Genomic DNA, 72089 nt, shown 5'->3' on the forward strand with positions numbered 1-72089 from the left:
CCCCGCAGAGGTCTTTTCAGCCAGAGTTCAACCCTCAGAGGTCTTTTCAGCCACAGTTCAGACCTCAGAAGTCTTTTCAGCCACAGTTCACCCCTAAGAGGTTTTTTCAGCCACACTTCACCCCTCAGACGTCTTTTCAGCCACACTTCACCCCTCAGACGTCTTTTCAGCCACAGTTCAACCCTAAGAGGTCTTTTCAGCCACAGTTCACCCCTCGGACGTCTTTTCAGCCACAGTTCACCCCTCAGACGTCGTTTCAGCCACAGTTTACCCCTCAGAAGTCTTTTCAGCCACAGTTCACTCCTCAGAAGTCTTTTCCGCCATAGTTCACCCCTCAGACGTCTTTTCAGCTTCAGTTTACCCCTCAGAGGTCTTTTCACGCACAGTTTACGTCTCAGACGTCTTTTCAGCCACAGTGGACCCCCCAGAAGTCTTTTCAGCCACAGTTAACCCTTCAGACGTCTTTTCAGCCACAGTCGACCCCTCAGACGTCTTTTCAGCCACAGTTCACCCCTCAGACGTCTTTTTAGCCGCAGTCGACCCCTCAGACGTCTTTTTAGCCACAGTTCACCCCTCAGAAGTCTTGTCAGCCACAGTTCACCCCTCAGACGTCTTTTCAGCCACAGTTCACCCCTGCTGCACCACAAAAGTAACAAACTTGAACCAATACACAGTCAAACCTCGATTATCTGTACCTTGATTATCTGTACCTCAATTATCCGGGTTTCTTGATTATCCGGACTTTTTCCTAGTCCCAATTTTGTCATAAATATTTATTAGTCATGATCAAGATCCGTAGCAATGTTCCTTTTAAAACTATAGCATTGAAAAGAGCAGTCAAAAGCAAGTTTGTTTTGCTCTTAAAGAACAAACGCAGCGTTCGCACACGTCGTAATGAATGAAGAACACTTGATTGAGTTCTGACTGGCTCAGAGTTGAGTGATTCAAGACGTACAGTAGACCATATTGTTTTCCAAGCGATTTGTAAAAGTGTTGTTTCATGATTACATGTTGCTTTATTTAAACAGTTTTGTTCCTCATTAATATTCATATTTCGATTTTCCAGACTCTCTATTATCAGGACTATTTCGTCTAGTCCCAACGAGTCCAGATAATCGAGGTTCGACTGTATTTAGCAACTTCAAATCTAGTTTAATGGTTCAGCCACTTCCAGTTTTCCCATGAACGATCTCTTTATATGCTGGATTAGATTTGGCTGGCAATGATACTTCAGTTACTTATTTTGCCAAACAAAAAATGATAATCTGCCATTTTGTTTGTTTATCCCTAATTAAGTTTATACTTTGCTTTTAATGTATGTACAGGGCAGAAACAAAAAAGTCTACACCACTTGCATCGACCCCAAAGCTATGTAATAGATACGAAGGTTCCCGTCCTCTTTGAATAGATCCATTAATGCTTATCATTGCTAACTAGAGCTATAAGCTTGATTACAGTAAAACTCCACTGTTTCTATTTTACCCAACGCTTTGGAGAAACTGCATTATTTCCTGTCTATAGAAAACAATCAGGGGCTGTGACATAAGCTTCAATAATGTTCTGATCTAATAATAAGTGATGAGACGTTTTAAAATTGGCAAAACTTACATTCAAACTCGTAAAGTGTGTCTTTTTCTGTCAAAAGTTTCGAGTGAGCATCTGTTGCCTTTTCCACTGATTCTTCTCCGAACAGTTTCCTTTTATAGCTGGTAATCGATAGTGCTCTAGCCGATTTGAAACTTTCTCCAGCAGGCAAAAAAGGTCGTTTAAAAATGGAAAATGCTCGTTTTGTAATTGATAGCGTCGCCATGTTGGATTCTCGAGTGCTTACTCTAGGTAGGTACTTGATATATGATAATTTTGTGTACCATACTTTTCTTCATTTTAGGCCCCGTCGCCCGACCGTCGCCCCGCCCAGACGACGATCGAATAGTATCCTATGATGCATCGGGTTTAGGCTTATATTATCACTGCGTACGTGACATCATCATTTATTCCACGCTCTCGCGATGAGATTCCGTGGCTTCTGCTTTTAAGAGTACCGAGTTAGTTTATATTCACTGCGTTTCAAAGGAGAATTTTGCCGTTACAGGGAAGGGTTTTACTTGTGTCTCGTTGGTCTGTCGAGAAATACATAAAAGCTATGTGGAAAGCATGGACGAACGAAGAAGAGCTCTCGTCCCTGTGGTTGTTGTGAATTCGCCTACGGACGAATTATTCGCTGGGGTAAGACGCCCTGTGCTGATACGAATAAGCTACAACAGAAGTAAAGGGGTTTTCTGATTTTTCTTTTGACACCTCCTGTCCGCTTCTTAGCAGGCTTGTTCCGTGTTGTGCCGTTTGCTGCATGACATCTCTTGATTACGGCTCCATTGAACTATTGAAATTTACGAAGTTAAACACTCCATTACTAAGCCTAGTTATAATCACTGCTGAGCATTTTGCAGTTTCGGAAAGAATAGTAACCAAAACACCTTCGAAAATAATCATTTTGACTCTAAAAGATGACCAAGCTCGGGAATAAAGCGCCAAACGAACTGAGACTTGAAGCAGACATTCACACACGCAACGCTGGTATGTTACGAAATTTCAGTCCACTTCGATCGCTTAAAAGGTCATAAAAATGTAGGTACTTCTCGGTACTTCTTTGCCAAAAATCATTATTATGTCTATATTTATTGGCGTGGTGCCCAAAAATCGAAGACATCAACATACTGTGCATAGAAAAGCGAATATTCATGACCTTGTTACGGGTTAACGAACACTTTGTGATGCGAATAGTCATATAACACAATCAAAGACAAGAATACTATAATAAGGCCGCTCTCTTAAACACTTACAAAACATTATAATCGTGTCAAAGATTTAAATAATGCACTTTTCTAACCTTTTAATGCAATAAATATAAGAAATAGACCGCGGAGAAAACCACGTTATTTCACGCTGAAATCCATGATAAGTTCGATGTTGCGTCACGTACGTAGAAAATTGCATCATGGGATACTATTCGATCGTCGTCTGCAAATAGGGCGACTAATAAGACGTAGAAATTTTAAAGAGCAACAATCACTGGATAATTTGTGTTTGAGAAAAATTCGGGCAGGAAAATCACATGATTATCGTGATGTCATCGTTTTTGAAAAGCTCCGTTTTCAATTCCGTTTTTTATTCCGGAATTGAGTAAATCGAACGCATGCTTAGGAAGGGGAGGGGGGACAAGGAGGTCAGAACCTCCCGCTTCCCGTACCCTGCTCTCCCGCTTCCCGTACCTTTATCTCCCGGCTTCCGCCCCTATCCGTCTTGCTCCCGTTCCCTATAAATTAGACTTTCTGAAAAGTCCTTCGTCTTGTTTATTCAGTACCCTCGGGACGAAGGACTTTTCCTGCTTGATTGCCGCCAGTTTCAGCGACCCAAAAATGGGTCGCTACGCTTCAACCAATCAGGGGTCCCCTGGATATCCCTTGAGAACCGAATTGTTTGCCCCACCTTTCTCGGCTTCAATGGACTTCCTCGATGATTCGAAGCTTTCTCTTACTTCAAGAATCTTCCGAACTACGGTTTTGTTTTTGTCTGTGCAATTTCAGTACAAAAAGTTTGTCAAAAGTGAACCTTCGCCACTGGATATCTCCTTTGTGGCGATCATTTCAAGATTCAAACAAGCTTTGGTCTTTTTCGACCACCCGATATCGTCAATCTTTGTTTAAAATCTTTGTTCGTAATCACTTTAGTACAGAGTAAACAAATTTGCTTTTTCGACGCAGGAGAAACGCACACACGTTCGATTGTTTTGGTCGGAGTGGTACCGATACTTTCCGCCATTCAATTCAAGGACTTCCAAATGTAATCTGAGACACCAGTTGCAAGTCACGCCACTCCTCATTGTGGCGCGAAGAGCAAATTAAAACCCTTCAAACGAGACAAGTCGACCTCTCGCGACTTCGTCGTTACTTTCAAATATCATAATTCTATTTTGGCGGAGCAAGTGATGGTGCGATCCCGGGAGCTTGAACATTTGTTGGAAAAAAACCAATTGGGACAACCGATCGTAATAATGGGCGATTTTCCAAATTCGCCGACCTATGGGCTGAGCTTACGCTTACCCTCACAATATACCGGTTTTGACAAACTGATGGTAAATGTAAAGGGAATGTAAACTTGGTTTATGTACTCAACGAGCTGACTGGGAGGTTAGAAATAGATATGCTGGATATGGAACATTTTGACGAAGGAGAAGACGTCACTGCAACAAATATAAACATAATTCAAAGTTAATACTTGGCTTCACACTAGAAGTTAAGTTAGTTTCAAGTAAGCACTTGACTCAAGTGCGCTTGAAAATGTGAGTCGCATTTTAGAAAACTTGGCTTCACACCTGATGAAAAAGTATATTACTTGAAGCGCTTTCGCAGTAAAATCAGTCATACATATCACAAATGCGATTGTTCGGCAGTAAAATCGGGAAGAAATGCTGTTGGCTTGCTAAAGAGCAAAACAGCAATAGCAGCAACACAAAGGAACAAACGGCAGCTACTGTATTTCTCTAGAATGGCTCAACAACGAGCGGTTTTCGTAAATAAATTGTCCTGGGGCTTTATTCTTGCTTTAGCTAACCGAGAAAATGCAATTTAGTGTGCGATGTTCAACAGAGTTGTTCGGGTTTAAAGAAATGACCTGGTTGAAACTTGAAACAGCAGCTGGTTTTTAATTTACAGAAGAGCATTTTGTATTTTGCATTTCTAGAGAATGGTCTTTTTTGATTTTATACAACGACTTTTGCTCGTAAAATCCTCGGTATAGTTTAGGTTACACGTTGGAATAAATTAAAGACTGCCTCACTGTACGTCCAACTTGTTTTGGAAAAGAAATTAATGATTTATTAGCGTATGAAGTTAAAACTAATATAAAAAAGAACAAAGAATATTTTTCTTGCTGGAATTTTATTATTATTATTATTTGGTGTTGGATGATATAAAAAGCGATGATTTAGGCTGTCTCTGAAAATTAAATTCAAGCAAGTTGTTTATCGGTCGGATTATCAGAATTATGGCAACGCTGCACATCGCTTTCAATTGGCTTCCATATCCTATTGGTCAAGTGTGTTCTCAAGTGCGGTGTGGACCATACTTGGCGAAGCACTTCGGCTTCTTTGAACTACGAACGTTTCCATGGTCACTAAGCCGTAAAGTTCAAGTAAGTACATTTTACCCCTTCACACTCAAAGTAGGTTCCAAGTGCGCTTAGATTATACTTACAAGCTCTAGTGTGAAGCCAAGTAATGTAAGATCGCTTACTTCTCGCTTGTGCGGGAAATTATTGGCACAGAGCAGTATTCACATAAAAAGTAGACACTATATTGCTTCTATAAAAGCAATTGCTGACATTTCAGCGGTGAATATGAGTTGAAGAAATCAACGCCGGACTTGTGTACGATTGATAACATGATTTCTTACTGAACACAACAAAGGCCGCGCGTAGGTCCGTCAACGAGAGCCTGGAATCGAAAGAGTACGGTTCAAATTTACTGTAATGGTGAGAACTCTAGCCATTTCGAGTTGCTCAGTCTTTTGAGTCTTAAGTTGACTTTGAGTCGAGGCAAGATTTAGATCGACTAGTAATCGGCCTCGGTTTAATAACTTAAACTTTCTTTTGCGATATCACCGATTGGAAACACGAAGGGTGCACTAGAGACAAGCGTAAATCTCGCTTGAAGTAAGAGGTGAAAACGTCCGTACAGAACTCTTCTTCCAAGAGATAATAGCTCATTTATCTATTTGGAATGATACAGATTAAGATATTCAGAAAAGCACCTGCATGAAATTTGTGCATATCTAGGAAATCTTTTATTCGCTTTACTCCGGCAGTTGTTTTCCATTATAAACTAGTCAGCAGTATTCCTTTTGCCATCGAGTTCGCATCTTTTCGTTACACGTTTTCGTTTCGTCCTTTAGGGCACTCAATACACAGACCGCATGTTTATGGAATCTCTTAGAACTTTCCGCATTAATAATCCTTGAATTAATTTGACCAACACTTATTTAAGCTTGCCATGCAGGGCTTAATTATACGTCTGGTCCTAATTGTACGAGACACAGTAAAAGCCAGTAAAAAATGACCACGTGCGGAGTGAAAATAAGCCAAAATTAAAAACAAAACAAAAAAAAAACTCACCAAGACGATTACATTTTACAAGAAAAACGAAGGGTTCTTTTTTCAGTATTTACTCAGTGTAAGATCATAACTTGATTGCAATGTTAGGTAAATGGTCACCTTAGAGTTTCGTTTAACAAGTCAGTATATGTATCCTTTTTTGTTAACCGCCAATAAGCATTCCCTGGTTGCTTGATGTATATTTTTGGTCCTATTCAATAAACCAGTCATCTAAATTCAAGATTAGTAGGTAATGAAACTTGCTTTTTGCTTTAATTAGTAAGTAGGAATTTAAATAAGAGACGTAGAATGTAAAATTCAAAGGCAAATGAAGCCGGTCACGTCCTAATAAAGCATTGAGATGGTAACAAAAAATAGTAACAAGCTGTTTTTCCTTTTCGTCAGCATATCTGGCCAATATTAACCTGGCGATTTTTTTCTTACACAATGAAGCTCTAAATGGTAGATAATATTACCATTTACGTGCTTGGTGTCATTATAATCATTACCAATTCATAACCTGCAATTAGTTCGTCGACTAAAAGGATCCGAATGTCCCAAATTATATGACATGTACACGGCAAAACACGGAACAAAACCACGTAGAAACGATTTAAAGGCATAAAATGATAATGAAAAACTCGCCTGTAATTCAAAAAAATAAAGAAAAAAGAAAACACCGGTAAGTAATTCACAGTCTATCAAAAATCCGTCGTCAACAGTCTGCCAGTTGTAGATAACGGACACATCAAAAAGAGTGTAAAAACAAAACAAAAAACGATCGATGGTGAGAAAATGAGTTTTCCTCCTGTTAACGATGTTGCCAGGAGATCAGTATTTTACAAATGAGATAATTTTCTGTTTTCTTCGAAAAAGACAATGACAGAAAACAAAACGCTGTAGGAAGTATGAATTAATTCTTGGCTTTTCTTGGTCGCTGTTGCTTGACACACTTTTCTGTCCTCTCATTCTTAACACGAATGTGACTTAAGTTTCTATTTCATTTTAAAACGTAAGATTCTGTATCAATAAGACGTCTAAAGTTTTTGCATTGCGCCCTTTCATTGAATTTAGTCAGTCTACACAATGAGACACAAGCAGGTTTTCGCAGCTCTCCCAGCCGCTAATCGGCTTATTTGAACTTTTCCGACCATATTCTAGATTTCTTTCATTGACGGCCGACCTTGTTCCAGATTTCGCAGGGTTGTTCCTAAAAAGCTTGTAAAATCAGACAGAAAGAAGTACTTCAGATAGTAGATGACTTTATTTTGGCCAGGCTTCTAATGCATATGGTGTAACAAGCTCCAACAATGGTAAGATATTTCTCGTATCACACCCTGCAGTTGTCCTTCCGTGAGATCGACCATGAGGCCGCAGTATTTTAATTAACTCTTTTGGCTGTGATGTTAAACGTGTTTAAATCACCTGAATTAGGAACTCAAATGATTGAAGACTGGATCAAAAGCTGAGTTATATGGTTTGTATTCCGAGATGTAAAAAAAAGTATATGTAAAATAACGTTTGCAGCTAATCGTTTTTATAGTGGTCATTGCAACATTTTTCTCTAATCGATTCTTTGGTTTGTCACCTTTACCCAAAGACATTATGCTAATCTATAATGCGAAATTGATTTCGAAATGGGAATTAAATGACCGCAAATGGGTGGGCTTCCCAATGCTAAGAGTAAAAAGCTAATGCAACGGGTACAATTATTACTCACACTGGGATCGCTTGATTTATTTTTCGGAAAGAAAAACGAAGTTCGCTCCACACAATCTCCACAAGATCTGAAATAGCTCCTTTTTTCTTTCTTAACGTTCAAGCCTTCAACCAGGCGAAAAGGTTTTCAGCCGAAGACAAGAAGTCATCGCTGAAGTCATGTCATGCTTTAGGGACAGTGTCAACCAAACAGCTGCCGGTGCCACCAACAGCACTTCATCTTTATACGTTCCTGAACCTCAAGTATCACGGATTATTCGAACAGTCTTGTTCAGCCTGATAGCAGTGCTCTCTCTGGTTGGAAACTTTGTAGTGTGTCGAGCAGTCTGGAGGCAGCCTGGAACTAAACCGTTTGCACATTACTTAGTCAGCAACTTGGCTTTCGCTGAAATTCTCAGCACGGTTTCTACGGTCTTCACAATCCACGCCGACGAGCCGCCATTTTCTTGGAAGCTGGGATACGTTATGTGCAAGATTCTGGATCCTTTACAAATGACAAGTGTGCTGGTTATCACAACAACATTAGCCATTCTTTCATTTTATCGCTGTCTTCTCCTCGTCAAACCACTGGTCGCCAAACCAACTCCTCGAAAAATCTGTTGTCTTATAATTGTCACATGGGTGGGGTCTATCGGGCTAACGGTCCCCGCATCAGTTTTCCGTGTTGTGAATTCGTACGGTGACAACTGCGAGATTCATCCGTGCGAAGAAATATTTCCAGAAGGCTATGCACACTACCAAGATGCTTATACAGTCGTTCTGTTTGTGATCAACTTTGCCATGCCACTTGTCATAATGGCGATATCCTACGCTTTGGTGAGCAAAAAACTCAGGGAGCACATATTTGTCATCGAGAGACTTCGAGACGCACAAAGCAAATCCCTTACAGCGGTTCAACTCTCCACGTGTGTAGAGGACATGAACCAAGAAAAAATAGAGCTCGTCGACATTGCAATCAATGATAAGACAGAAACGGTGGAGAGAAAAACAGAAAAAATGAATAACGCTCTCCGTGGAAATTCTGAAGAAGGTAACAACGAAAACACCCACAATCTATTGCGTAATTAAAATGAATTGACGAGAAACAACAAAAGTAACTTTGAACTAGAGAGTGACTTGCTGAGAATGGTATTTGTCATTGTGTTGATTTTTGTTGTGTGCTACATTCCTTTCCAAGTTCAGTTCCTTTTGCGTGAATTTAAAGTGGAGGCGTTTTTAGTCTGGCAGCATCGTTTCACTTTTACCAGGTTTGTTTTTATTCTGACCTGCTTGCCAAGCGCCTTGCATCCTGTGTTTTATGGAATGATGAGCAAGTTTTATCGGAAAGCTTTTATCAGAATGATTTCCTGTCGAGGCACAAAATAATTCTTCGTCCTAGTTTTACATTCAAACCATACGGAAAATATTTGTTTACAAACATTATTTTTTTTAATTTAAATTTTCCAAACGTCAATAGTTCTCGGTTGGCATATTTGCTATCGCTGAAGACGTTTTTAACCCAAACATCTCTGTTTACTACTGAAAAACTCATGCTTGAACGTTTTTCACTAAGTTATATGAGAACAAAGTGAAACTGTGGGGTTTATTACTTCGGTTGACTTGGGTCTCCAGAAGACGTTTCATTTTATTATTATGGAAATTATAGTATTTCGATGATTTTGTTTCAATTTTTGCAATATTGTTTTTAACATTTTCAATTGGCTGTCGTTTAGAGTCATTCAACTGACTCTTCTCGTTAGATAGACCCATTAAGGATAGCTTTCCAAAAAGCTTAACACAAAGATTTCAATGACTAGGGTGTTATGATATTTACTATTCACCGGTAAATGTTAGTTGTAGCTATAGATTCGATATAGTTGCAATCCTTAGTGGTTGGAAGTAATTATTTGTTATTGTACTTAAAGAAAAGTAAAAGCGTTGAAGACTGAACAGCTTCATCTTCTTGAAGCACCTCAGTACCGGCTCGTTCCTCGTTTTAGCCTGCCATATGCCTTACTCGGGCTAAATACAAATAGGTGTTTGCAAAAAGCAATTTCCAAGTTACCTTGTGCCTCTGTTTCAAAACGAGTCTTGTTGCAAAACCTTTTATACGGTTTGATTTGCATGAAAATGAATATGTAGACGCAACTCATTTTCATATGAATGGTTTCGCAGAAAGACTCGTTTTGACACAGAGGCAAACGGGCAACTCGGAAACGGCCTATTTATCTTGAACTTGTTCACCAGCTGTACGATACCTAACTCGAACCCAGTCGTCAGTTTTCTGGTTGAAAAATAAATAGGCAATCAAGCCAAGGGGCCCAGCACGTAACTGCTCTCGCTCCAGACCACTTTGGATAAACTGTGTATAGTTTTGTGACCAGAGAAATAGCGGCTGGTTATTAGTCAAGTTTATGTCAATTGGAAACCCTCATTTCGAGAAAGCGAAGTAGGCATATGTACGAATTGCGGACCTATGTGTATCAGTCCTCATCAATTGGCTACCATCGATGTAATAAACGTCAGCTTGATGCGTGGCCATGAACATGATTATTCAGTTTGCTTTGTTTGTGTCATCTAGCCTATTGCTCACTACTTGCCGAAAAAGTTTGATGAATTGGAAGTCTCGAGGAAGTCTCTAGATTAGATTTTGCAGTCCAAATCTCACTTTCATTTCCCCATGTCACTTCCTTTAAGCTGGTAACTATAATTTATAGTAAATTTAAATCAGTGGAAATATGTCAATTTTTTCCTTATGGCAGCCTTGTACAAAACACCATGTAATTGTTTGAGCAGCTGTTCTCACCTTGGCTTCTGAATCAAAAGCTTCTTCTGTTTAATGGTTGCTAAATTTAAATAACAAAACTAATTTGACACCAATGTTTTTGAGCAGCAAACATAGCCCCCTGAAACCTCAGATCCTCTTGTATTCTTGGTTTTCAATCATGGCAAACATTATCAATGTATCGAACTTTGATTGGATTAAAGACAAAGTGCATCCTAATGTGAAACAGGGGATCGCTCACGTCAAGCCTAAGGAGGGCCGGATGACAAATCTATGCCTGATCAAGGCAACCATGAAGGAAAAATTGTGGAGAATTGTAACTAACTGCGGACTGTACAGTTCGAAACAGCTGGACAATTTCAGATCGATTTATGGAACAGTTCTCCCTTAGCAACTCGCGATAGCTGAGTAAGTATGATGAATGCTGCTTTAAAAGTGACTGTTAAAAAATATTGGCGTTCCAAACGCCATGTGATTCAGTGTATGTGATTATCATTTGAAATGTCATGCAGACTGTTACTAAAGTGATCAGTCTGTGAATAATCCAGTAAGCATTCCATATTTGAGTGGAAGCCACGGTTGAATGATTGTGGCACTATTCAGTTCAACTTTCAAAATTCCAACCCTACAATCAAATCCGCTCTGAATCAATAATAAAAGCCATCATCGTTATTTGGACGGAACACTTGACACATTTTGACTGTAATATGTTCATGTTCCATTCAACGTTCACTGTACATGAAAACGCCAAACAGTTTAGTGAAGTCTAACGGTCGGTTCAAACCGGTCAAGGCATTTAAACTAGCTGAAACTATGTATATGTCTCAATCGATACAATCACTGCCATTAGCAGTTCCAAGGATTCTACACAAGCACGACATAAAGGATTACTTAGCGGAGATTTATGACGTCTCTCTCTTTCAGTGTGTCTGTTCGGGTTTCCATTCAATACTCAGTAATGTGGAATGCTGACTAAATAATGAAGTTGTTACGGTCAAAATAACACACATTACACCATAAGTAAATTACAGTAAATGGTTAAGGTGCTTAAAATAGATAATAAACAATTATTGGATCAGGTTTTTGTGATATCCAGAATAATCAAGGTCGACGTAGGGGTTATCAGCCAAAGCCGAAGGCTGAGGCTGATAACCCTTACCGAAACGATATGTATAATAACAAGTATTATTATACATCGAACTCACTTTCTATTTTCTGATTGGCCGAAAGCGTACAGTGAATTTTCGAAATCAGCGCTTGTGACGTCATCTCTGGAGATTATACAATAATCATGTCAAGGACACTCAAGGTCACGGGTAATCATCTCATGTATGACCGCGGAGCATGATTCCTAAGGAAAATCATGTCAAGTTCGCGCGCTTTGTTTTGCTTGGCGTCAGTGAAGAAGCAAAAACATGACTTCCATTTTTTTTTTTCGATAAATGTATAATAAAATGGTAACCCTCGGTAAGGGTCATCAGCCTCAGCCTTCGGCTTCGGCTGATAACCCCTACCTCGACCTTGATTATTCTGGATATCACACAAAACCCTCGTCCAATAATTGTTTAGAATATGTTTATGATTAATGTTTAATAATACTTTGTTATCCTAGTGCAAGTAAATAAATCACAGAAATAGTTAGATAACTCGGTTTCGGAAACATATCAATTCACAGAAGATAGTGTGAAGATAATCCCTCTTATTAAGCAATGTTTAGAGATGTGCTCAGTTCTCCGGCGGATTGTTCCCAGTGCGTTGGGTAAATATTTTCGTGAAGGAAAAAAGGCGTTGAAAGCGACTCAAACTGTCCTAGTGAGCAGCATTTGCTTCACAAGATTGAATATTTCTTGATCGTCCTGGAATTTGCGAGTGGTAATAAAATCTACATCGGGGGGGGGGGGGGATTAACACTTATACGCTTCATAATGATGAAATAGAGTCTTTGTAGAGCTAACTGTACATCAACCTCTTAAATTGCATGGCATCGGGAAGGCCTCAAACTTGCTTGTGGCTCATAAAAAAACTTGTTTACATATCGTATATTGTCACAAGTTGCTAATGGTTGATCCAGGTCTAACCCCTATTGTGGTCCTATGTATAAGCAACTAATAAGCTAAAATCCACCCTTTCGTTCTGGAACCTTTTAACACCAACACGTGAAGATTCTTGAAAACGCTCTGGCAAATATGCTGTTCATAGCACCGTAACAAATCGGGTGAACAGCGCTCGGTAAACATTTGAGAATAAACAAATAATCGCGCAAGAGTTGGTGATAATAAAATTTCCAGTTTTCGATTCCTCCGAAGTACTCCCACAGGAACATGACCTGATATGGAGTGTAACAAACCACAAATGTTAAGATTATTACAAAAATCATTCTCAATAACTGATTTTCAGCTTTTTGGACGGTTAGTTGTCTTTTCCTTCGCCTATTTTTAATGTTCCCTTCCAGATGAAGTGTTTGCGCTTCCGGCTTGATATTTGGTCTTCCATCCGCCAGCCGTGGACTGGAGTTTGGACTGGCATTTGCATTATCGGCTTGCACATGTTCAGCTGCATTTGCGGCGGAAGATATAAATGAGCTCATGTCGATCTGATCATTTTCTGTTTTACGAACAAACAACTTCAATTTGATGGCCAAGGCTGTGTAAGCCGACAGGATAACACAGTAGGGCACAGCGAACGTGAAAATAAGCCGCACTATGGTGTATTTGTTATAACCAGGGCTGTCAGATTTTTTGTCCCCTGGGAAGTATGACCTGCATTCGAAGTCCCCTGTCGAATATCGTACTAGTCTACGCGTGACAAAAAGTGGCAGTGTTATTGCGAGGGCCATTAGCCACACTCCAGCAATTATGAGCGCCTTCACGAGACCAGATGGTCTTGTTTTGTTGAGCGTAGCTCGGTAGCGGTAAACTGCGATGATGGCCAACGAATTGGTTATCACACACATGGTAAGCACAAGAAGCGGATTGGTCAAGATGCAGGCTGTTTTTCCAAGAGTCCAGGTGCCCGTTTCTTCGTAAAACACGATGATGGATATACACAATGAGTTGATTAACTCGGCTACAGCTACGTTTGCTACTAAATCGTAGGAGAAAAGTTTACGATACGATATCTTCCATACAGTTGTACAAACCATAAAGTTACCCACGACGCTGCTAAAAATCACCATCGAAATCAACGTTAGACGAAAATTTTTCAAGCTATTTGGTTCCTGGAAAAAATTCGTTGTATTTCCTGACGCTTCTGTGTAGAAGTTGAAGCCGTATTGAGTCGCATTCATTGTTGCTACTTGACCAGGCGAGGGTGAATCAGACGACTGAGACAGAAACTAATTACACGTCGTATAGGTAGAAATTTCAGCTTTAGATAAGTAAACGAGCTCATGACATCGCATCAAACCAGAATTAAACATTCACACTGTGGGCGGGTCGTGGTAAAAGGTTGTTTACTGTTTCTATTGAAGCCACTGACAGTCTATTTTGTCTGTTATTTCGACGAATTTGTAAATTCGTGGAGTGTCAGGAACGGTTCACTTGTTGTTTCTTGGGGCTTGTGTGGAGATCAACGTTACCGTAAAATGTATTGAGTTAAATTCAATTCATTGTTGTTGCTTGCAAAGAAACGTGAGGGTGATGAAACTCTGTCTGTGAATAGCCAAGAGTGATAGATGTAGCTGGAGGTTTAAGTTTAAGTTAGATCAGTAATGACTCGTAACGCAGTGCCTTCATGAGCGAATTGATCATGCACGATATCAGCACCGCATCATCCTGAAATCCCATAATCAGTAATATATTCCACAGAAGCGCTGGAAGCGGTTCTTAGCTTAGATTGTATTGACAGCTTTGCTTTGGCCTTTTCATAAAAAGTCCGCTTTTTATTGAGAGTAATTGCCTGTTCTGACATCTCGGCAAGTTTGTCAACTTGTGAATGGCAAGAAGTATATTGCTAGCACGACGGCATTGGTGAATATTTTTCATTATAAAATGGTCTTTCTAGCTAGACTATAGCCTTTTGTCATTAACTGATTTTAATTGATCTACGATTAATCTTTCACCGGCAAAGCCGGAGATATTTCAAAAAATATATTTTTCGCTTGTTTAAAAAATGATGAAATATAAAAGTGTGCTTTTTTGAAAGCAAAATAACGCATGCAGTCAAAAGCGGTACCTGCTAGATGATTTTGACGATTTATGATTAGGTTTTTGCATTATAACTCTAGGTTTAGTACTGAACAGAAAAATATTACTGGTGTACTGCCTAAAGGAGCCTGAAAATAAGAGTTTATTATCGCGATGCAGCTGTTCTTTAACATCATCATCACTCTATATTACACATCACTCAACTTCCTTTGGTTTAAGAGCTGCTCCGCCCACTTTTTAGTTTGCTGTGGTGTTAAAACCAAGCCACCCGAAACCTGCAGTGTCGATGCAGTGCTCAAGAGAGCTGAATTAGTCGCTTCCAAAAGCGCCATGTGACCGAATGGTTCTGAATACAATAATATTTGGATTATGATTCCACCTCAGACATGTCTTAAAGTAACATCACTGGGATTAAGCATTAAAACAACTTAGTATATATTTTGCAACTGTGGAAGCAGCTGTAAACTGAAAAGTCAATTTAATATGTTCTACAACACATTTGTAATAGATAGTAGGCAAGGTAAAAGGCTCAAGCGATTGAACGTGCAGACGTGATCTTCCGCTTTTTGTAAAACAAAACAATCTTAAGTTGTTGAAAACGATTTACAATGCTCAAATTCTTCAGTTACGCTTAATATTCAAGCTAAAAAGAACTTTCTTGAGCGTTTTCTTATCACAACATTTATCCTGGAAAGATGGCCATGACAAAAATTTATCAAGCAGCTAGTGGAGGTAGGCTGGCGGCGTCAAAAAGGCAAAGTTGTATTTAATGGATCTACTTGTTGACTTCCAGTACACGTCACTGAGCTAAAGTTTAGTCCACAATTGCGATGTTAAACACGAGTTGTAAGTAAACTTCACGAATAGCATAATTTTTGATAATGCTACGGTCTTTTACACCTCTTGTGCGGCCCTCAGTTTTCAGTTGTGTAGTGGTTGTACGGTAGTGTGACAGTTATCCTCTACTGTAACGGTAACAGCAGTTTTAGTCCTGCGCGGCAGAACCTGTACAGCTCTTAGCGCTTTTATTCTGTATAGAAAGTAGGTTATAAAGTGGTATTGTGAAACACGGCAGATTGAAACCGGCAGAGGTGAGTCTTCAACTCAGACAAACATACAAGATAAAAACCTATTTTGTCCTCCTCAAATATTTCATCAGCTGAATCTAAGGTCATGTTATGTTATCAATCCCCAGTATCCTTTGGTAGTGTTTTTTTTTTGGAGCTGTGTTCATCCGGAAAAAATATCTGGACAGAAGGCTTACAAAATGAGAGAAAACAATGATATCTCGATCTTTCGGGAAGAGGCGCTGTCTTACTGAAATAGAGTTATGAGGTTTTAAAATGAGTTATTTTTCTTTATAATTTCCACACCCGTTTTTAGACATGAACGCTAGCGTACCAAGGCGGCAATTCGATTTTTGTCGTTTGAATGTTTTAATATACTTCATTTTTTAACTCTTTGTTTGAGCCGGATTTTAATACTGGAAGATGAGGAGACCCTATGCCACAACTTGATTTCAGATTAAAACCTGGTGAAACGCTACCCTTCGGGTAGAAGAGAGTAACGGGCTTTGCCGCTCCACCTCAAACGAGATAAAACGCATACCTCGAACATCGATCATAAGACCAGATGCATTTTTCATTACGAAGTTATCTGTCTAGAAACACTTGCGGTTGCAAAACTCGCGTTAATTAGTAATAGCATGATATACCCTTAACTCTTATACGCCCACCTCGCGGTTACCGATGGGCCTATCAATCTGTCAACAAAAAAATTATTTCCAACTTTAAGACCCCCCGACAGTATGTCTAGTTTAAATTGAAATGAATTTGATTGATTTTATGTTTTGAAGTTTAATTAAAAAACCTTAAATGAAAAACTAGTCAACACTCAGCTCATTTCCAAAGCGTTTTTTTCATTGCACTTATAACAACCCTCCCCCTGACTTGTGTAAGCACATGGCGTATATGCCACAGTTCACGATATTAAAACCAGTCGCTGTCTTCACAAATTAACGCACTACTATTTAGTTCAAAAGATATAAATTGTAAATAAAATTGTGCCTTAAAGTCAAATATATAACATTACGTTTCGGGCCCGATCCTCCATCATAGTTAAGGTGGTATGGTACCCTCAAATGGACCAAAAAGATTTTGTAAATATGGTGAAGAAAGATCAATTGTGTTCTATTGCACTCAAGAAGAGAAATTAAATTTCTAGAGTTTTACTCAAAATGGTTGCTATGGAAACCAGCCACAGTCTTTTTAGGTAGTGTTTTACAGTATTGACGCCAACACTTCCTGCTCTTTTACAAAACAAGATTTGACTGTCAAATAAGCATATCGTGTAAGTTTCTGTTTTGTTCTGTGCAATGAACCTAAGTTTTGACAGTTAACTCTTATTTTCAGTGCTTTCTACAGGCTCTATTTGGAAATAACCTTATTTTTTTACCACACCCAGTGGACAAATCATCTCATGTCACGTGACAGACGTTAAAATGTTACGATCTTTTAGGTTTATAACATCACGACACTATTGGTCCTTGATGAGCCCAAGTTTCGGAAATTCTACTTAAAAACCTTGCAAAGTAGAAATGTTGGCGCGGAGTCAGTCGGTACAAAAGTAAACTTTTGAGAAAAATGCACTTTAAGTTTCTTACACGAAGAATTAAGCATTTAACAAGCCACAAATAGCGGAGGGGGGTGCAGATTGGATCTCGGGGGAGGGGGTGCAATGGTTGTTCTATTTTGTAAAAAGTTACCGCAGTTGTGGGAAATATTCCTTTTCATAAGGGAAATGAATTAGCCTGTGATGGCAAAGCTTTTCACAACCAATCATACCAATAGAGTTGTCCATGTCTTTAAAGTTTTTTCTAAATAGTTTCGTTCATATTTGTTAAAACTAAACTATATTTTTGGTCACGTTCGTATAGCAAACAGTCGTTGCTATGGCCGTTGCTACGTGAAAAAACATATACCACTGTGCACTTTCCTTAAATTTCACACTCATCTTGAAGAAAATTCGGCAAGATCGTTTCAGAGTTTTTTTGACAAGTCCTCAAGGGTTTTAAGTCTGGTATTTCCAAGAAATTGAATTTTTCATGAACATCGCCATATTTTAGGGTATCATACCCCCTTAAGTTTTGGTACTTCTGTATTTAGTTAGCCTTACCGTCGACTACCACGTAATCTTGCATCGTTGAATATACATCTGTATTCCTTCACATTCAAGAGTGACCTGTTTATCTATGACATATTAAAACAACCAAAAAGACAACGGTAAACATTGAGCTTCAATATTCCGGCGGAATTTTATCCTTATATATCCATTATCACTAAACGTTGACAGTCAACCTACAAACAGCCGAAAGTTTAACCGTCAGAGCTATTTTTTTAAAATATCAACTGTCGGAGGCATTGAGGCCCTCCTTATAGCCTGGGAAAGCAGATTTTTTATTTATTTATTTATTTTGTTTTGTTTGCACAAACTCGAGAATGAATCTTTTGCCTTTCTAGACTGTAAATATACCAAAATAGTCACGAAAAAGAAAACCTCCAGATTATAGGGATTATTTCACGATTCGGTGCAAGTGCAAGCTCTGATGTAGTCTACTCAATCTCATTACTTATAAGCCATTCAGATGCGAGTAGATAACTCGTGCGCCCAGTCCAGAGTAAAACCGTCAGGCCAATTGAAATAATAGATTCGATGTTCAATCTTGAATTCGACATATTCAGTGTAAATCTGTTAATTGACATCTTCCGTGACATTTGGGCATCGGAAATTCTGCCAGCCTTTGTGTCGGCTGCGCTGTATGGTTACAGAAAGACTATCAGTACGCTTTCTCAAAATTATAATCTATGATTACTGAAGTTACTGAGATACACTTGGTTGATCCAAAAACGAAAATGTTCCTTATGCATGGAGTCGGAATTTCACCTCTATCTCGACTCGTTTTCGCGAACGACCGCGAAATTTTTAAAGGAAAGGGTCAGCTGCAAGCTTCCGATTGTTTTATAAACAATGAAACTGAATGCTCTTGGTCGAATTAAGGTATTTTTTTACGCGGGTGAAATGGGAACCTAAGCCTGCTTTCTTGAAAGGGAGCCTGAACAAAATATTCATTACAAGAAACAACATAATAGGATTTTATGTGAAGTTTATATGAAATAATTCATATATGAACTGCGGTTGTAGATGACAGTGAAGAATGATCATCGCAGTTAATTTTCCAATTTAAGCAATTGGAAAGAAGAAACCTGAAAAAAATCAGGGCTTCAACGGGATTCGAACCCGTGACCTCCGCGATACCGGTGCGATGCTCTACCAACTGAGCTATGAAGCTACACATTGGGAGCGAGGTCAGTTAATTGAGTTCATATCTTCCCGTGAGAAGTGAAATGATGTGAAGTTTATATGAAATAATTCATATATGAACTGCGGTTGTAGATGACAGTGAAGAATGATCATCGCAGTTAATTTTCCAATTTAAGCAATTGGAAAGAAGAAATCTGAAAAAAAAAATCAGGGCTTCAACGGGATTCGAACCCGTGACCTCCGCGATACCGGTGCGATGCTCTACCAACTGAGCTATGAAGCTACACATTGGGAGCGAGGTCAGTTAATTGAGTTCATATCTTCCCGTGAGAAGTGAAATGATGTGAAGTTTATATGAAATAATTCATATATGAACTGCGGTTGTAGATGACAGTGAAGAATGATCATCGCAGTTAATTTTCCAATTTAAGCAATTGGAAAGAAGAAATCTGAAAAAAAAAATCAGGGCTTCAACGGGATTCGAATCCGTGACCTCCGCGATACCGGTGCGATGCTCTACCAACTGAGCTATGAAGCCACACATTGGGAGCGAGGTCAGTTAATTGAGTTCATATCTTCCCGTGAGAAGTGAAATGATGTGAAGTTTATATGAAATAATTCATATATGAACTGCGGTTGTAGATGACAGTGAAGAATGATCATCGCAGTTAATTTTCCAATTTAAGCAATTGGAAAGAAGAAACCTGAAAAAAATCAGGGCTTCAACGGGATTCGAACCCGTGACCTCCGCGATACCGGTGCGATGCTCTACCAACTGAGCTATGAAGCTACACATTGGGAGCGAGGTCAGTTAATTGAGTTCATATCTTCCCGTGAGAAGTGAAATGATGTGAAGTTTATATGAAATAATTCATATATAAACTGCGGTTGTAGATGACAGTGAAGAATGATCATCGCAGTTAATTTTCCAATTTAAGCAATTGGAAAGAAGAAATCTGAAAAAAAAAATCAGGGCTTCAACGGGATTCGAATCCGTGACCTCCGCGATACCGGTGCGATGCTCTACCAACTGAGCTATGAAGCCACACATTGGGAGCGAGGTCAGTTAATTGAGTTCATATCTTCCCGTGAGAAGTGAAATGATGTGAAGTTTATATGAAATAATTCATATATGAACTGCGGTTGTAGATGACAGTGAAGAATGATCATCGCAGTTAATTTTCCAATTTAAGCAATTGGAAAGAAGAAACCTGAAAAAAATCAGGGCTTCAACGGGATTCGAACCCGTGACCTCCGCGATACCGGTGCGATGCTCTACCAACTGAGCTATGAAGCTACACATTGGGAGCGAGGTCAGTTAATTGAGTTCATATCTTCCCGTGAGAAGTGAAATGATGTGAAGTTTATATGAAATAATTCATATATAAACTGCGGTTGTAGATGACAGTGAAGAATGATCATCGCAGTTAATTTTCCAATTTAAGCAATTGGAAAGAAGAAACCTGAAAAACATCAGGGCTTCAACGGGATTCGAATCCGTGACCTCCGCGATACCGGTGCGATGCTCTACCAACTGAGCTATGAAGCCACACATTGGGAGCGAGGTCAGTTAATTGAGTTCATATCTTCCCGTGAGAAGTGAAATGATGTGAAGTTTATATGAAATAATTCATATATGAACTGCGGTTGTAGATGACAGTGAAGAATGATCATCGCAGTTAATTTTCCAATTTAAGCAATTGGAAAGAAGAAACCTGAAAAAAATCAGGGCTTCAACGGGATTCGAACCCGTGACCTCCGCGATACCGGTGCGATGCTCTACCAACTGAGCTATGAAGCTACACATTGGGAGCGAGGTCAGTTAATTGAGTTCATATCTTCCCGTGAGAAGTGAAATGATGTGAAGTTTATATGAAATAATTCATATATAAACTGCGGTTGTAGATGACAGTGAAGAATGATCATCGCAGTTAATTTTCCAATTTAAGCAATTGGAAAGAAGAAACCTGAAAAACATCAGGGCTTCAACGGGATTCGAATCCGTGACCTCCGCGATACCGGTGCGATGTTCTACCAACTGAGCTATGAAGCTACACATTGGGAGCGAGGTCAGTTAATTGAGTTCATATCTTCCCGTGAGAAGTGAAATGATGTGAAGTTTATATGAAATAATTCATATATGAACTGCGGTTGTAGATGACAGTGAAGAATGATCATCGCAGTTAATTTTCCAATTTAAGCAATTGGAAAGAAGAAACCTGAAAAAAATCAGGGCTTCAACGGGATTCGAACCCGTGACCTCCGCGATACCGGTGCGATGCTCTACCAGTTAAGGTGGCCGAACACAGTTTTTGCGTGCGCTTTTGCTGATGCAATTCAGCGTGCGCACAAGGATTGCAAAAAACAAACATGCGGTCAATAGAGCGATCATTTTATTTACTCAACACCTGCAGTATCTGTACTATTTTTCTGTACAATTGAACACAATGTATTGATGGCTTTAGTCTTTTGTCACAAAGATATGTGAGAAAAGGTAACGATGCAAAGAACCCAGGAATTCTCAGCTTCTTCTTTGTTACCGAAAGAACCCAGTTAAATGCAGCACATGCATAGTAAGTAAAAAAATTGCTATTGAATGAAAATTTGCACTCTCGGAAATACGCCTATTTCTTGAGAACCACTCGTTAGAATTTCACGAAATTTGGCAGGAAAATACTTCAGGAAATAAGTAACTGGAGTATTGAAAGTAATTGAACTTTAACAAAGGAAATTCTAGATATTCCAGTGAACCTTCAACAAGGAATAATTAAAGATCTCTCTGTTAAATTATTAGCAAAATGGTGTTAAATTGTGAGAATCGTTACAAGCTTGTTGCATGCAAATTATAAAGAAAATCTAATAACTAGATTTTCTACAAATAAACAAAACCGATTTTAAAGGCCTGTTTATTTTTATTCATGTTGCCATGGCAATGGCACATATGTCAGCTTAACCATCAAAAAACCAAAGTTTGTGTTGTTAACTTGTTTGCTGCCATTTGTGGTGACCGAGAGATCAAGGGTTTTAGAGAAAAAGGTGAATGGAACACAGGTATCAAAAACTGTGTTCAGCCACCTTCTGCCCCATGATATGGGACAATAATTCTATTTTTAGAACAAATTGCGCCATCGCCTGCGGCACACGCGCGTACATGCCGCGAGGATTTCTGCGGATGTCGCGCGGGGGAAATGGCGTCCGAAATTCCCGAAATTTTTCATGTTTTTGGCCCACAACTTAACGCGTTTACGACTGTTGGAATTTTGCTTAATTAAGTATTTTCGTCGTAAGCTGCTCCAGTTTGAGTAAAGTAAGGCCTATATATATCGCTGACCAAGTTGTGTTCCGACGGATGCTTCTTTTACATGAGCTGTACATTACACCACTTTAAATCTCACATATGTTGAAGATTAACAGCTTTTCCATTACACAGCAAAAAACTAGCTGGATATATGTAGATATAGCAGAGCTTCAGGACTTCATGGTTTCCTAGCTCCTCTTACCACACGCTTGCGAGGAATTTGCCAGTCTATCGCGACCGAAAAGTAAAACAAAATAATTGCTAGTTTGAGTTTCGCCTGAATTGTAAGCAACGCTTGATGTTTCATCAAGGCCCAATAACTTTACGTCCGTAGATACTGCTCAGTTTTATTTGTGTACAAATCCAGTAAATTCTCTGTTGTCGATGAATGAGAGTGCCCGCCGATGCGTCTCAAGTTGTACAGTCAGTGAACATGACAAATTGGACTTCCGCCATGCCGCACTTTCGTGTGAAAGCGTACATCGAACTCAAACAATAACTCTATAGTTTTTAAATATGTTTAAGATTGGTAAATGTTTGAGAACATATTAAAAGCTAAGCTGGAAATATGTGAATAAAGCAGAAATAATCAGCAAAGTTACAATGACGCTTTCTTTAATCAACTTCGAATAACGATTTCGATTTTGTTGATCGAGTTATCAAAACTCCTTGTCTATTTTCATTTTCGCAGTGTAAAACTTCACTATGCTTATGTTGAAGAAACCCACATGATGTTAGTAGCCTTTTTTGCGTTCGTGAAATTTGTTGAAGCATCTCAGCACAAAAGATAACGAAACAAATCTTTGTCAAGATTTGTTGACAATTGAAAACACCGACTCGGACTTGAAAGTGCGCGAGCTGCACTATGCAAATGAGCTAATTGTACGCGTCAGACTTTCCTTTCAAAAACTTTTGCAAACTCACCACACAAGCAGAGACAATAACAAACCATCAAAACAGGTTTTGGTTATGATTAACCATTGTCTGAGAAACTCACAAATTAACTCGATACCAGAGTATAGAGTTCTCTTGCTATATTCTTAAGTCAGGACAAACGCAAAAACATACGCGTAAGCTTACAACAAGCCATGCCACTTGTCATAATGGCGATTGAAAACTCCACGTTTTAATCTTGACCTTTACCTCAGAGTTCCACAGCGTCGTACAATTTTTTTTAGCCTTAATATCCGTTTCTACGCATCACATCTCAATCTACGTTCGCTTCGAAATTCTCTGAGCTTTCTTACGAAACTTTTTTCGCGAACTTCGCGAACTAACTTACATACTAATTCTCCAAGAGTAAAGTTGCACGCACTTATTCAAAAACAAAATGTCATGCGCACGCGAAACTTATCACATCAGTCAGAATATAAATTGCCTGAGATTGTAAATCTAATGGTTATGCCGTAAAAGTACTTCACAGGTCGATACGCATACAAAAGACACGACAGCGATATCCTACGCTTTGGTGAGCAAAAAACTCATGGAGCACATATTTGTCATCGAGAGACTTCGAGACGCACAAAGTAAATCCCTTACAGCGGTTCAACTCTCCACGTGTGTAGAGGACATGAACCAAGAAAAAATAGAGCTCGTCGACATTGCAATCAATGATAAGACAGAAACGGTGGAGAGAAAAACAGAAAAAATGAATAACGCTCTCCGTGGAAATTCTGAAGAAGGTAACAACGAAAACACCCACAATCTATTGCGTAATCAAAATGAATTGACGAGGAACAACAAAAGTAACTTTGAACTAGAGAGTGACTTGCTGAGAATGGTATTTGTCATTGTGTTGATTTTTGTTGTGTTCTATATTCCTTTCCAAGTTCAGTTCCTTTTGCATGAATTTAAAGTGGAGACCTTTTTAGTCTGGCAGCATCGTTTCACTTTTACCAGGTTTGTTTTTATTCTGACCTGCTTGCCAAGCGCCTTGCATCCTGTGTTTTATGGAATGATGAGCAAGTTTTATCGGAAAGCTTTTATCAGAATGATTTCCTGTCGAGGCACAAAATAATTCTTCGTCCTAGTTTTACATTCAAACCATAGGGAAGATATTTGTTTACAAACATTGTTTTTTCTTATTTAAATTTTCCAAACGCCAATAGTTCTCGGTTGGCATATTTGCTATCGCTGAAGACGTTTTTAACCCAAACATCTCTGTTTACTACTGAAAAACTCATGCTTGAACGTTTTTCACTAAGTTATATGAGAACAAAGTGAAACTGTGGGGTTTATTACTTCGGTTGACTTGGGTCTCCAGAAGACGTTTCATTTTATTATTATGGAAATTATAGTATTTCGATGATTTTGTTTCAATTTTTGCAATATTGTTTTTAACATTTTCAATTGGCTGTCCTTTAGAGTCATTCAACTGACTCTTCTCGTTAGATAGACCCATTAAGGATAGCTTTCCAAAAAGCTTAACACGAAGATTTCAATGACTAGGGTGTTATGATATTTACTATTCACCGGTAAATGTTAGTTGTATCTATAGATTCGATATAGTTGCAATCCTTAGTGGTTGGAAGTAATTATTTGTTATTGTACTTAAAGAAAAGTAAAAGCGTTGAAGACTGAATAGCTTCATCTCCTTGAAGCACCTCAGTACCGGCTCGTTCCTCGTTTTAGCCTGCCATATGCCTTACTCGGGCTAAATACAAATAGGTGTTTGCAAAAAGCAATTTCCAAGTTACCTTGTGCCTCTGTTTCAAAACGAGTCTTGTTGCAAAACCTTTTATACGGCCGTTTGATTTGCATGAAAATGAATATGTAGATGCAACTCATTTTCATATGAATGGTTTCGCAGAAAGAATCATTTTGACACAGAGGCAAACGGACAACTCGGAAACGGCCTATTTATCTTGAACTTGTTCACCAGCTGTACGATACCTAACTCGAACCCAGTCGTCAGTTTTCTGGTTGAAAAATAAATAGGCGATCAAGCCAAGGAGCCCAGCACGTAATTGCTCTCGCTCCAGACCACCTTGGATAAACTGTGTATAGTTTTGTGACCAGAGAAATAGCGGCTGGTTATTAGTCAAGTTTATGTCAATTGGAAACCCTCATTTCGAGAAAGCGAAGTAGGCATATGTACGAATTGCGGACCTATGTGTATCAGTCCTCATCAATTGGCTACCATCGATGTAATAAACGTCAGCTTGATGCGTGGCCATGAACATGATTATTCAGTTTGCTTTGTTTGTGTCATCTAGCCTATTGCTCACTACTTGCCGAAAAAGTTTGATGAATTGGAAGTCTCGAGGAAGTCTCTAGATTAGATTTTGCAGTCCAAATCTCACTTTCATTTCTCCATGTCTCACTTCCTTTAAGCTGCTTACTATAATTTATAGTAAATTTAAATCAGTGGAAATATGTCGATTTTTTTCCTTATGGCAGCCTTGTACTAAACACCATGTAATTGTTTGAGCAGCTGTTCTCACCTTGGCTTCTGAATCAAAAGCTTCTTCTGTTTAATGGTTGCTAAATTTAAATAACAAAACTAATTTGACACCAATGTTTTTGAACAGCAAACACAGCCCCCTGAAACCTCAGATCCCCTTGTATTCTTGGTTTTCAATCATGGCAAACATTATCAATGTATCGAACTTTGATTGGATTAAAGACAAAGCGCATCCTAATGTGAAAGAGGGGATCGCTCAGTAGTAATGGACGCTTATATGAGCGGTAACCAGTCAGGAGCCGAGAAAGACAATAGGCTATTGTTTGGAGAACAATGGGCTCTATTGTTCTCCAAATCCAAGATGGCGCTATTTATTTTCAGCCAATCAGGAGCCGAATTAAGAATTCAAGATGGCGGCGCCCACGAAAGTCGGCCATGTTGGAAAACAGCCCAACAGCCTCGACGGAGGACTGGGATCGGTCTCACGGATTTCCATGGCGACACAAATCACGCCAGGATCACGCCAAAAATGTCAGGCAACTTCAAAATCGATACTTACAGTGTCCTACGATCCTAAACGACAGAGGTCCGTCCGGCAAGTGGCTAGACTGAGAGACTTGGGTCCGATTCTAGCCTATATAGGGTGTGGCAAAGCATCATGGGACGATGACCTCATCGGGAACCAATCAGAATACTCACAGTGGTTGGCTTCCCCAGTCCCCATCTCTTAAGGAGAGCACTAAACCAAACATCACACAATGTCAAATGTCACGTACTTTAATAGCAAATCTTTTGCGCTAACATTAAAAGATATGACGTCATTGCCATGTTGATCGAGTAAAAAGACCAGTTTCTATTGTCATCACACAATGTTTCCAACGAACTTAAATGTCCAAAACGTTTGCGCTAAAATTACAGAAAGCTGGTCATTGTGTCTCAAATAAGATAACACTATCAAAAGAAATGGAACAGAAATAATTTGATCTAGCGTAAATGCAATCTTTGACGAGTAGCGAATAATAAGCGAAGACAAAAATTTATAGGCTAAAAGGTGCGAAGAAAAAAATACCATTGAAATGCTTCAAGTGAAAATGAATTGCTAATGGCGGTTTGCAATAAAATCTAACCTCCTTGATCTCGACTGTTCCCTTGAGAAAAGCATCATTCAAAGGAATCTTGAACAAACAAAAGGCATTTTGGGCGACCGTTGAAGAATTAACATAATTAGTCAGAGATGAAACATGGAATAAATTAAAACCGAAAAGCACATGTTTAGAAGCTGAAATCATGATAGACTGTATCTTAACCCTTGAGAAAAAAATCAAAGGAATTTCAAACAAACGTTTCGCGCTTGAAGTAAAGATTTAACTTCATTTACAAACACTGCAAATCGCTCCTAATTCAACAATTATAGTTGTCTAAGCGGGTTTCCAATAGCGCCAAAATAAATCACTTACATCAAATATAGTCCTTTCCTTCAAAGCGTCACACAACTAGCAATCGCTCAACTCCATAGCCACGAAGACAGGGAGGAACGTTACACTTAGAAAAGAAGACGTGTGCTGAACGTTGTCACAAGTAAAATGAATTATATCAAGACCGATTGACTTATAAACGGGTATTCACAAAACAATAAACAATGTCGCGTGGTTAACAACCAATGAGAGGATGGGGGATAGGGGGTACGCTGTATTACGTGGTCAAGAATCAATGAGAAGACGGGGGTGATAAGGGGTTATACCGCACAGTAATGTCATTAAATTGTTATAAGCAAAACAGAGTCTAAGTCTTTATAACGTTTATTGAATAACAATAACTCCAAAGGGAGAATTGATTATAATTTTAAGTCTTGACCGTCGGTATTGCACAAAGTGTTGGGAACTAGACTCGTTTCCAGTTTCACAGAGTCTTGGTCCATGGCCCCAAAACGCACAATATTCTGGCCTAGTTTTCTTTGCTTTTGGTCATGAAGTCTTTGCCTGATCCGTTCCTTATTCTTGGCAAATAATTATTAATGATTTAGTTGATCGTTACGATCCTGGAAGAAAGGGAAAACAAAGGACTTGAGGAGGAGGATGAAAAGGTGGGAGAGGAGGACGAGGAAAGGGAGGAGGAGGAGTTGAGGAGGTGGAAGAAGAGGAGGAGGAAGAGGAGGTGGAAGAGGAGGAGGAGGTGGAGGAGGACAAAGTGAGGAGGAGGAGTTAAGGAGGTGGAAGAGGAGGAGGTGGAGGTGGTGGCGGCGGTGGCGGCGGTGGTGGTGGTGGTGGTGATGGTGAATGTGGTGGTGGTGGTGTAGGTGGTGGATGTGGCGGTGGTGGTGAATGTGGTGGATGAGGTGGTGGTGGTAAATGTGGTGGTGGTGTTGGTGGTAGTGGTCGTGGTGGTGGTGTAGGTGGTGGATGTGGCTGTGGTGGTAAATGTGGTGGATGTGGTGGCGGTGATGGTGGATGTGGTGGTGGTAAATGTGGTGGTGGTGGCAGTGGTGGCTGTGGTGGTGGTGTAGGTGGTGGATGTGGGTGTGGTGGTGAATGTGGTGGATGTGGCGGTGGTGGTGATGAATGTGGTGGTGGTGAATGTGGTGGCGGTGATGGTGGATGTGGTGGTGGTGTAGGTGGTGGTGGATGTGGCTGTGGTGGTGGTGGTGGTGGTGGTGGGATGTGGTGGTGGTGGCTGCGGTGGTGGTGGATGTGGTGGTGGTGGTGGTAAATGTGGTGGTGATGGCAGTGGTGGCTGTGGTGGTGAATGTGGTGGTGGTAAATGTGGTGGTGGTGGTTTAGGTGTTGGTGGTGGTGGTAAATGTGGTGGTGGTGGTGTAGGTGGTGGTGTAGGTGGTGGTGGTGGCTGCGGTGGTGGTGGTGTAGGTGGTGGATGTGGCTGTGGTGGTGAATGTGGTGAATGTGGTGAATGTGGTGGATGCGGCGGTGGTGGTGAATGTGGTGGTGGTATAATAAATAGTATAGGAGGTGGTGGTGGTGAATGTGGTGGTTGTGATGGTGCATATGGTGGTGGTTGTGGTTAATGTGGTGGTGGTGGTGGTGAATGTGGTGGTGGTGGTGGTAAATGTGGTGGTGGTGGCAGTGGTGGCTGTGGTGGTGGATGTGGTGGTGGTAAATGTGGTGGTGGTGGTGTCGTAAAAGATGGTATGAAAACAAGAAGGAACGACTCGCCAGCAGCCAGAGAGCCTATTATCAACAGAACAAGGAGCACATTAGAAATTACCGAAGACAATACTGTAAAAGCGACAGGGAACGGATCAACGAATATTGGAGACGTTATTATGCCAAGAATAAGGAACGGATCAGGCAAAGACTTCATGACCAAAAGCAAAGAAAACTAGGCCAGAATATTGTGCGTTTTGGGGCCATGGACCAAGACTCTGTGAAACTGGAAACGAGTCTAGTTCCCAACACTTTGTGCAATACCGACGGTCAAGACTTAAAATTATAATCAATTCTCCCTTTGGAGTTATTGTTATTCAATAAACGTTATAAAGACTTAGACTCTGTTTTGCTTATAACAATTTAATGACATTACTGTGCGGTATAACCCCTTATCACCCCCGTCTTCTCATTGATTCTTGACCACGTAATACAGCGTACCCCCTATCCCCCATCCTCTCATTGGTTGTTAACCACGCGACATTGTGTCATAAAAAAATGTGTCATAAAAGAACCGACCAGAATATCTGACAAAGCACAAACATTAATCGACCTGATAATTGTTAGCCATGCGGAGAGCATCACAACAGCTGGAGTCGTCCACCTGGGAATATCTGATCACAGTTTTGTCTATGCAAATTTGCGAATGAGAAAGAAGAAAAATCCATTGGTAACGAAAACCGTAAACAACTACAAGAAATTCGACCAGCAAAAATTTCAAAACGACATCGAATGTGCCCCTTGGAGTGTATGCGAGATTTTTGATGACCTAGAGGATCAAGTATGGGCATGGCAACACATCTACCAGGAAATCGCGTCTAACCACATCTCAACCAGGAAAGTCAGAAAGAGAGAAAACAAATTGCCGTGGATAACTAACGAGATAAAGAAAGAACAAAACAACCGTTACCGGCTGCTAAAGCTCTTTAAAGTTAACAAAGATCCAACAACCTGGAGCTCGTATAAAGCCGCTAGGAACCGTGTAAAGAAATTGATCGATAATGCGAAAATTTCATACTGGAGGGAACAATTTGCTGACACCGACAATAGCAAGAAATTCTGGCAAGTGGTAAAGAATGCACAAGGCATCGGCACGAGAAAACCAATTCCACCAGTCTATGACAGGGATAATAACATCCTAACAAACGATTTCGACAAGGCCGAAGCTATGAATGATTACTTTGCAAGCATTGGAACTCAGCTTGCTGAAAAGTTTGACCACGATGCCATGACTGCTCAGCCATTCGAGACCATTTATCGTATAACACCCACCATAAACCAAATTGGCCTGTCCGAAAAACAAGTTAAGCTGAAACTCTCTCGGATAAAACAAAAAACAGGGGGTCCTGACAAAATAACGTCACGTGAAATGGCGGAGGCAGGCGACACCCTCTTTGAAGGTCTCTTCAGTATATTTAAGGACAGTATTCAACGCGGCCTCCACCCGAGTAACTGGAAAATTGGAGAAGTAATCCCAGTTTTCAAGAAGGGGTCCAAGTCAGATTGTGCGAACTATAGACCTCTGACAATGCTAAATTTAAACAGCAAAATCTTAGAGAGTATTGTTTGCGACTCTCTAGACAATCATCTCGAGATGCATAGCCTTGTCCACTCAAACCAATGGGGGTTCAAGAAAGGAATCTCCACTGAATCATTACTCGTCTATCTCACTGAAACATGGAAAAAGGCAATTGATACTGGCCACAAAGTCGGAGTACTATTTATTGATTTCAAAAAAGCTTTTGACACTGTCGACCACAACATCCTTCAACTCAAATTATCAGCTGCAGGAATATCAGGTGGTTTCCACGAGTGGATCGTAAGTTACCTCTCAAATAGATGCCAATTTGCCACTGTAAATGGAGTAAGATCTGGGCTGCGACCAGTCAATATTGGGGTCCCTCAAGGTTCCCTCCTAGGTCCTAGACTTTTTGCAATTTATGCAAATGATTTACCCAACTCGTCCGCAACCGGATTTATTCATATGTTTGCCGACGACACCACCGTGTATTACATTGGGAAGGAGGTTGAAGAAATAGTGGATGCGTTAAACCGAATATTAATTGATTTTAAAAGCTGGTGCGACCAAAATCACTTGACTGTTCACACTGGCAAGACGGAAGCAATGTTAATCTGCAAACACGCATTTGTCGGCCCTATGAGACCACTGATATTTGGCAACTCATACATATATTTCACCTCCAAATCTACCTGCTTGGGTGTTGTAATCGACCACAACTTGAACTGGAAACCTCAAATTAAAATGCTCCACTCTAAATTTGGTGGAAAACTAAAATTCCTAAAGTCTATGAAAGGACTGCCTACCTGTGTTCTTGAAGAAATCTATTACAAAGGCATTGTTCCAAGCATAACCTACTGCATTGCCGTATGGGGATCCTGTTCATTGTCTTCATTTAATGACCTAGAGCATTTACACATAAAAGCTGCAAAACTAATCCATAAACTCCCTAGTGGAACTCCTGATTGTGACGCCCTTAAAAGGGCTAAATGGAAGCCATTGAGTTACATCTACAAGCGGAGGCTCGCATCGATAATGTATCAGGTGCATAATAATATTCTACCGGAGCAGCTTACGGCCCTACTTGGAACCCGCACAAATGAGACTAGTTACAAATTAAGGCGCTCGAATGACTTCTCGCTAGCATGTTATCATAGTGAACTCGGAAGAAATAGCATAAGGTATCGAGGCCCTATAGTGTGGAATTCCGTCCCAAAATTCATAAGAAACGTTACTTCTCTTCAGCTTTTTAAAGAAAAACTTAAACTAGCCTCAAAAACATTAGACCAAATACAGTTCGAGAAAGAGGCGTGCCTTATTAAATCTAAGAATAGTGCATTTTTATATTTTTAAAACACTCTTTTTATACTTAATTTTAATAGAAATGTAAATTTTAAGTCATTTTAAATTATCTTTTAGTAGCTTTTGAATCCTAACGATGTATTTTTAATAATTTTAGATTTTAGTTTTTAGGTATATATTTTATGGCAGGTCCACACCAGCCCTCTGGGTTGCCAGACGCAGACCTGCCTCATCAAAAATATATGTATGTATGTATGTATGAATGTATGAATACCCGTTTATAAGTCAATCGGTCTTGATATAATTCATTTTACTTGTGACAACGTTCAGCACATGTGTAACGTTCCTCCCTGTCTTCGTGGCTATGGAGTTGAGCGATTGCTAGTTGTGTGACGCTTTGAAGGAAAGGACTATATTTGATGTAAGTGATTTATTTTGGCGCTATTGGAAACCCGCTTAGACAACTATAATTGTTGAATTAGGAGCGATTTGCAGTGTTTGTAAATGAAGTTAAATCTTTACTTCAAGCGCGAAACGTTTGTTTGAAATTCCTTTGATTTTTTTCTCAAGGGTTAAGATACAGTCTATCATGATTTCAGCTTCTAAACATGTGCTTTTCGGTTTTAATTTATTCCATGTTTCATCTCTGACTAATTATGTTAATTCTTCAACGGTCGCCCAAAATGCCTTTTGTTTGTTCAAGATTCCTTTGAATGATGCTTTTCTCAAGGGAACAGTCGAGATCAAGGAGGTTAGATTTTATTGCAAACCGCCATTAGCAATTCATTTTCACTTGAAGCATTTCAATGGTATTTTCTTCTTCGCACCTTTTAGCCTATAAGTTTTTGTCTTCGCTTATTATTCGCTACTCGTCAAAGATTGCATTTACGCTAGATCAAATTATTTCTGTTCCATTTCTTTTGATAGTGTTATCTTATTTCAGACACAGTGACCAGCTTTCTGTAATTTTAGCGCGAACGTTTTGGACATTAAAGTTCGTTTGAAACATTGTGTGATGACAATAGAAACTGGTCTTTTTACTCGATCAACATGGCAATGACGTCATATCTTTTAATGTTAGCGCAAAAGATTTGCTATTAAAGTACGTGACATTTGACATTGTGTGATGTTTGGTTTAGTGCTCTCCTTAAGAGATGGGGACTGGGGAAGCCAACCACTGTGAGTATTCTGATTGGTTCCCGATGAGGTCATCGTCCCATGATGCTTTGCCACACCCTATATAGGCTAGAATTGGACCCAAGTCTCTCAGTCTAGCCACTTGCCGGACGGACCTCTGTCGTTTAGGATCATAGGACACTGTAAGTATCGATTTTGAAGTTGCCTGACATTTTTGGCGTGACCCTGGCGTGATTTGTGTCGCCATGGAAATCCGTGAGACCGATCCCAGTCCTCCGTCGAGGCTGTTGGGCTGTTTTCCAACATGGCCGACTTTCGTGGGCGCTGCCATCTTGAATTCTTAATTCGGCTCCTGATTGGCTGAAAATAAATAGCGCCATCTTGGATTTGGAGAACAATAGAGCCCATTGTTCTCCAAACAATAGCCTATTGTCTTTCTCGGCTCCCTCCTGGTTACCGCTCATATAAGCGTCCATTACTACTTCGCTCACGTCAAACCGAAGAAGGGCCGGATGACAAATCTATGCCTGATCAAGGCAACCATGAAGGAAGAATTGTGGAGAATTGTAACCAACTGACTCTACAGTTCGAAACAGCTGGACAATTTCAGATCGATTTATGGAACAGTTCTTCCTTAGCAACTCGCGATAGCTGAGTAAGTATGGTGAATGCTGCTTTAAAAGTGACTTTGTTAAAAAATATTGGCGTTCCAAACGCCATGTGATTCAGTGTATGTGATTATCATTTGAAGTGTAATGCAGACTGTTACTAAAGTGATCAGTCTGTGCATAATCCAGTAAGCATTCCATATTTGAATGGAAGCCACGGTTGAATGATTGTGGCACTATTCAGTTCAACTTCCAAAATTCCAACCCTACAATCAAATCCGCTCTGAATCAATAATAAAAGCCATCATCGTTATTTGAACGGAACACTTGACACATTTTGACTGTAATATGTTCATGTTCCATTCAACGTTCACTGTACATGAAAACGCCAAACAGTTTAGTGAAGTCTAACGGTCGGTTCAAACCGGTCAAGGCATTTAAACTAGCTGAAACTATGTATATGTCTCAATCGATACAATCACTGCCATTAGCAGTTCCAAGGATTCTACACAAGAACGACATAAAGGATTACTTAGCGGAGATTTATGACGTCTCTCTCTTTCAGTGTGTCTGTTCGGGTTTCCATTCAATACTCAGTAATGTGGAATGCTGACTAAATAATGAAGTTGTTACGGTCAAAATAACACACATTACACCACAAGTAAATTACAGTAAATGGTTAAGGTGCTTAAAATAGATAATAAACAATTATTGGATCAGGTTTTTGTGATATCCAGAATAATCAAGGTCGACGTAGGGGTTATCAGCCAAAGCCGAAGGCTGAGGCTGATAACCCTTACCGAAACGATATGTATAATAACAAGTATTATTATACATCGAACTCACTTTCTATTTTCTGATTGGCCGAAAGCGTACAGTGAATTTTCGAAATCAGCGCTTGTGACGTCATCTCTGGAGATTATACAATAATCATGTCAAGGACACTCAAGGTCACGGGTAATCATCTCATGTATGACCGCGGAGCATGATTCCTAAGGAAAATCATGTCAAGTTCGCGCGCTTTGTTTTGCTTGGCGTCAGTGAAGAAGCAAAAACATGACTGTCATTTTTTTTTTCGTTAAATGTATAATAAAATGGTAACCCTCGGTAAGGGTCATCAGCCTCAGCCTTCGGCTTCGGCTGATAACCCCTACCTCGACCTTGATTATTCTGGATATCACACAAAACCCTCGTCCAATAATTGTTTAGAATATGTTTATGATTAATGTTTAATAATACTTTGTTATCCTAGTGCAAGTAAATAAATCACAGAAATAGTTAGATAACTCGGTTTCGGAAACAGATCAGTTCAAAGAAGATAGTGTGAAGATAATCCCTCTTATTAAGCAATGTTTAGAGATGTGCTTAGTTCTCCGGCGGATTATGTTCCCAGTGCGTTGGGTAAATATTTTCGTGAAGGAAAAAAGGCGTTGAAAGCGACTCAAACTGTCCTAGTGAGCAGCATTTGCTTCACAAGATTGAATATTTCTTGATCGTCCTGGAATTTCCGAGTGGTAATAAAATCTACATCGGGGGGGGGGGGGGATTAACACTTATACGCTTCATAATGATGAAATAGAGTCTTTGTAGAGCTAACTGTACATCAACCTCTTAAATTGCATGGCATCGGGAAGGCCTCAAACTTGCTTGTGGCTCATAAAAAAACTTGTTTACATATCGTATATTGTCACAAGTTGCTAATGGTTGATCCAGGTCTAACCCCTATTGTGGTCCTATGCATAAGCAACTAATAAGCTAAAATCCACCCTTTCGTTCTGGAACCTTTTAACACCAACACGTGAAGATTCTTGAAAACGCTCTGGCAAATATGCTGTTCATAGCACCGTAACAAATCGGGTGAACAGCGCTCGGTAAACATTTGAGAATAAACAAGTAATCGCGCAAGAGTTGGTGATAATAAAATTTCCAGTTTTCGATTCCTCCGAAGTACTCCCACAGGAACATGACCTGATATGGAGTGTAACAAACCACAAATATTAAGATTATTACAAAAATCATTCTCAATAACTGATTTTCAGCTTTTTGGACGGTTAGTTGTCTTTTCCTTCGCCTATTTTTAATGTTCCCTTCCAGATGAAGTGTTTGCGCTTCCGGCTTGATATTTGGTCTTCCATCCGCCAGCCGTGGACTGGAGTTTGGACTGGCATTTGCATTATCGGCTTGCACATGTTCAGCTGCATTTGCGGCGGAAGATATAAATGAGCTCATGTCGATCTGATCATTTTCTGTTTTACGAACAAACAACTTCAATTTGATGGCCAAGGCTATGTAAGCCGACAGGATAACACAGTAGGGCACAGCGAACGTGAAAATAAGCCGCGCTATGGTGTATTTGTTATAACCAGGGCTGTCAGATTTTTTGTCCCCTGGGAAGTATGACCTGCATTCGAAGTCCCCTGTCGAATATCGTACTAGTCTACGCGTGACAAAAAGTGGCAGTGTTATTGCGAGGGCCATTAGCCACACTCCAGCAATTATGAGCGCCTTCACGAGACCAGATGGTCTTGTTTTGTTGAGCGTAGCTCGGTAGCGGTAAACTGCGATGATGGCCAACGAATTGGTTATCACACACATGGTAAGCACAAGAAGCGGATTGGTCAAGATGCAGGCTGTTTTTCCAAGAGTCCAGGTGCCCGTTTCTTCGTAAAACACGATGATGGATATACACAATGAGTTGATTAACTCGGCTACAGCTACGTTTGCTACTAAATCGTAGGAGAAAGGTTTACGATACGATATCTTCCATACAGTTGTACAAACCATAAAGTTACCCACGACGCTGCTAAAAATCACCATCGAAATCAACGTTAGACGAAAATTTTTCAAGCTATTTGGTTCCTGGAAAAAATTCGTTGTATTTCCTGACGCTTCTGTGTAGAAGTTGAAGCCGTATTGAGTCGCATTCATTGTTGCTACTTGACCAGGCGAGGGTGAATCAGACGACTGAGACAGAAACTAATTACACGTCGTATAGGTAGAAATTTCAGCTTTAGATAAGTAAACGAGCTCATGACATCGCATCAAACCAGAATTAAACATTCACACCGTGAGCGGGATCGTGGTAAAAGGTTGTTTACTGTTTCTATTGAAGCCACTGACAGTCTATTTTGTCTGTTATTTCGACGAATTTGTAAATTCGTGGAGTGTCAGGAACGGTTCACTTGTTGTTTCTTGGGGCTTGTGTGGAGATCAACGTTGCCGTAAAATGTATTGAGTTAAATTCAATTCATTGTTGTTGCTTGCAAAGAAACGTGAGGGTGATGAAACTCTGTCTGTGAATAGCCAAGAGTGATAGATGTAGCTGGAGGTTTAAGTTTAGATCAGTAATGACTCATAACGCAGTGCCTTCATGAGCGAATTGATCATGCACGACATCAGCACCGCATCATCCTGAAATCCCATAATCAGTAATATATTCCACAGAAGCGCTGGAAGCGGTTCTTAGCTTAGATTGTATTGACAGCTTTGCTTTGACCTTTTCATAAAAAGCCCGCTTTTTATTGAGAGTAATTGCCTGTTCTGACATCTCGGCAAGTTTGTCAACTTGTGAATGGCAAGAAGTATATTGCTAGCACGACGGCATTGGTGAATATTTTTCATTATAAAATGGTCTTTCTAGCTAGACCATAGCCTTTTGTCATTAACTGATTTTAATTGATCTACGATTAATCTTTCACCGGCAAAGCCGGAGATATTTCAAAAAATATATTTTTCGCTTGTTTAAAAAATGATGAAATATAAAAGTGTGCTTTTTTGAAAGCAAAATAACGCATGCAGTCAAAAGCGGTACCTGCTAGATGATTTTGACGATTTATGATTAGGTTTTTGCATTATAACTCTAGGTTTAGTACTGAACAGAAAAATATTACTGGTGTACTGCCTAAAGGAGCCTGAAAATAAGAGTTTATTATCGCGATGCAGCTGTTCTTTAACATCATCATCACTCTATATTACACATCACTCAACTTCCTTTGGTTTAAGAGCTGCTCCGCCCACTTTTTAGTTTGCTGTGGTGTTAAAACCAAGCCACCCGAAACCTGCAGTGTCGATGCAGTGCTCAAGAGAGCTGAATTAGTCGCTTCCAAAAGCGCCATGTGACCGAATGGTTCTGAATACAATAATATTTGGATTATGATTCCACCTCAGACATGTCTTAAAGTAACATTACTGGGATTAAGCATTAAAACAACTTAGTATATATTTTGCAACTGTGGAAGCAGCTGTAAACTGAAAAGGCAATTTAATATGTTCTACAACACATTTGTAATAGATAGTAGGCAAGGTAAAAGGCTCAAGCGATTGAACGTGCAGACGTGATCTTCCGCTTTTTGTAAAACAAAACAATCTTAAGTTGTTGAAAACGATTTACAATGCTCAAATTCTTCAGTTACGCTTAATATTCAAGCTAAAAAGAACTTTCTTGAGCGTTTTCTTATCACAACATTTATCCTGGAAAGATGGCCATGACAAAAATTTATCAAGCAGCTAGTGGAGGTAGGCTGGCGGCGTCAAAAAGGCAAAGTTGTATTTAATGGATCTACTTGTTGACTTCCAGTACACGTCACTGAGCTAAAGTTTAGTCCACAATTGCGATGTTAAACACGAGTTGTAAGTAAACTTCACGAATAGCATAATTTTTGATAATGCTACGGTCTTTTACACCTCTTGTGCGGCCCTCAGTTTTCAGTTGTGTAGTGGTTGTACGGTAGTGTGACAGTTATCCTCTACTGTAACGGTAACAGTAGTTTTAGTCCTGCGCGGCAGAACCTGTACAGCTCTTAGCGGTTTTATTCTGTATAGAAAGTAGGTTATAAAGTGGTATTGTGAAACACGGCAGATTGAAACCGGCAGAGGTGAGTCTTCAACTCAGACAAACATACAAGATAAAAACCTATTTTGTCCTCCTCAAATATTTCATCAGCTGAATCTAAGGTCATGTTATGTTATCAATCCCCAGTATCCTTTGGTAGTGTTTTTTTTTTTGGAGCTGTGTTCATCCGGAAAAAATATCTGGACAGAAGGCTTACAAAATGAGAGAAAACAATGATATCTCGATCTTTCGGGAAGAGGCGCTGTCTTACTGAAATAGAGTTATGAGGTTTTAAAATGAGTTATTTTTCTTTATAATTTCCACACCCGTTTTTAGACATGAACGCTAGCATACCAAGGCGGCAATTCGATTTTTGTCGTTTGAATGTTTTATTATACTTCATTTTTTAACTCTTTATTTGAGCCGGATTTTAATACTGGAAGATGAGGAGACCCTATGCCACAACTTGATTTCAGATTAAAACCTGGTGAAACGCTACCCTTCGGGTAGAAGAGAGTAACGGGCTTTGCCGCTCCAACTCAAACGAGATAAAACGCATACCTCGAACATCGATCGTAAGACCAGGTGCATTTTTCATTATGAAGTTATCTGTCTAGAAACACTTGCGGTTGCAAAACTCGCGTTAATTAGTAATAGCATGATATACCCTTAACTCTTATACGCCCACGTCGCGGTTACCGATAGGCCTATCAATCTGTAAACAAAAAAATTATTTCCGACTTTAAGACTCCCCGACAGCATATCTAGTTTAAAATGAAATGAATTTGATTGATTTTATGTTTTGAAGTTTAATTAAAAAACCTTAAATGAAAAACTAGTCAACACTCAACTCATTTCCAAAGCGTTTTTTTATTCCACGTATAACAACCCTCCCCCTGATTTAAGCCCCGCTGTTTATAAGCCCATACAAAACTACTTACGTACTTGTGTAAGCACATGGCGTATATGCCACAGTTCACGATATTAAAACCGGTCGCTGTCTTCAGAAATTAACGCACTACTATTTAGTTCAAAAGTTATAAATTGTAAATAAAATTGTGCCTTAAAGTCAAATATATAACATTACGTTTCGGACCCGATCCTCCATCATAGTTAAGGTGGTATGGTACCCTCAAATGGACCAAAAAGTTTGTTTAAATGTGGTGAAGAAAGATCAATTGTGTTCTATTGCACTCAAGAAGAGAAATTAAATTTCTAGAGTTTTACTCAAAATGGTTGCTATGGAAACCAGCCACAGCCTTTTGAGGTAGTGTTTTACAGTATTGACGCCAACACTTCCTGCTCTTTTACAAAACAAGATTTGAGTTTCAACTAAGCATATCGTGTAAGTTTCTGTTTTGTTCTGTGCAATGAACCTAAGTTTTGACAGTTAAGAGTGAATGCCTATAAAAATGGACCTAAATCGCCTATCAATGGCACAGGTCGAAAAATTGATTTCGCTTGTATTTTGTCCATAGATAGGTCCTAGTAAGAATAGAAACGGACCATAGTTAGTTTCTGCTAATACAGCTTTCTTTGGTAGAAATACGCCAAAAACGATTTCGACCCGACTGGGCTCAAAATCTACTTCCGGTTTTGCTGAATTTTCCGAATATTTGATTGCTTCGCGCTCCGCAGAACAACTACTTGAGAATCTTTCAATGGATTTTATATTCAGTTCAGGTCTTGGTAGTATGACTGAGCGAAAAATAAAATAAATCAAAGTTAGTTTTGAGCCCGAAAAGAGGTAAAACTGAAACGCAAAATTTTACAGTATGTCGCAAGAGAATTATTGCTTAAAAACATCGCCATATTTTTCTATGGGCTATAACTTTAAATACCATAAAAACACTTTCTACGGGTTAAATATACACCCACCTGTTAGGATATCAAAAAATATCTCTGGGCAAATGGTTTCAAGTCGCCCGCCTTGGCCTGTGTTTCTCATAGATTTTGCCCAAAATCCGCCGTTGGAATGTAAGCAATTGCGTGACGCGGATAGCCACTCTCGAGTAAAATATTCGTTTCCAGCAATCCGATGAAAGCAATTTTTGAAACGTTGTGTGGATAAAATAATGGAAAATGTTTTTTTTGTTGTTTTTTGTTTTTGTTTTTTTTGTTTAACTTAGTATAAATATATATGTTTTTTCATTTGCATTGCGACACCCACGACATCCATGATAAAGAACGTTACTACAGTACTCCGGGAAATGATTTTAACACTTGTTTATTTTATTGATTTCACTGATAACTTACAACACAGTAGCAGTTTCAGAGATACACTTAACCAATCCTCTATGATTTATGGCAACTGAATCATTGACTGACAAATAAAGTCAAGTGGAAATACCATAATTTCTATAGACTACTAACTGCGTGACGGCATGTCAGCTCTTCTAGCTGTGTAGAAAATTTGTACCTACACAATATGCTCAAACTCAGCTAGAAAACCCGGAATTTCTTGAATTGAATTAGCCGAGGAAGAAATTGCGTTTAAGTTGCAATCATACTGGGAAAAAAATCCATCTTTTCTACTTTGGTTGTTTGATCAATTAACTGAAATTTGCAGATCAAAATACTGGTAGACAAATAAACATTACAGTGGTCGATCTAGGACTAGGTTTACAATAACGGAGTTCCCGAATTCATCAATTTTAGAGTATTCGGATTAGCAGGGTTTACAGTGAAAGGATATTCGGATTCTTAATCGTTTATACACGACGATAACTCCGGGAACATTCATGATGGAATGGTTAACAAGCAGTTTGTTGCCTCGACAACGAGAAACAAAATGCCTCCGAAAATAAGGCTAGGGGTAGGTTGAGACAGTCTGAAGTTTTCTTTCAACTCGCTGGCCACGGTACTGTTGTCCATCATGCCAGGTTCCTCCAGGTATTTACTTAGGGTTTAGGGTCGAAAACCGTCGAGGTTTTCGATCGTGCCATCGTCGTCATCTGCGCAGTAAAGTATAAATTGGGCACGGTTTCTGAGGAGTATGGCATTACCCATTATAAAAGTGATTACCTACACCTGAAACAGCACGAGGTAATCACCCAGCGACCGCCATCAAATGGCCATCAATGCGCCTACGACTCGACTACGACTGGATCATGTAATCCGCCATTTTCGTTCCACCGCAAACTCAAAAGATCACAGGCGGAAAAATATCTGGATTCGAGAGAAAATCGTTCACACGACAAAACTCTCCGGATTCAAAAGTTTTCGGATTCAAAGTTCCCACTTTAAATTCCGGATTCAAAATCTCCGGAGACACGACCAAACCGGGGGGTTTTTATTTCGGTTTCGTCCACTTTTGTGTAAATGGCAAAATCAATCCGGCACTAAAACATTCTGGATTCATCACGAATCCGGAACAATTTCCTCTAGTGTAAACCTGCAATCCTGGCCATAAGTTGTTGGGACACCTCCCATTTTTGCGCGCTGAAACCCACGATTTCAACTACGTCCTTAACGTTTTAGAACAAAAGATGAATGGAAGCAAGTACAACTGACCCCCCCCCCCTCTCCCCTAGCAATGTTGCATGAAAATGAAGCTATTCTGAAGACTAGATTGGATGTGGGAAAAAAGGAAAAAGGGACAATAGAAAGTGGTTACACAGTTGTGTTGGAACCAAACGCGATTGCTGAAAAATCGCTATTATTGGAATAAGACGTGAATATCTATCTTATCGTCTCTTTTGTTCGAGAATACTGTTCTAGGAGGCGAACAACTCTTGAAACGAGGCTATTCTGAGGCTATTGTCAAGGATTTTTTTTCTTCAAGATTTTTATCAACATTGACAGGGGGAGGGGGTAGGCGGGCTTGCGCGGTTTTGGTCTTAAGAGAGGCTGCCTGTGAAGTCATCTGCCGTAACTGTCCCAACACTTTTGACCAGGATTGTAGTCTTAAATGAACAGCGAACATCCATCTTGTTTTGTTCGCGGAAGTCGGTCACAGAGGAGCGAATTTCAATGAAATATATATATAATTTGATTAAGCAATTAGCCAAAAATAGGTTGGCCGCCAAAACAGTTTAGGGTTTAGCCTAACTTTAACCTTAAGTTTTAAGACTGAAGAAAAAAAAGAAAAAGCACTGAGCATTTCAGTTGTTTGAAACAGAAACATTCGCGCACAATGAACTATGTATAGTACGTGGGTAATCAGGAAAGCAATCCGTCCAGCACAGTAATTGTTCAAATTAACAGCTTACCGAGACACTCGCACTGTCGATGCCTCTTATTTATGACTTTTAGGATTTGTTTACTTTACTTTTTCCGACTTTTTAGCAGGAGAAAAAGCACTAAATGTGCTGGCACAAATAAAAAGGTTTAACCGAAAATCGATCCGTCGAAATCAACAAATGCAAATTTTAGGCCTCACGGAATGGTATGCAGTACATCAATAGGAAAAAATTTATGACATGCGCAGTTGAACCGTTTCTCGGAAACACTTGCTCCAGTCAAATTATTGTAAACTTTTTGGCTGAATATCGTCTTCCGACGCGAAGTTTTTGGCCCATAGACGTGCAAAGAAGGAAGAATGGGACACGGCTGAAAGTTCTACCGTTTTAATTTTTTCTCTTTCGTCGCGTAAGTGGCAGAAATACGTATTTTTTTACTTTTTTGCCGTCCTCAGCGGGCAGAGGCGGTGATATCGAAAAACCGAAACGGTGAAATTGGAGATTTGCCTTCTAGTTTCCTGGATAATGAAGGTCTGGAGGCCTAGACTGATTGCTCTTGAAGTTATTTCAACTTTTTCCCCGCGCGCCCAAGATATTGTAGTGAAATAAATATTGAATGCACTACGCGCACGGAGACAGCTTGGGAGATGTTAAATTCGAGGCTACGAGAGGTGAGTTCACGCTCCATTCTTTCAGGTAAATGCAAATAGTTACCCCCTGCTAGTATTGATTAGTAAGCCACAACAACTGTTTGGTATTCCAGTAATGATTTTTTTCCAGCATGATAGGCACTTTCATTTTTAATGATCTGAATAAAGGTGGTCTTGTTTAGACATCCCGCTGTTGATAACATTTTCATATCTTGGGAGGGAATAAAATTATTCAGTCTGTTGTGCGTTTTATCAGTTACATCAGGTTTTAATAAACACTGCTCTGCTTTACATTCCACTATATTAGGCTACTTTCGATTCCTTTCAACCTTGTTTTTTCTCTCATGCAACATGGTACCTCATGTACATTAGTACACTGCTTTATGTTATTTTATCTTATACAAGCTACACTCTTGTGTAATTTTAAGCAAACTTTACGTTAAAAATTACCAATACTTACATTTTTACTGTAAAAATTATGCGGCTTACTTATCATGCTAGTTTTAAACAACTGCCCCATATGAATGATAATGAAAAACAATTATGTATGTTCAAATCCATTGTAAACTGCCGACTGTACAACTTTACAGCAATCATGCATTATAATCACTCAGAAGTATTTTTATATTCACATTCACTGTAAACTGCTGACTGTACAACTCTACAGTAATCATGCATTACATTATAATCACTCAGAAGTATTTTGATATTTATGATCACTATTATTTACACTGCAACAATTTGTATTTTACAAATGGGTAAGACTCCCCACAAACTAATTACTTTATCTGAATCTCAGATAGAACATAGTTGAAGCGCATTTGTTTAGTATGAAATTGATACAATTGAAAATAATCTTTTTGTGAAAGTACCTTTTTAGAAAGAACCACCCCATATTTGACTTTCATTCTTCTTGCATAGGTAACTGGGTGGTATACATGTCCAAAGTGGATGGAAGATCAATGTTCAAAGACTGTACAATGTTTGGCAGGTTTTGTACGAAGAACTGGCATTCTCTTGGTAAGTCATGTGTTGAAAGTTCCTGTCCATAACCCCATACCTCAGTAGCTGCAAGTTGCATTAGAGATGGAACCTTTCCAGCTGTTCTGAATTCTGTAATGACAGTTGGGCGGAATGACCTCTGGTTTTCCAATTGTGATGTGCCTTTGGTGGAAGCTTTCCACTGCAGTTCAAGTTTGCGGCCTTCAGCTTTGAGGGACTGGATCATGCTTGATGTGTTGCTATTTAATTTCCTTGCTTCCCAAGCTTTGGGATATACATCTTTTGCAGTCAGTGGCCCATGGTTTTCACATTTTCGGATCATATTTAACTTCTTTCTTGCCTCTTGCAAAAGGTCTGAGGTCAGCATGTTTGCATATGCCTTCATTCTCTCTTCATGTACTTCTCTTGCTGCTTCAGTGGTGCGGTTGTTGTTTTTTCCACTGTGAAGTATGTTCTCAACAAATGTTATCGAGGCTTGTTTTGACAGCTCTGACATGTTGTTTTGAAGATAAAGTTGTGAAAGGTTGAACTGCCTTTCAGCAATTACATTGTTCACAGGAATACTGAAAATGTGTTTGGCATAGAACTCAAAAAGGTGGGGGTTAGCTTCTTTACTGATGAGACTACTCTGTGGTGATGTTGCAACTCTTTTGATATCATTCAGTAGTTTTGGTTCCTTCAAGTTCCAGATTTCTGCCCATTTAACTAAACCAGTTCTGTCCTTACAAACCAATGTGTGAAGATTTTGTCCGTGGACATAGAAATTTTGCACTGACCTGCTTTCTTTTTCTCTTTCAGTTGGCAGCATGACAGGAATTTCAAGAGCCTTCAAAACAGAATACCAGAAAGAACTTTGGTATCTTGGATCAGCTCCAATTACAAATAACTTGGGGAAGGACAACCACTCTGATCCATGGTCTTTAACAACTTTAAGTGCTTCTTGCAACATTGGCCTCTGCACTTCCTGACGAAAGTGGTTGATGGCTGCAGGATCCTTCAGTGACATCTTCATCTGCTGCTCAGTTAAAGGGAAATATGCTGATGGAGACATCAACATTTTACTTAATGTTTCATGATGTTTAAGGACAGTTGCTGGCCATAATCGTGCCAGGTATCCACTGGAGAAGCCAAGTTCTTGATCTGTTGCTTGTGATGCATTGAGAGATGGAATAAGAAACTTGTCAAGAAACTCGTACAGAAACTTAATTTCCACTTGAATCATTGGACAGGAGCTCAACTTGATAACATTCTGCCACACTGTGTAGTGGCTGTCTGACTTTGGCATTCTTTCCAGGACACTCTCTCCAAGTTGTAGACAGGCTTTACCATACTTCAAGTGCCATTGAAGTGTCTCATAGTAGTATGTCCACCTCGTGTCAATAAAGGACTGGGGAAGGGGTGGCTCTTTACTTAAGATTCCTAGTGATACATACATTGATTTGTACTGACTTGGCTGTTCATGATGAAGCCAAGATACCTTATAAAGTAGTTGCAATACATGGTTGTTATTCATGTCACCCTTGGCCCCAAACCCAGCTTGGCACATCCTTCTTAACATAATGTTCAGGACGTGGGGGTAACATCCAACAAAGAACATGTCCTTTTCAAAAACCCTTGAATTATTTGCTATTAAACCATTAGCCTTCCCCTTCTGGGTTGAGGCATTATCCCCAACCAAACCTGAAACATTAGTTATGCCATATTCATCATGAACAACATGATATTCTACATCAGACTGGTGTTTTCCTGACCCACTCGCTGTCAAACTGTTACCAAGGACATATGCCCTGGGTTCATTGATCTCTGGGCACCAGGTGTGGACACCTACAATGTGCCGCTCTTCGCCACCTTTGTTGGAGTCATCACTCCATACATGGAAATCATATTGGCTACTTGCAAATCTTTTGCGTAATATCAGTTTATCGGCCTCCCCTAATAGGATATTCCAGTCTGCCAGTGTGGATGGCGAGACAACAACATTTGTTGGGGGGCTACAGTTGAATAAAATACTGAAAATTAGATGTAATGCAATGGGTGTCTTTTGGCTAGAAAGCAAACATGCATGCTGTAAATATCTCATGCAGGCCATAAACATGACTGTTCTACGATTTGTTCCATTTTTGCCATGAGAAAATGTGTCCACAAGGGAATACCTAGGTTTCTTTACATTTTCATCATTTTCCTTTAATTGTCTTTTCAGCTTTGTGGAAGCAGATTTTGTCCCTCGTAGTTTGTTACCGACTTGTTTCGTTTTCAATTCAGTAGACTTCAAAGTTCTTTCACGCTTCTTTGCTTCACTTTGTAACTTCAAGACATCTTTCCTTAGGTCATTGTTAATTCTTCTCAAAAATACTGTAAATATGAAAATGTCATAATTAAAAACTGTTCCTTACTATGATAAATAGGGCCTTACAAGTTTTACTTGTATTTTGTTTTTTTTAAATAATAAATTTAAGGATAGAAAAACTAAAGTATACAGTGTACTTGTGTGGATTTCTGAAAGTTGCTGTTTCCTCAGCGGTCCGCTTATATCGAGTCGAGATGTTGACTTGCTAATTTACAAAACGAAAGGCAGACAAACCCTTTGGGGAAAAATTGCATTCTCACAAAATTTACGACTAGACTAAAATTTGTCGGTCGCTTTTGGTTAAAAGGCTGTTAACATGAACCTACGAAAGTACCTGAAGTACTGGCGTAATACACGAAAGCCGGCCGGCCACAGAAAATTAAAAATAACCTAAATATCTATCTAATTTTGAACATTTTGCAATGGTTCGAGCAAGCAGACTTTTTTAAAAGAGCATTTAGCTGCGATTCAAATCTTGTTTACTGCGTACCCAGCTATGAAGGAGCCCTTTTTTTGCGAAGCGGTGATATCCAGTCCAGAGTATGTTATTAAATTTTTGTCTGCGTCGGAACTCGGTGTCCAACTCGATCGCTAAAATCGCCGCTTCAAGTTTGGTATTTTGACACAGCCGTGTCCTATATGACCATACCATTTAGTTTGCTTCATTTTAAAAACTTTTTAAAACTATTTTCGTTTTAAGTATTCCTTGACCCCTTGTAGTGGTAATATATTATTACGTTAAATAAGTTTGAGTTTAAAAAATTTAGTGACAACATCGAAACTCGCATTAATTGACATCGCCACGAATTTTTAATGTATTTGTGGGAAAGCGGCTTTTACTGGTAATTCAGAAGCTTTAAGAAACACTTTTTAGGAGATTTATAGACGGCTTGATGACTACTTGAGCAGACACTTACCTATACTTCGTCGTAGCGTTTGTATTGTCCTCTTCAGGCCGGCACTTTCACACTGTAGGCGTTTACAGTCTCGCTCGAGTTTGTCGATTTTTTCCTTGCTCGACAGGTTTTTCAATTCTACTCGGACACTGCTTGCAGCTATTTTTTTCACGTTTTCATCGGTAATTTCTTTCTTCTTCTTTACTGACGGTTGATTTAACCGGGAAAAATGACTGCCGTGAACTCTTTTTCGTCCCATCTGCTCGACATTTTGTTGCAATTTTAAAATAATTTGCTTGAGTGAGCTTGAATGTAAACATTAGCGAGTTGAGCCCGCGTATCCATACGAACAGCAGTTTCCCAAAAAAAGTACTCTGCGCATGTCACAAAAAATTGGGCATCAGGGGTCCAAGGGGTAGGATACCGTTCCGTGAGGCCTAAATTTAATCACTGTAGCGTTCCTTCAGATCACGTAAGGCTACAAACCAACAATATCAACTTTTCATTACGCTTAACAAATGAACTTAGAACGATTTTCTTTCTAGAACTCGTTCTTGTAATTAAAACAGGGGCGGGGGAGAACACTCTGCGACGCCTGGCACTTTTTGTGTATCTGAATCATCCAACAAAAAATGACGTCACATCCGGTAAAAAGAAGCGCTGAGCGGCAAAATCAAATTTGAACATGGCATAATCGTTCTCTCAGTAAGTAAAATGGTAATATTTTGCAATCGGCCGGATATTTTTAACGTTTTATTTGGCCACGATAAACAAAATTTTGTCTTCTTCCTCGTCATATCAGTTTGTTTGAAGGTCAGGGTAATTATTTATTCAAAAACACGCTGTTTTGAAGGCGTGTTTTTTACGAAATGTCGCCATTTCTTCCTCGCTGAATTCCACAGGAGTCATCGTTTGTGTGGAAATAATGAATTCTAGGTAAGTTGCACTCAATTCAAATATCCTATTCTCTTAGGTAGGCATCACACTAAGAAAAATGCACAATGACAGGTTTCTAGACATGGGGGAACCTTATTAACAGAAGCGCCTTTTTTAAAATTTACTGTTGCCAAACACTCGAGAGTACTTGAGTGCTGTTAATCGTATCACTGCAAGAATAGACCCACACACATAACGCGCTTTGCAGAACTTTCTTGCCGATCGACACTAACACAAACTCGTGTGTTTGCTCATGACTCAAACTGATGCCATAAAATATGTTACGATTGGTTAAGAACCTTAAACAAGATATGTTTTCCCTAACCAATCCCATAATTGATAAACGCTTCGTTACAGGCAGGCCGTGAACCCCTTAAAAAAAAAAGCAAGAGGATTAGTTTTAACGGCGATTAAGTAATTTGGACATGTCGTGGTTTTTTCTCATTTATAATCAAATTTATTTTTCCGTTTCAACAGTGTTTGACGTCAGCAGCGCTAAGTTCCAATACCCCCCCCCCCCACTGAGGTCAAGCATGCACCTTTAATTTCTTCAAACCCTCTCATTTGCCCTGTTTGCAGACCAAGTTCCTCATCTATTAATCCCTGTCATATTGGCAACCCATTTTGAAAGGTTACTAAAAAATTGTGCATTATATTTCAGTGTGCTTTCTCTTTGTAATCTTACATCAAGATATTTCAATCCCTAAGGAAATGAGAGAACACTAGCAATACTGACAATTTTCAGTAATTCATCACTTTCAATATGCCATCTAAACAAATTGTTCGTAAACAGTAGTGAAATTTCATGCCCCTACACCTAGCCATAAAGGAAGTCTGGGAACAGGCAATAGCAACAGTGACAGTGCCAGGCTGGTGAATTTTACAAGCTAATGAACTCATGTCTAACAATGATGAGTGATGAAGAAGCATGGTGCAGTGAAACTGAAGAATCAGACTGTGAGTGACAGTGATAGAGTCAGTGTCGTGAGAGTGATGCTAGTGTCTGTGAACTTGGACCAGATCAGCAAAGAAAAGGTTTTGTACTAGAAATTGACGGAGAGCAACAAGTTTGTGCTAAAAAACTGAAGAAGCTGGCTCAGACCAGTCTTAAAGCCAGCATCTACTTACAGTACTTGTCAAGAGTTCCTGACTTGTGTATGTGGGAAGGCTCTCTGTAATGACCTATATGGGGAGGCTCAGCTCACGATGAGTACCTTTTTCAGGCATCAGGTATAAAATTAATGATAGGGATTTCACAAGTTGAGGTGTATGAAAGGGTAGGAAAATCTGTCATTTAGGGATTCCATTCTTCTGGTTCTAAAATGTTGTTGAAAAGCTCTCATTTACTCTCCTCAGCCAGAATGAAGAGATTCTGTAATATTATTTATTAACTTCTTTCCAAGGGAATAGAAAAGGGATGCAGTATTCTTAAATAGGTTTGTTAAAGGGGTACATTTACCCTTTTGCAATGTAAGGTCGACAAAAGAGGTGCCATTTCTATCAAAATGGTACAAATGTATACAAAAGGGTAAGGGGTAATGGACCTTGAGATAAGGCCTTTCCATTTAAAACTTTGTAGAATACCCCTCCCCGCCCCCCCTCCCAGCTTGTGAAACAAAGATGTTCAAATTATTGTTTTGTGAAAAAAGGCAATTATTAAAAAACAAAACGGTGCCAAGAGATTAAGTGATTGTCAATGCAAGTTTCCATTTGTATTTTGAATTAAAATGGGTATAACATGATCCTCAAGTATACTACGCAGCTTCACAGAGAGACCCAAACTGATGATGAAAACATATGTTTTAACACTTAAAATTCTATTTTTGCTTCTTCCCTTGTACCTTGTGACCTTTGTAGGGAAATTCTGAAAAGGTCCCCACCGCCACCCCAAAAAATTCAAATTTTATATACAAATCACTTTTTTATCTTGAAAATGGTCTCAGAGACAACAAAATATTTTTATGGCTAGCTAAACTACTTATTAGGAAAATAAAAATGTTCAAGGAAAAAATGAACAGGAAGAAACAACAACAAATTAACTTTTTTTTTTCAGAAGAGCTACTACTTGTATATTTTTTTTAACTTACATGTAGGTCAACATAATTTGTTTTCACAATTTACCACAAAAGAAAACACCACAGAAAGGAGAACTATAGTTGTGGCATCTGAGCTACATTTTTAAATGGAAACATTTCCCATAAAAAATTTCCAAATTATATTCTTACCAGTACAACAACATACCAGCTATATTTTGCTGAGAAGTATACTTTATTAATAAAATTGATGTAGTGAAATTTTCTATTTAATTTTTGTACACCTGATCTTACAGAGTGCAACCTTTGGTTTAACTGGTTCACTTTACTGTTAAGGAATAATTAAATAAATCACACCAGAGTGGCTTTGTATCTTTATTATAATTCTCATTATCAGTAGAGAAATCACACTTGTACACTGGTCCACTGATCAATACCCTTACGTGTATGTTAAACATGGGAAAGTAGGTTGCATCATCTAAATCATAACATTGTATGCCTGTGTGGGGTGTATATGCCAGGAGGTAACCACCTAAGAAAAGACAAACATAAATTATGTCATTGTTTCAATGACTCACCCTAAGTGGGTATTATGCTCATTACCACCTTAATAAACAAGATATATTAAAGTATAATTTTTACCTCCGCTTTAAACTTTTCAAACCTACAGTTTGTTTTCACTTTCAGAGAGGTTCTTAAATTCACAAGCACACCACCCACCCCCCTCAGCCCTGATTCCTACTCTCCCATAGCCAGGATCCCATTTCAAGCCTCCAATAAATCAGTAATTTTTTTCTAATTTTGGTCTGACTTAGATTCATCTCCACTCAGCCATGAAAGCAATGGTGGTAGATTTCTGGATATTTGTTGGTCTAGTTCACTATTGTTCTCAGATTCCCACCTCCCTTTTGACAGAATTAAATTCCGTTAAAAAATAAACTACAGTAGTTTAATCAAATTAATGCAGAGGCAAACGTTGAACCAGAAACTTACTATAATTTTGGTATGAACGATACCAAAGTATAACTTACATAATTAATATCACATCTTTTCTATTGTAATTTAAGACAGTGCAACTACTAATAGATTGACCCCAAAAACCTAAAAACATTACTTTAGAAACACAGGTAAGTGAGAATATTACCAGTTTTGCTTTTGCCACCAAGCACTCTGCTTTTAAAAAAAATACATGGAAGATAATGACAAAGCAATAACAAAACCAGCCAACCAACCTCTGGCAATTCAATAAACACACCAAATTCCCCTCCAAAATTCTCTTCAACACCTTACAGTACATGTTAATGTCAGCAGCATAAATTCAACTCAATGATTTGGCATGCTACTTCATCAAATGTTTATCCCTTGATTCAGAAGTTTTAGGAGTATCAAATAGAATTCCGCTATAGATTACAAATGCTGTTTACCTTAACAAATATTTGCATTAATTCTGGAGATATTTAAGTTCAAAATGTGTAAAATATATGCAAATGAGAGGACTGATGATGTCATACACCAAACCCAATATTATATCAAGTGCAGACCATATATACAGCAGAGATCATTGAAACTTGGTAACCTTATAGTTCTACAAGCAACACACTAATATGGCTATAAAAAAATGTTCCCTATTGGCAACTCGATCTTTTCCAGTCCCCTCTAACCCAATTTCAATAATGCAGTGATTTTCAGCTTGAAAAACATTAATCAAGGACATGAGGTGGCCAGAAAAGCCTAGAATATCAGGGAAGGTCTGAAATGCAGTCTGTTGCCATGGTAACAAAACTGTTACGCTCATATTATGTAGCACATCTACAAATTGCATCGTAATAGCACTGTCCCCACTGGAGCCCATGGTTCAGTAGTTTACTTGGAGAATAAATTTCATAACTTTCCTGGGGGACTGGATGATCTAACCGGTATGTGGGAGACAGCTCCCAGAATATTTGCAAGAATGTATGACTATCCCTTCACAGGTATTCATTAATAAATAAATAAATAAATAAATAAATAAATAAATAAATAGACACTAACACTACTAACATGACTGAGTTTGGAAAATATATATATTTTTAGTCTATGATATTTTGAAAAATTCCCCTCTCCCATCTAACATGCTGATCTTCTTTAATTTGGTACTTGAAATTGATAACAAGGATGCTACACCTTGGCAACTCTTTGGCCAGGATATGTTGCACAGTCTTCACATCAGATAATGGGTCTGTACATATTATTTATGTATTTATTAAACAGAGATCTCCCCATCCCATCCCTATGAAAATTCCAATTTTTATTAATAGTTTTCTTTAAAAAGTTTGGCTTTTGAGACCCTCCCCATCCCTGGAATTTCCAGTAATCTCCTTGGGGTGGGTATGGACATTTTCTAGAACCACACAATAAAACAAATAAACAAACTTTAAGATAAAATGTTGAAGTATAAGTCAGTGGGACATATGTACATTGATCAACTTATAAAGACATGATTGATCATTGCAACGTACTATACACAACTTAAGCAAAGGTGAAATTATAGTCTGAAAAAAAAAATTAGGTGTGAACTGGATTCTAACCCATGACCTCTGTGATACCGGTGCCATAACTTAATTAATTAAAGTTCTATGCTACAACATACCAAACTGCTAATTTATTATGAAGTGACACAGCTAAAGGAGAGTTGTCAAGAAATCAACTTTTTTGTGAATTCTAAGATCAATATGAGTCTTCTAAATTTAAGATTATTATACCTAACAAAAGACATACAGTAGGGCACTCCACTGTGTGCTCTCTCTACACACTCTTCCAGGCAGGATAGTAATACATATACATGTACTTTTTTTTTTGTTTGGAATATACTGTTACTGCATGGTCATACAAGAGGTACTAGTTGCTGCTGAGTAGTCTTAAAATAAGTGAACTAAGTGTGACAAAATATAATGTATATTAAATCTGCACCAGTTCAGTACAATTTAATACCAAATTTTAATCAGCCGCAAAAAAAAATTGTTAGCACCTGATATTACATGTACTTTGTGAAGGCTTCTGGAGGGGTTATACTTTTATAAAGCACCTGGCAGCAAGTACTATTTTGATTTACTAAAGCAAGACTGTAGTAACTGCTAAGAAAATGTGTTTTGTACATCCCAGAAAAATTGAGTGGGGGTCAGTGCAGACCTCTTCAAAAAAGTTAAACTCTTAACCTATTTATGACCAAAATCTGTGATTTTCCCTACCCCATTTATGACTGTTGCGACCGCTACAGTTGCCCTAAACATAAGTTTTGAAGGACTTTGTTGATGGTCTTATCAATAATGATGAAAATTGAGGTAGCTTATTCTAAAAAAACATAACAAATTAAAGACTAGAGGGCAAAAGCCTTACCCTGGAGTATTTATGACCAAAACGACTGAATAACCATACCCTTTGGGGCTGCACAGCTGTATATAGCACATAGAGGAGAGTTCCCCCCCCCCCCTACCGCTGGAGCAGGAATCAAAATATTATTGCCTTGATGACATAATAAAGATAAAATCTCAAAATAATCAAGAGTTACATATATGCATGGGACTTCACTAACAAAATGATGCCTGTTGCTTGCTGTAAATTGTATATAAATTACTCCTACAATGTGCCAGAATTCTGTTAATCTGGTCACCAACAGGTCACAAAAATCTGACTGTATAATTAATAAATAAAAAAATGACCGACTGAGCTTTTGTTTGAGCCAGAATAGAGTGGCCATAATAACTAGGTGGCTGTGTTAACAGGGGTGGCCGTATGGTGAGGTACATCCCACAGTAGTGATAAAGATGACACTCTCAAACATCAGTACCCATAAAGAGTTTGGACAGTATATTTTGCATAATCAGTTGGAAGAGGAAGAGGGAAAATGGAAATAAAATAGAATAGCTCTTGTGTACCAGAGACAACCCTTTCCCCGAGTTACCCTGGCGGAGCTAACTTTTCACTTATTTCTTTGCAAAATTCAACCAACCGTTTACACGAGGATGACGAACCAGACTTGGGAGCGAGACAATTCAGGTGGGCAAGTTGACTCGTCTTGGCAGCTAAAGTAACCAACAACTTTTCTTTGGCTCACCTAACTGGAACAACTCTCAGCATGGTGAGTGTCACGTAATGCCTAGATTTAAGATTTAAAGCAGTAATTTGTATCAAAGAAGAGAAAATTAACTCAGCAAAACCCACTCTGATCAAATGAGTGAGGGAAACTTAAACAAAGAGGGATAGTTGCACATTTGATTATTCAATAAGAGTTACGAATAATCATGCAGGGTCAACTTTTACTCGGCCTGCTGGGGCTGCATTTTCTCATACAAACACTTGATAAAGTTGCCTCAGGGGGAGGGTTATCCCGGGTACCCGAGACCATACAAATGGGACCTGTGTTGCCTCAAAGAACACCCCCACGATTTTCAAAGGGGAAGGTCCATAAACAGGACCTTAACTTAGGGCAGCTTCAATGGCAGATTCCCTCTGATGGCTTGGATTTGAATAATTGATTTAATTACTTTTAAAGAGGACTAGAACTTAAAAATCTTGCTCGAATTTCGATCCAGCGAGGCATAAGCTTCCATGCCGTGAATCAAGTTTTTACTGGGCGTTTTAAAAGCACTCACCGAAGAGAAAGAGACTGATGACCCCAAACTACCGATACATATGTACTGTATCTTACTGAAAACAACAATCTTCAACGAGAAATGTAGGAATGTGGGATACTGACCTTCAGCATGCGATCCAGCTTGTCTCTTCTACCAATACACGTGAGCTAAGAGCAACAAAAGCTCTGGTGACAGCGACTTTCGGAGCTAAACGGCTTCTGTTAATTATGTTCCCGTAGTACACAGTGCAAACTATGGCCAGCAATACTTCATCCAGGTTGTTGTTAACATTATAGGCTATTGCACTTATTGTTATCACTAAATCACGAACAACAAGAACCAAAAGTCGGAACAACACCAGTTTTGAAAATGTGTAAAATTGGTCCGACGATGACGGAAGGCTCTCCGATATTTTGCTTCAAAACAAGAATAAACTTTTCTCTTTTCCCGAAATTTTTGCTTCAAAAGTCGAAGTAATGTGTCTGCAACATCCTTCCATACTCAATATAAAATGAAACGAAACTGATGGTTTACAAATAGAGGGAAAACATGAGTAATTGAAACGCCATTTTCTCGCTTTGTGAAACGAGCCGCGAAGCGGAGTTTAAACCGGATGTGACGTCATTTTTTGTTGGATGATGCCCATACGAAAATTTCAGGAGTCTTCTGCCCCGCCCCTGAATTAAAATGATCAGAGAAAGAACGACAGCCTAAAACGACATAGCAGTAACACCCGAACTCCGAGTAAATTGCTTTTAATTGGCGTTTTTAATTAACGAAATTTCCAAAGCGATGACTTTCAAAATATAAAAGTTAAAAGTGGTCCATTATGTTTTCCTTTTTTCACCCAAATGTTCTAAGATAGCCATCTGCAGTTTGTTGGAAACGAATTATGTATTCAGGGTGACCGCCAGAGTCACGCAATTGTTTACATTCTCACGGCGGTTCAGGGAAAAATTCATGAGAAGCACAGGCCAAGGCGGGCGACTTAAAACCATTTGCCCAGAGATATTTTTTGATTTTCAAACAGGTGGGTGTACAGTTAACCCGTATAAAGTGTTTTTATGGCATTTAAAGTTATAGCCCATAGAAAAATATGGCGATATTTTAGTGCTATAATTCGTTTGAAACACATCGTAATATTTTCCGTTCGTGTTCGATCTCGTTTCAGGCTGAAACGAAGCCTCGATTTATTTTATTTTTCGCTCAGTCATACCATGAAGACCTGAGCTGAATGTAAAGACCATTGAAAGATTCTCAAGTAGCTGTTCTGCGGAGCGCGAAGCAATCAAATATTCGGAAAATTCAGCAAAACCGGAAGTAGATTTTGAGCCTAATCGGAAAAAAATCGTTTTTCGCAAATTTCTCCCCAAAAAAGCTGCATTAGCAGAAACTAACTATGGTCCGTTTGTTTACTAGCTAGGGCCAATCTATGGGCAAAAAATGAGCAAAATCGATTTTTCGACTTGTGCCGTTGTTTGGTCCTTAATTATGGGCACTGGCTCTTAACTCTTATTTTCAGTGCTTTCTACAGGCTTTATTTGGAAATAACCTTATTTTCTACCACACCCAGTGGACAAATCATGTCATGTCACGTGACAGACGTTAAAATGTTACGATTTTTTAGATTTATAACATCACGACACTATTGGTCTTTGATGAGCCCAAGTTTCGGAAATTCTACTTAAAAACCTTGCAAAGTAGAAATGTTGGCGCGAAGTCAGTCGGTACAAAAGTAAACTTTTGAGAAAAATGCACTTTAAGTTTCTTACACGAAGAATTAAGCATTTAACAAGCCACAAATAGCGGAGGGGGGTGCAGATTGGATCTCGGGGGAGGGGGTGCAATGGTTGTTCTATTTTGTAAAAAGTTACCGCAGTTGTGGGAAATATTCCTTTTCATAAGGGAAATGAATTAGCCTGTGATGGCAAAGCTTTTCACAACCAATTATACCAATAGAGTTGTCCATGTCTTTAAAGTTTTTTCTAAATAGTTTCGTTCATATTTGTTAAAACTAAACTATATTTTTGGTCACGTTCGTATAGCAAACAGTCGTTGCTATGGCCGTTGCTACGTGAAAAAACTTATACCACTGTGTACTTTCCTTAAATTTCACACTCATCTCGAAGAAAATTCGGCAAGATCGTTTCAGAGTTTTTTTGACAAGTCCTCAAGGGTCTTAAGTCTTGTATTTCCAAGAAATTGAATTTTTCGTGAACATCGCCATATTTTAGGGTATCATACCCCCTTAAGTTTTGGTACTTCTGTATTTAGTTAGCCTTACCGTCGACTACCACGTAATCTTGCATCGTTGAATATACATCTGTATTCCTTCACATTCAAGAGTGACCTGTTTATCTATGACATATTAAAACAGCCAAAAAGACAACGGTAAACATTGAGCTTCAATATTCCGGCGGAATTTTATCCTTATATATCCATTATCACTAAACGTTGACAGTCAACCTACAAACAGCCGAAAGTTTAACCGTCAGAGCTATTTTTTTTAAATATCAACTGTCGGAGGCATTGAGGCCCTCCTTATAGCCTGGGAAAGCAGATTATTTATTTATTTATTTTGTTTTGTTTGCACAAACTCGAGAATGAATCTTTTGCCTTTCTAGACTGTAAATATACCAAAATAGTCACGAAAAAGAAAACCTCCAGATTATAGGGATTATTTCACGATTCGGTGCAAGTGCAAGCTCTGATGTAGTCCACTCAATCTCATTACTTATAAGCCATTCAGATGTGAGTAGATAACTCGTGCGCCCAGTCCAGAGTAAAACCGTCAGGCCAATTGAAATAATAGATTCGATGTTCAATCTTGAATTCGACATATTCAGTGTAAATCTGTTAATTGACATCTTCCGTGACATTTGGGCATCGGAAATCCTGCCAGCCTTTGTGTCGGCTGCCCTGTATGGTTACAGAAAGACTATCAGTACGCTTTCTCAAAATTATAATCTATGATTACTGAAGTTACTGAGATACACTTGGTTGATCCAAAAACGAAAATGTTCCTTGTGCATGGAGTCGGAATTTCACCTCTATCTCGTCTCGTTTTCGCGAACGACCGCGAAATTTTTAAAGGAAAGGGTCAGCTGCAAGCTTCCGATTGTTTTATAAACAATGAAACTGAATGCCATCGGTCGAAAGAAGGTATTTTTTTTACGCGGGTGAAATGGGAACCTAAGCTTGCTTTCTTGAAAGGGAGCCTGAAAAAAATATTTATTGCAAGAAACAACATAATAGGATTTTGTAAAAAAGAAAAGTCAACAAAAGGGCGTGGTGATGATCCGTTAACTAGCCCGGCCATCAGACAAACATCCGTGTCGGTAAAGAAGCTAAACTACGTGGCTTGCAAAACGTAATTTCAATAAAACGTGTAAATAGTCATTGAGAAATGTCTTCGTCACCTCTGTTAATTAAAATTATGTCAACAGCTGCAGGCTGGAAAGGAGAAGCAAAAATCATATATTTATTATTCGTTACCTGAAATAGTTGCATTAGGTAAATAATAGTGAATATCTTGACACAATTCTTGCTTCAGGTACTGTACGCCGCGGAAAGAACGCTACAAAAACACGAAGGTAAGAGAATTCTGTAAAAATATTTAATTGAACGTGCTTACTTCATTTGTACTTTTTTAGCGGGAATCCGAGAACATTAATATAGAAAAAGTTCAACAAGCTAAAGAAAAAAAAGAAAATAACTTATTTTGCAAACGAGTTGCTTGGCCGGCCCAATGTTTTTTGATAGAGTAAAAAAACAGCCTGATTCAAGGTCTATTCTCTTTTAAGTCCTTTATTTCTTGATTTTCCTTCATTTTTGTTTAACACATTCGAAAGTAGCTCTGATATTTAAATCATCCACGTCAACGCTTTCAAACAACTTTTGAAGTCGATCACGAGATCGCGCTACAGAATAGCAGTCCTTCCGCACGTCGAAACATGGACGTATTTATCTTTCGCCCAACCCGCTGATCCAGTGTCACGAGAGAGAGGTGATGGCAAACGACGCATTTTATTGGAAAAGGTCGATACGCCCTAAATACAGCATTATACACGACTGTGTTTTTTTAAAACTCGATAGAAACAGGGAGAAAATGTTTTCTATTTCTTTTCGAAAATCCTGTAAGAAAAAGAAAGGAAAAATCGTTCGTTTAATTCGATTATCAAAATGAAAGTTGTACTTGCTCGCACCATCACCCAGGTCAGCAGCTGGTGCTAGTTCTGTGTTTCTATCAAGTTATTTTTTTAATATAAATGTCTATTTGGAATACTTTCTCACTGGAAGTAAATTGGCGTCGATTTGCAGCCATTAAGACCCAGGCATTAAAACCAGAGAATTTAATGAGATCTAGAAGTCGTCACTCTTTGCAGCTAATTCCATCGCAGCAGTAGGAGGACATTAATTTAAAATGATGGGCGTGTTGTCATTAAGGTGGCTCAAAACAGTTTCCAGCAGTTAGATTTTGATGGGTCGTTGTAACCACTCTATCACTTGATGCTACAACCATGGTATCAAAAAGCTCCCCAATGATTGGTGAGTCTTCAGCTAGGTATCCAGAGATAGATCCTACTGATTTACTCGAGATGACGGAGAATAATCATAACAACAACACTCAAAGAAGCACAAAAACCTGGGTTAAAGTGTTTGACTTGTGGCGTGCTGAGCGAAGCGAAGTGAAAAAGCTTCAGGTTTGACATTTGCCTCGTTCATCTGTTTCTGGGTGCCATATAATTAATGGGTAATAGGACTACATGCTTATCCAATTTGGAAATAATTGGGCGAGAAAAATTCCTCTGACTGCCAAATTGGACTCGCCCTACGGCCTCGTCTAATTTGGCAGTCCTCGGAATTTTCCTCATCCAGTTATTTCCAAATTGGACTGCATGTAGTCCTATTACATAAACAAATGTTCGACGCTGCAAAAACACAGTTTTTTATTCCAACAAGCTGAATTTTTTACATGCAAAAGTTTCACCTTTTTTCAATACTTTAAAGATTTAACAATTAAATTCTGTCGACGTTCGACGGAGTTATGAGTTTTTTAAAATATCTCCTGCCGAACTCCGGAATGTGTGAAGCGTAACGTACCAAAACCTAAAAGCTATTTTCGCAAATGTGTGACCTGATCTAGCATCAAGTCTATGATAACTCAAAAGTACTAAAATCAATGTAAAAATGGATACAATAAAATGTGTGCGCATTCTCCACTGCACGCCACACAGAACTCCACGAATTTGCCAAATATTCGCCATTTTGATGATAAACAAGGATAATTAACGACGGTCGCACCTGTAACCAATATACATGAACCGCAAACGCTTAGAAATAAAACAACCACCACTACAGGTCAGATTGTGGATTTTAAATGAGATTTTCCTCGGTTTAGCCGTTGTTTCAGGAAAAATCTACCTTCAGTCGGCCTTTTAAACAGTATAAATGATGATGACCTTCCCACCATCGATATGCAAATTACCGTAGCCGGATGAGTCTGTGTCACTTGCTATGGGACGGCCGACTAGTACATTAAACTGCTTTCTTTGAAGATACGTCCTAGAGCAAATAATTGTTCCTTACCTGAGGGGAAAAAATCTCCACTCAGCCTCTCAGTAAAGCTTTCCTTTAAGTCTGCGAGTTTCTTTCATTTACCGCGATGTCGGGTAACGCAATGTTTATCACTTGTTCGTTTCAGATTGGCTCTTTTGTCCAAAACCTTCTCTCTCGAGAATTACCGTACTACCAAAAACTTTATGCCACTGGGCTTTCACTTTAGTTCAAAAAATTTTGCATGGGTTTGTCTTCGCTGGGGATGCGAGCGGAAAGAATTTTGTTTCAAAATTCAAAAAGTCAGCCTGGAAAAAATGTAACGTGCACATTGGCGGGGGGGGGGTACTCCCTCATATGGGCCGTGTAGATATGTGCGGACCCGTTTCGGTCATAAATAAGGTGTGGTTTTGCACTCTAGTCTTGAACTGGGTATGCTTTCTTTAAAAAGGAACTACCCCTCCTCCCTCGGGACGTGCACATAGGAATACCGCATATAAAGGTAATTCTCAAAAAGAATGTAAAAGGCAGGAAAAGTTTTACATGTGAGCAGCATTTGCATGCATTTTACATTTTGAATTTTCGGGGGCAAATTCCCATCCCGCGGGCCGAAAATGGTGCTCAAATACCCCACCTTAGGGTCATATTAGGCGATCAAATGGCCCTTCACGTGCTTAGAAAAATCACTTATAGAACAGAAATCTACGAGACTTGAAAATGCCATTACACTTCAAATAAAGCACAGGACGTTTGCAGACCCTTTCACCCCAGCAGCAATGTCACTCCCTTAGAATTCCTCTTGATCAACGTTAAGAAAACGCGGAAATTTCGCTCAATTTCACCCTACCCCACCCACCCTTTTCATACAGTGCCAAATTCACCACCCTATAAATTTCGAGCAACGTTATCAAATTCCCCCGTCCCTGGTCACATTAACGAATCAAATGCCACAATTATGCTCAGTGAAGGCGTTGATCTTTCTACTTGATCGATACATTACTCAACAATGATTTTATGCAGTGGTGGATCGAGAGAAGGTCAAAATGGGGGGCTAGTGATAGGAATTCTCAACCTTTCGGGTGACAGATTTTTCAGAAGCCAAAGCAGTTTGACCTAACAGTCACTGTATCTTTTCAGCACTAAGGATGGGAAGGATCATAAACAAGTGGTTAAAACCTATTTTAAGTGAGCGGAAGGAATTCTGTACTCGATGAGCTCATAAAAAAAACTCCGAAAAATGTCTTTTTCTTGTGAACTGTGTATGGCACCACAACCGCGATTTTCAGTCGAGATTAATCAAACTTTTTAACCCTTTGCAAAAAAAAAGAAAGAGCTCATATCGATGATTTTATTGTTGCACTTTCATACTTCGCTATCTGCTCCTCTTTCCGCAAAAATCATGTTGAGGGTCAACAAGGAGTCTGTGATAATCCGAAGAAGACAATTACTTTACTTAACCGACACTCTATGCAATAAGTACGAATGAATTGAGATGTAACTGAATTAACGTGAAATTTAAGTGCGGCTTGTAAAGTAAATATTGCGTTTGTAATGCATCGTTGAAATGAGAGTTCACACGCTGTTTCAAATTTATAGGGTGATGAATTTGGCACTGTATGGGAGGGGTGGGGTGGGGTTAAATTGAACAAAATTTCCGCGTTTTGTTACGTTGATCGCGAGGAATTTTAAGGGAAGATCGTGCCCGTCAGTGAAATAAATAAATAAATGCGAAATAAATTTAAAAACTAGTTTTATAAAAATAGTTTGAAAAAAGGCATTATAAACTGAACTAAAAGCAAAATTGTCCATGGCTTATCGTTGCCATAGGAAACGAAAACAAAATAGTTGGTTATGGCTTATCACTGCCTGAGACTTGATCGTTATTTTCTCTCTCCAAGTTTTCTCGACTCCGTTGCTTTTCTAACTCAAATAAGTGCGTTGAGTTTTGCGTCAGTAACAATGAATAAAGAACAAAATAGTTTGATTGTTTTGGTTTTCAATCACTTGAAGCGCGCAGTTTCTATGGATTTGAAATTAAATTGAATTTGAGTCAAAAAATGGAGGAAATCAGAAAATTTTTTGATCGATCCATACAATCTCTCTAAGTATACTTTGTGTACTCTCGACCCCTGGTGGGGGGGGGAGGGGGGCAAGATAAGGTATCTCAGGTTTCTGATCGCTTTTATTCCATGAGGTTGCGAGATTTCTCAGAATTTGCTTGACATATCACTTTCATCTTGGGGAGGGACTGGGTGGGATTTTGACTCATGCCAGGAGCCATAATCGGGAACGAAGACCGTAAGCGCGCGCCATTTCAAGTATTGGGGTTGTCCCCATGATATGGGACAATAATTCTATTTTTAGAACAAATTGCGCCATCACCTGCGGCACACGCGCGTACATGCTGCGAGGATATTTGCGGATGTCGCGCGGGGGAAATGGCGTCCGAAATTCCGAAATGTTTCATGTTTTTGCCCCACAACTCAACGCGTTTACGTCTGTTGGAATTTTACTTAAGTATTTTCGTCGTAAGCTGCTCCAGTTTGAGTGAAGTAAGACAGTGTCGAATTTAGGTATGTTCCGCTGTAAGCTTAAATATATCGCTGACCAAGTTGTGTTCCGACTGATGCTTCTTTTACATGAGCAGTACATTACTCCACTTTAAATTTCACATATGTTGAAGATTAACAGCTTTTCCATCACACAGCAAAAAACTAGCTGGATATATTTAGATATCGCAGAGCTCCAGGACTTCATAGTTTCCTAGCTCCTCTTACCACACGCTTGCGAGGAATTTGTCAGTCTATCGCGACCGAAAAGTAAAACAAAATAATTCCTAGTTTGAGTTTCACTTGAATTGTAAGCAACGCTTGATGTTTCATCAAGGCTTAATAACTTTACGTCCGTAGGTACTGCTCAGTTTTATTCGTGTAAAAATCCAGTAAATTCTCTGTTGTCGATGAATGAGAGCGCCCGCCGATGCGTGTTTTGTACAGTCAGTAAACATGACAAATTGTACTTCGCCGCACTTGCGTGTGAAAGCGTACATCAAACTCAAACAATAGCTCTATAGTTTTTAAATATGTTTAAAATTGATAAATGTTTGAGAACATATTAAAAGCTAAGCTGAAAATATGTGAATAAAGGAGAAACAATCAGCAAAGTTACGATGACGCTTTCTTTAATCAACTTGGAATAACGATTTCGATTTAGATGATCGAGTTATCAAAACTCCTTGTCTATTTTCATTTTCGCAGTGTAAAACTTCACTATGCTTATGTTGAAGAAACACACATGATGTAAGTAGCCTTTTTTGCATTCGTGAAATTTGTTGCAGCATCTCAGCACAAAAGATAACGAAAGAAATCTTTGTCAAGATTTGTTGACAATTGAAAACACCGACTCGGACTTGAAAGTGCAAGAGCTGCATGCACTATGCAAATGAGCTAATTGTACGCGTCAGACTTTCCTTTCAAAAACTTTTGCAAACTCACCAAACAAGCAGAGACAATAAGAAACCATCAAAACAGGTTTTGGTTATGATTAAACATTGTCTGAGAAACTCACAAATTAACTCGATACCAGAGTAGAGAGTTTTCTTGCTATATTCTTAAGCATACGCGTAAGCTTACAACTAGCGTGAGCAGAACTTATTATTCATTCCCAGCGCGAGATTGAAGTCTTGTTTTCGACCCTGAAAAACCCACCTTTTCCGTTAGCTCAGAGCATAAAACTACATATAAGCGCCCTGGTTCGTATTCCCTGCCTTATTCCCTGCCATCGCTGTGAAAAATACTCAAGAGAATCTCTCAACTCTCACCATTTGATCACGCAACGTAACAACATCCACTCGAGAGCCCCTGACATATGCGTGAATCCGCGCGGATATATGACGTCAGGATGGCGCAATTTGTTCTAAAAATAGAAAAATTGTCCCATATCATAGGTGCGCGCGAATCCCGAGACTTGCGGTCTCCCTCCCCGATTATGGCTCCTGCTCATGCTCAATGTTCCCCCCGCCATTCCCGGACGCGGTAATATACCCGAGGCTACAAGATTGCTAGTGGACTGTTCCGCTGAAAGTTTTCATTTTATCAATCTTGAGCATCAGTTTACTTTTTTCTTTCGGCGCCTTTGTGATTATTTCCTGAGCTTTGTTTCCTTTTTTGTCAGAGATTGATTTTATAGCTCATGCACAATAAATGGAATAGTTTTTGTGTTCCGATATATTGCAAAATGGAACTTACGAGGAAGTTTACCCGCACTTGCAAAATTGGCTGCTTTGCTCCGCAAGAAAAATGGCGATCTTAATGCCATGTAATAAATCCTTAATAATGACCAGCCTTGCTTGGATCATTATCAATTACTGGGCAAAGACCCTTAGATAAAAACTTCAAATTATCATTTATTTATAAAGGTCCACAGAGTTGAAATGAATGTGTCCTGTGTAGCTCGAATCATTCGCAAATTTAAATTTCTCACGGTTGCACAGGTTTCTGAAAGTTAAACTTTGCACTTTGAGAAACTTTAAGTTCGAATTTTATGTTCTTAAAAGTAGGTAAAGTACATACTTTAAGTTTCTAAACCTGCGCGCTTTACGTTTCTAGAGATACGCAGTTTAGGGTTTTTAAAGTGCGCACTGTCAGTTTCTTAAAGTACGCACATTAAGTTTCTAAAAGTACGTGATTTAAGTTTCTAGAAATGCGGACTCTAGGTTTGTTTAAGTGCGTACTTTAAGTTTCTTAAAGTAGGCATTTTACGTTTCTTGAAGTACGCACTTCAAGTTTCTCAAAGTACGCGATTTAAGTTTCTAAGAATACGCGATTTAAGTTTCTAGAAATGCACTCTTCAGGTTTGTTTAAGTTCGCACTTTAAGTTTCTCAAAGTACGCATTTTTAGTTTCTTGAAGTACGCACTCCAAGTTTCTCAAAGGACACGATTTACGTTTCTCAAAATACGCGATTTAAATTTCTAGAAATGCACACTTTAGGCTTGTTAAAGTGCGCACTTTAAGTTGCTGTCTTCATGTTTAAAACGAAAAGTATTTTGATAACGATCTGAGTTTCCATGTAAGATGATTTTATGTATATGTAAGACGTGATTTAAAGTTTTAAAGATGTGATTTAAGGATTTTAAGGTGTGATTTTAAGGATTTTAAGATGTGATTTAAAGATTTAAAGGCGATGTTTGAAGATCTGGGAAAATGAACATGATGCGTGTTTTTATAATGTCGGGTTTGTTGCTTCTGTTCTCGTGTCACTGTTGTTATGGTGTTTGAAAGAGAGAGGAGTCGAGAGAGGAATTCCGAATCTGTCAGGCGTTTTGTTCCAAGACTGCGTGACTAAGGGCTTTCTTCTTCAACAGTGGATATAGCCGGCTGCTCCTTGCAAAATTGACCAGAAAAAGCGAGAAGGTCTAAAAGGAACATAAAACGATCGAGAAAGTGGAAAATTATTTAGATAAATATTATCACCAAATGGGTGCTTTTCCACTCCAGCTTTATTCAAGACAAGATAGTTTGATCTTCAATTGGTAAAATAATAGAAGTAAAAAAAAAAAATTCTACTGACTGGAATGTTTCGATGACAAAAGACCTACAGAAATATCTCCACCTGCAAAAACGGCTTTCAAAAGGGAGTGTTCGTTTATCGAGGCAGACTGGTGAATACAACACGTGTTCATAAATGATGTCAGCCTCTTTAAGACTTCCTCTGTAGATCACAACAGGAAGTTTAGTATAGTTTAAATATTGCTCAGTTTAAATTCATTTAAATAGGATAATTTAAGGTGGTTTTCCACCCCACAAAAACTAATTATTTTCCAAAAAATATATTAAGGGACAGCTTTGATGCTATGTTAAAGGAGTTCGCAGCACAAAAGAAAAACAGATACTTATTTTAAAAATAAAAGGAACTATGAAAAAGTTGTTTTCTATAGAGGTAAAGTTAGAAGCATAAAAATGCATTAAGGTGAAAGATATGAATTTATCAATGACTAGTAAATGCATCAATTCAATCAAAACTGTCATAACAATTAAAGAGGGTGGAGCCTAGCCTGAACTTTGCGTGAAGAGGTTTTAAACAACGCACTCATTTCCTCTGTTCTCTTCCTTTCCGCTTTGCTTGCAGCTTACGGCTCTTTGTCAGATGACGCCAAGGAGATAAAAGATCTCCAAAACATAGAAATATTGACATTTAGTACAACCCATTATATTTTATTTCATTTTTACTAAAACATTCATGATATGCAATGGATTCAGTCTGACTACAAATTATATTTCTTGTGACTTTTTTTTATTCTGATTATCGCGTTTACAGCAAACCACTGTCTACGCATTATTCCTCACTGTTCCTGATATTAGCACATGTCCCATACATTATAAAAGCCACAAAAGTCATTAAAATGTCTTTTAAAGCGCACTCACTTTGGCGGGTTTAGATGGCAAAAATTGATTTTAAATTAACGTGGTTCTGAAGACTAAACAGCAGACACACCAGTTTGAAAACCATTCTTCTCAATTCAACCCGTCAGGGGGACAGGAAGGCAACATGGGAGGAAAATAGCAAATTATTTCCGTAGATTTCTTTAGGCTTTGAAACAGACACTTTTCAACAGAACTACAGTACTTTTTAGCTTACACTGTCGTTTAAACTGAGCCTGTTACTGGCAATGCCTTTTAAATAGAATAATTAATTCATTTTAGATTCTCTTATTTTACCCTTCCAGGCCTCCGGTGTAAAAGCGTGCCTTTGTAGAGCAGGTATGTGTGGTGATTTTGGAAATGTTTTAAAGGAAGAGCGACACTATTTTTTATTTTAAATGACGCATTCTTAGCCGGCAATGGCCGGAAAGCTGCATTTTAGATATCACGCCCCCACTAAATGAAGGAGAAAATTCAAGAAAGTCCAATGAATGACTTTCAAACTGAGCTTTAATTGTTTGCCAATTGCTTGAAAATTATTTTCATGGAGCGATGAGAAATAAGATGAACATGTTCCTTTTATCGACAGAAAGCTCCTAGTCCTGGAAAATAAATGGAACAAAATAAAATCAAAGAGTTAAATATTGCTGTATCATTCATGGCACATACATTTTAGCGTGTCACTGAGTTTATTTTTGGTCGAGATATTCTTTTCTCGTCGAGGCAAAGCAATAAAAGTATAATGGTTATTTAATAGGATGCAAATGAACCACCTTTTTGCTAGAGGCAAAGATCAAATGTATCCGGCTGAGCAGGTTTTAGGGTTTCCATATCTTCGTGACGATAAGAGGCACAAAATGATTTCCAGGAAAACTGTAGCATTACAGCGGAAAGTAAATCAATCCTTCCTGGTGATAATGTGACCATTTTTCTAAGATCAAATTCTTTATTGCAATAGAGCAAACCTATGAAAATTCTTAAGAGTCTCTGTCCATAAATATGGAAAATAACTCGGCAAGGGTCGAAAATTCGATTTCGCTCATATTCCTATGGTAGATAGGCTAGGGCATGACAAAAACTACTGGATGGTTTTTTTGGCAAAATATCCTTTAATTTCAAAGAAATATGCAAATTACCTAATTCCGTTAAAATCGTCATTTGACGCATCATTTTATTAAACAAGTTTGAGAGCCTCGCATGCAAAACCACATCATTCTTCCGTCTTTAAAACACTGAAATATTTTTGTGCAATGTTTAATTGTGTACTGGGTCGATTTTAGGGAATGTTGCGGTTTTTGTTGGGTGCAAAATAATTAAATTTCGAAGACATGTATTTCATTCACTTAAAAGTACTTCATTAAAAATAATTGATTTTCACAGGCCACCTCCAATCTCCCCCCGAGAGTAGCCCACTGTATTATATGTAAACCAAAAATAATTCCAAAGCGCGAAAAGACCTAGGTACGAGTTTAGCGTTACAGTATTTACGCATGGCGTGTACGGGTAATGGTTAACTATTCATTCTTTTCATTGCTTAATTTAATCTCTTCCTACTAAACAAGATTGTGTGCTCCCTGTGGTTCCAAGCCTTACGGAGTCTTACGTATTAGGATAGAAATTGTCCTACCCCTACCCCCTAAAATGGGATGACAGCATTGCGTGACCAACAAACAAGGAACCGCTGGAAGCAAGGATTCAAACAGCAATAGATCAAACGATGATCAAACGTAATATTTTGGTGTAGTGCAAAGCAAGCAACTATCTACAAATCACTTAGCCGTTCTTGACTTAGATGCAGTGGTGATCATATGTGTCGAAAGAGGGTCATAGATTCATGGTATTCGACCATTAAATAAGCTGACAGTTGGCGATGTACATCGGACGTGGTGTAAACAAAAGCAAACTTCTGCTTTATGTGCGACGAATGGTGACAGAAACACGTCAAATCGGCTTTTGGACCTGCCTTTTACAGCAAATAAGGTTAGAACATCTCGAAATTATCAGCTCTGTGTCTATTTCAACTTAATATAGCTCAAGACATGTGGCGCGTGCTAAAATATATGTCTAACCCGTAAATTGAAATTTGACGACGGATGGTCAAATATCCGTATTTTTAACGTACTTTGAAAAGCTCTCGCGTCGCTCACGATCATTTGCCCAAATAAATTTTTACAGGAATCTGTAGACCATCCTTCTGCGATTCAACCACCAGAAGCTTAATCCGTTTGAAGGTTTCGCACATGGTGAAAATCAATTATTTTTAATGAAGTACTTTTAAGTGAATGAAATACATGTCTTCGAAATTTAATTATTTTGCACCCAACAAAAACCGCAACATTCCCTAAAATCGACCCAGTACACAATTAAACATTGCACAAAAATATTTCAGTGTTTTAAAGACGGAAGAATGATGTGGTTTTGCATGCGAGGCTCTCAAACTTGTTTAATAAAATGATGCGTCAAATGACGATTTTAACGGAATTAGGTAATTTGCATATTTCTTTGAAATTAAAGGATATTTTGCCAAAAAAACTATCCAGTAGTTTTTGTCATGCCCTAGCCTATCTACCATAGGAATATGAGCGAAATCGAATTTTCGACCCTTGCCGCGAAATTAAGAATTTGTCTGGTTTTTACAGGCAGGCACTCTTAAATCGTTACTTAATAGAATGCAAATGAGCCATTTTACTGTGGTCAGAATTAATGCATCCGGTTTTTTTTTCAAAGGGCACCGTTTAATGATACTCGAGTAGCTAAAGGAAGAAAAAGATCCATTCATTTAAAAGAAAACTATTTGCATTACAGATTTCCACAAAAACGTGACGATTTCAGTCTGTGTGCAGTGTTGACCCCATCACCACAAGACATACAGTTTGGAGGAGAATTGGAAATGTAAAATCCTCTTTGAGGGAACAAACCGACGATTCTTTTGAACATGTCATGCTTTAGGGACAGTATCAACCAAACAGCTGCCGGTGCCACCAACAGCACTTCATCTTTATACGTTCCTGAACCTCAAGTATCACGGATTATTCGAACAGTCTTGTTCAGCCTGATAGTAGCGTTCTCTTTGGTTGGAAACTATGTAGTGTGTCGAGCAGTCTGGAGGCAACCCGGAACTAAACCGTTTGCACACTACTTAGTCAGCAACTTGGCTTTCGCTGAAATTCTCAGCACGGTTTCTACGGTCTTCACAATCCACGCCGACGAGCCGCCATTTTCTTGGAAGCTGGGATACGCCATGTGCAAGATTCTGCCTCCTTTACAAATTACAAGTGTGCTGGTTATCACAACAACATTAGCCATTCTTTCCGTTTATCGCTGCCTTCTCCTTGTCAAGCCACTGGTCGCCAAACCAACTCCTCGACAAATCTGCTGTCTTATAATAGCCACATGGGTGGGGTCTATTGGGCTATCGGTTCCCACATTAGTTTTCCGTGTTGTGAATTCGTACGGTGACAGCTGCGAGATTCATGCGTGCGAAGAAATATTTCCAGAAGGCTATGCACACTACCAAGATGCTTATTCAGTCGTTTTGTTTGTGATCAACTTTGCCCTGCCACTTGTCATAATGGCGACATCTTACGCTTTGGTGAGCAAGAAAATCAGGGAACACATCTTTGTCATTGCGAAGCTTCGAGACGAGCAGAACAAGGCGCTTTCGTCCGTCACCCGCCAGTCCTTGTGTACCGACGAGCAAGGAGGCAGCTTGTTGAGCCAAACAGGAGGAGAAAACCACGAGGATATCGACTCGATGGCCATTGCAGTTGACGGCAAGAAAGAAAAGGTAAAATATCATCAACGAAAGGGAAGTCCGACTTATCAAAATCTGGAAGAACAAGGCGACAAACCGGATTCACAAGAAACAAACAACGGAACACCACCATCCAACAACAAAACATTTGAACTCGAGAACGATGTACTGAGAATGGTATTTGTCATTGTGCTGATTTTTGTTGTGTGCTACATTCCTTTTCAGGTTCAGTACCTTTTGCATGAATTTAAAGTAGAGGCGTTTTTAAACTGGCCTCATCGTTTCACTTTTATCAGTATTGTTTTTACTCTGACTTTGTTGCCAAGCGCTCTGCATCCAGTCTGTTACGGCATGATGAGCAAGTTTTATCATAAAGCGTTTATTAGAATGGTAGCCTGCAGACGAAACACAAACCAAGATGTTTAGACTACTGGTTGTGTGACCTTTAAAGCAAGTCCTGTTCATTTCTCTGTGGTAAAACGAAAAGCAGTAATTTTAATATATAACAGCCGGTCCTCAGTAGATATAGACACGCCGTACAAATCCTAAACAAGCCTTAGGGCTTTTTGCCTTTTATTTACAGAGCGGGCTTAACTTAGGGGAGGGATAGCGAGATTATCATTGGAGGAATTGCTACTTTTTGTAATGGTAGGTAAGTAACGTCTGCCATACCAGCCAAGTGGCCCAACAGACCGAAGCTTATCCCGGTTACTGTAGCATGAAGCGACTAGGAATATTTCTACTCCCCCCTGGATGGGATGCTAGTCTATCGCAGGGCTACCCCCAGCATTAAATTCGTCAGTACCCTTTTATACACCTTGATGGAGAGAGGCACTGTGAGAGTAAAATTTCTAGCCCAAGAACACAACACAATGTCCCCGGCCAGGGCTCGTACCCGGCCTGCTCGATCCGGAGACGAGCGCACTAACCATGAGGCCTCCGCGCCTTCCTACTTTTTGCAATCGCTGAGTACGTGATAGATCACTTTTTCGTCGAAAAATGTTTAGGTGCATAAGTAAGTAATGAAACTTAAAATATGATATTGTGACGTAAAAATTGAATATAAGCTATTTATTAGGGAGCTATATTACTATATTATTGTCAGAGAGCTTTTGAGTCAAACATTTTGGAGACTTATTCTGGTAGGTTAACCGCTCATGTCAAAATGGCAAAATAAACTAAGAAATACGTCTCGTAAAGCCCCAGACGCTAGAGTGCTATGAATGGGGGACCGGATTCAAACCACTGACAGAGTGCACAAGGGGTCCAGAAACAAGAAGAAGAAGGTAATACAAATGTATGCATCTACAAACGGTTAGAATGTTAGGTGGCTCAGCTGTAATGTCGTA

General features: G+C 39.0%; 3 protein-coding genes and 1 pseudogene across 4 annotated transcripts in view; 2 read left to right on the top strand and 2 right to left on the bottom strand.

Annotated features, from left to right (window-relative positions):
* Nucleotides 1-6765: 6765 nt before the first annotated feature.
* On the top strand, nucleotides 6766-11671 carry LOC145462421 (bombesin receptor subtype-3-like; annotated as a pseudogene). Its single transcript, XR_014041191.1, has 2 exons — nucleotides 6766-7460; nucleotides 7971-11671. The product of XR_014041191.1 is annotated as a bombesin receptor subtype-3-like (transcript).
* An 859-nt stretch (nucleotides 11672-12530) lies between these two features.
* LOC145463593 (orexin receptor type 2-like) lies at nucleotides 12531-14309 on the bottom strand. The gene has a single exon (XM_081447362.1). The coding sequence runs from the start codon at nucleotides 13914-13916 to the stop codon at nucleotides 12774-12776; it is 1143 nt and encodes a 380-aa protein (XP_081303488.1). The 5' UTR covers nucleotides 13917-14309; the 3' UTR covers nucleotides 12531-12773.
* Nucleotides 14310-34827: 20518 nt separating this feature from the next.
* LOC145463550 (orexin receptor type 2-like) lies at nucleotides 34828-37104 on the bottom strand. The gene has a single exon (XM_081447312.1). It carries the CDS (start codon nucleotides 36446-36448, stop codon nucleotides 35306-35308), a length of 1143 nt encoding a protein of 380 aa, XP_081303438.1. The 5' UTR covers nucleotides 36449-37104; the 3' UTR covers nucleotides 34828-35305.
* Nucleotides 37105-69842: 32738 nt separating this feature from the next.
* LOC145462418 (orexin receptor type 2-like) overlaps nucleotides 69843-72089 on the top strand; it is a 2929-nt gene continuing 682 nt past the window's right edge. Inside the window, exon 1 of the mRNA XM_081445942.1 lies at nucleotides 69843-72089. This exon is cut by the window's right edge and continues 682 nt beyond it. Within this exon, the coding sequence (XP_081302068.1) occupies nucleotides 69922-71166 (1245 nt within the window). The 5' untranslated portion in view covers nucleotides 69843-69921 and the 3' untranslated portion in view covers nucleotides 71167-72089.

Source organism: Orbicella franksi, chromosome 12, assembly GCF_964199315.1.
Source record: "Orbicella franksi chromosome 12, jaOrbFran1.1, whole genome shotgun sequence".
In the NCBI taxonomy this organism is placed as follows: domain Eukaryota; kingdom Metazoa; phylum Cnidaria; class Anthozoa; order Scleractinia; family Merulinidae; genus Orbicella; species Orbicella franksi.

Coding starts and splice junctions, on each gene's coding strand:
- LOC145463593 (XM_081447362.1), bottom strand. CDS start 13,916: ATGAATGCGACTCAATACGGCTTCAACTTCTACACAGAAGCGTCAGGA.
- LOC145463550 (XM_081447312.1), bottom strand. CDS start 36,448: ATGAATGCGACTCAATACGGCTTCAACTTCTACACAGAAGCGTCAGGA.